Source organism: Columba livia, chromosome 7 (assembly GCF_036013475.1).
Source record: "Columba livia isolate bColLiv1 breed racing homer chromosome 7, bColLiv1.pat.W.v2, whole genome shotgun sequence".
In the NCBI taxonomy this organism is placed as follows: domain Eukaryota; kingdom Metazoa; phylum Chordata; class Aves; order Columbiformes; family Columbidae; genus Columba; species Columba livia.
In genome coordinates this window covers 40,641,068-40,708,974 of record NC_088608.1, presented here as the reverse complement: position 1 = coordinate 40,708,974, position 67,907 = coordinate 40,641,068, and the positions used below count along the sequence as shown (strand labels likewise).

Here is a 67,907-nt window from a genome sequence, read left to right as displayed (position 1 = left end):
GGAGCTCTGCTCTGCAGGGGATGTTCCTGCAGCTGCACCGCTACTGCTCGAGGCTGTTTAACCTGCCAGTGTCAGGCACGGTGCAGGCAAGAGGGAATCAGCTTCTGTTGTTGCGCTGCCTCCTCTGCCTGGCCCTGACCTCTCCTCTGTCCTGGCAGCAAGCCGCAAACGTAGAGCAGGCACTGGAGCTGTTTGTGAAGCCAGACCTGCTGGGCGGAGAGAACGCCTACCTGTGTGACAAGTGAGTGTGCGGGGCTGGGGCGGGAAGGGGCTGCAGGTGTGCTGGTGGGAAGCAGGACGGCAGCTGCAGTACAGGAGGGCTTCTCTACCTGCTCCACCGCTAAACCGTGAGGTGCGTGGCTGTGAAGCCTGCGATGAAGCCTGTCACTCCTCATCTCCCCCGTCTTGAGACGGGGACCTGAGCCAGCAGACCTGGCCGTGAGCAGGTGCCCTGGAGCAGAACCCGCTCTCACCAGGGTCATTTCCGTGGGGTTTGTGGCTTGGCCAGGGCTGGCAAGCACCTGGGTGGTGGAACAGCATGAACAGCTCAAGCTCTCCCTGTGCAGATGCAAGAAGAAAGTGTCGGCAACCAAACGCTTCACCATCCACCGAGCGCCCAGGGTTCTCACGCTTGCTTTGAAGCGTTTTGCCGACTTCACCGGAGGCAAGATCACAAAGGTGAGTGCTCAGCAATCCAGAGCGGGGCTGTGCCCTGTCCCGAGGCCCTGCTGCCCCGAGCAGGGTGGGAGGTGGTTCTGTGCGCGGTGCGAGCTCTACCGCAGTCCTGCAGCCCTTCCCCAGCTGTGCTGTGCTGTGGTGGGAGTTTGGCTCATCCCGGCATCTTCCTCACTGTGGGCTCTGCCTGGGGAGAGCGGGTTCTCCCTCCCTCACAAGACGGGACTCGTAGGACAGCTGAGCTGCTCTTGCCATCTGCTGCGCAGGCTTCTGAGACATCCTCTCTCTGCAGGACGTGGGCTACCCTGAGCTCCTGAACATCCGCCCGTACATGTCCCAGACCAGCGGGGATCCGGTAATGTACGGGCTCTACGCGGTGCTGGTGCACTCGGGGTACAGCAGCCACTCAGGACACTACTACTGCTACGTGAAGGTGAGCCCAGGGCGCTCTCTTGGCACCTCTCTGTGCTGGGGGTCGGCGGGTGCTCAAGGGTCCGTGTAATGCGCAGACAGGAGGGTGCTCAGCAGAGGTGCGTGGTGTGGAGCACTGTGGGGTACGGGCTGTGCTCCGTCACAGGAAGTGTGGAGTTCTCCTCTTGCAGAGACCCCTCACCTGCCCGGGGTCACCTGCTGCTCCTCAGGCCAGGAGTGTCCCTGTACACAGCCCAACCCCGTTCTCTCTCCCTCCGCAGGCCAGCGACGGGCAGTGGTACCAAATGAATGACAACGTGGTCCGCCCCAGTAACATCAAGGTGGTCCTTAACCAGCAGGCGTATGTGCTGTTCTACCTCAGGTGAGCGTGCCCTGTGTCCCTGGCCCCTCTGTCCCTGCTCAGAGTGTGGGACAGGGCTGGGGGCACATGCCTGGGTGTGGGAAGGAGCTTGGCCCAAGTAGCCCCAGTGCCCACGTGCGTGTGCTGGCTCAGGGGAGGGCGGCAGCCGTTTGTTGTGGTTTTGCGGCAGCTCAAGAGCTCCTCACCTCCTCGGAGCTTCTGGCTCCTGGTTCTCGTGCGCAGCTATGACGAGAGTGTTGCAGTCGCTCCGACACTGGCAGTTAACACGTGCCCTTCTCTGCCTTCCCCAGGATCCCCAGCCCCGGGAAGAGCTCAGAGGGTCCCATTTCCAAAGCTGCCTCCAGCCTGCCTGGCCGTGTCAAGCTGCCTTCTGGGTCACCGTCACCCAAGCTGGCCCTGAAAGCCAAACGCGCGGCTGCAGCGTTTCCCGGTGACACAGCCCAGAGGCCCAAGAAGCCGCGCTCCTCGCAGCCGCCACCCGCGCCCAGAGCGGCTCCAGGACTTTGTGGCCCCAGTCACACCAGTGGGGCCAAAGCGCAGGTTCCCCGGAAGCGCTGCTGGGAACCCGGGCCCCTGCCCGCCTCCCCCGGGCTGCCGGAGCCCATCCCTGGCCAGGAGCCGTGGAGCAGCGGGGAGAACACCGGGACACCGGCAAGGGACCCTCGCAGCAGGGCTTCTGCCAGCCTGGTGCTGGCAAAGCTGAAAGCCTTCTTGTCGGCCAGGGCTGCTCCGCAGCCCAGCAGCACCATGTCACCACCACCGGCCAAGAAGCTGGCGCTTTCCGACACATAGGTGAGTCTGAGCTTCTGCCCAGAGACTTCAGTAGGTGCCTCGTGCCTCCGGAGCCGGGGCTTGTGTTGGGGAGTGCAGGAATGATGCTGGCACCTTGCTAAGCAGGAGGCGGGCGGGGAGAGCCCCTAAATCCCAGGGCTCTGCCCTCCCTCTGGGTCGGGGTGCGGGGCCAGGCCCCCGCTCTTGTTCCCATCCCTGCAGAGGCTGGAGAATTGGCTGCTGCCTCCTTGCTCAGGACGGCGGGGTGGCTGCGCCAGTCCCTGGAGCGGGGCGGCCTTGCCAGCCTTGTCAGGGCAGCGTGTCCCCGGGGGCGATGGGAGCTGGTGACACCACAGTTGGAGGCTGCAGAGTCGCCTCCTCCCCAGGCAGTGGCTGCACCGGCTCTCTGGGCGACGCTGTGCAGTCGGGTCTGGGGACGGCGCTGGGGGTTCTGTTCTTAAAGTTTCCTTCCTTTTTTCCTTTCTGCTTCTAAGGGAAAACCCTTCTGATTCTTCTACTCCCCCACTTCCCTCTTGCTGTCTGTGTCTTTTCCCCTCCCCTTTCTCTGGGCTCCCCTTTTTGTTTTCTCCTCTTGGCTCACAGCAACCTCTTTTATTTAGACCACCAAGTTGTTCTTTATGTCAATAACTGCAGGGCGGCCCCCCAGGGAAGGAGAGCAGAGGGGACCACCGTGCACGTCCTCACCTGCTGCTGCCGGTTCCTGTGCCCGCCCCAGCCCCGCGCTGGGTCCCTGTGGGGCCGGGGCGCTGCCGCCGGGACACCGGGCAAGAAACTGGAGCGTTCCCTCGGGAACCGGCTGGGCTGGCGGGACAGCGGGAGCGGCCAGAGGAGCCACAGGGAGGATCCGAGGCTGGAACAGCTCTGCTGGGAGGAACGGCTGAGAGAGAGTCCTCAGCACTCGGACAACTCCTGGGAGAGCTTTCCGTCAGATACTTCTTGGTGAAGATTTCAAACATGATTTCATAAAAGAGGGGTTTTTCTTTCCAAGTTGTTTTCTATCATTTTTCATCGTATACAAGAAGTGATAGCAGCATTCTACCATGGGTATTGATCCAGGGGGTCTCCTGGAGACATCTGGATGGGCAGGAGAGCAGCCCTGTGAGGCTGGACATTGTATGGATGAATTTTCCCCTCACCCCTCCCCAATCCCACCTGTTCCCTCACTGGCCACCTGGGACTTGGCCTCACCAAGCTGGAGCACAAGTCTGATGAGGAGCGGCTGAGGGACCTGGAGGTTCATCTGGAGAACAGGAGCTGAGGGGAGACCTTCTGATCTCTGAACTGCCTGAAAGGAGCTTGGAGCCACGGGGGTCGGGCTCTGCTCCCCAGGAACAAGCGCAAGGAGCAGAGGAAACAGCCTCAAGTTGCGCCAGGGGAGGTTGAGGTTGGATGTGGGGAACAATTTCTTCCCCAAAGGGCTGTGGGGCATTGGAACAGGCTGCCCAGGGCAGTGCTGGAGTCACCATCCCTGGAGGGTTGGACAGACCTGAGATGAGGGTCTCAGGACACGGCTCAGTGCCGGGGGTGGGGAACGGTTGGACTCCATGATCTTAGAGGTGTTTTTCAACCAAAATTATTCTATCACACAGTCTATCTTTGCATTGTAATAGTGCCTCAAGGTCACAACCAGGGTTTATATTTTCTTGTCCTGGTATTTTTGCAGAGGGGCAGAAGTCTGTCTCAAAGGATGTAATGAAAACAAAACAAAAGAGCGTGGGTAGAGCGAACAATGGGAAGGAGGGAGGGCCAAGTATTAAGGTGAATCCCGGTGAGAGCAAGTATTTATAGATCACAAGTGATACGCATCACTTGCAGGCTGTAAATCATTGACACTCTTTTTGTTAGTAATGGAAATGTTTCCTGTGTCCCACAGGATCCTTGTGTCACTGTTGTGAACTGCAGATGCATTTTTGGCATCAAAACGAAGGTGCATCTCAAAGCTGGGTGGGTCAGATTGAAATTGTTACCGAGAGTATATTGGTAGCATATGAAAGAAAAAGCCTCGCAGTGATCTTTAGCACTGGGAGCTTCTGGCAGGTGTTGATCTGCGAGAAGCAGCCTCAGCAGGGGTGAGAAGATTCTAAAAGATGGAAATAAGGAGAGTCAGAGAGAGAGAAGATTCTGAGGGATCTTAAGAGTGAACATGAAATAACTGAATGCAAAAGCAAGTGTTAATGCTGCGTTCTGACTGAGCTGGAGGGTAGGAGTCTGGGCTTTGGAAAGCTCGGAGTTTGCACAGGCTGGAAGACAAGAGTCATAACAGCATAAAGGGAGAAGGGCTGGAGCTGACTTCTGCTGGGAAAAGCATTTTTGCCTCCCCTAGAAAAACAGGTGGCTTCCAGAAACACGTTCAGTACCCATTTTCTCAATCTGGAGGTGTCCTGGTGGAGGAAGCCTTAGCACCGCACTGACACACGCAGGGCAGGCGAGGCAGAAGAAGATGCGCTGTCTGGGTTACCGGCTCAGGCCACTGAACAGCGGCACCGACTGTGATAGAGAAAGCAGCGACCGAGGGGAGCTGGAAGGGGCCTTGGCTGCAGGTAACCGTGCCCTGGGCTGAGAGTGGCTGGCGCTGCATCTAATGAACGTGACTGAGCATATTCCTTGTCTGTGTGCTGATCTTATTCAATTGTGGTGTTTCACAAGGGAGAGAGAAAGAGAAAGGACATGAAAAGTAAATGTTGTGCTATCGGCATTTCAAAACTGCCTTTCTGTTGTTTTCAAACAGGCTCAGAATATCTCCTTTCGGAACCTGTGTCTTTGGAGATGTTGGAGGAGACAAAGGAGGAGGACACCCAGGAGGAAGACACGCGAGGAAGATGTGGAGTCCCTGCACAGCCTTCCTGAGAGTCTGAGGAACCAACCAAGGAAGACGAGGAGACTCCACAGAGCATTCAAGAGGCAAGTCACTGGCGTACGGACCATTCTGTGTGACTAGGGGATATTTTAGAGACGGAGGAGGTAAAAGCAAACAGCTCATAAAGAACCCAAACCCCAGTCTCCCCAAACCAGGATTTTGTTGCAGTGTCCTCGAAAGAAATCCTTTCTAATTTAGCTATTGCTGTGCTTAACGCTGTGGTACTTAAAAGCCATGAAATTTTAATTGTTCAAGCGCTGTGTATGATGACCAAACATTATGCGGTTGCAGGGGACCAGTATACGTATTTCAAAAGTTAATTGGTACCTCATTGTCTACTATTCTCTTGTTCTTTGCTCCTCCCTGCAAATCCAAACAGCGCTGAAAAGCAAGCTGTGAAGGAGGAGTCTGGTTTAATGATGCCCACTTCACACTGTAGCAGGGCTGTGAGAGGGTCTTAAAATCCTTGTAGGATTTAGTGAAATCAGATAGAATGAAGGCAGCATGAAAGAAAAACAAGAGACCCACAGATAAGCTGAATTCTTGCAAGACTGCAATTATTTCCCTTTTAACCCAATGAAGAGAAGAAAAAAGAAGACAACACATTTTAGTCAGATTATTCAAGCCTGTATCTGCCTCAGCATACTCTAGATCACTTCAGTATTACACAGAAAACCTAAATGCACAGCCCAGCAGATCAGATCAGTTCACCCGTGGCAACACAGCTCAGTCTTGGTTTTGTAGCTCAAAGCGATGTTCTTGCTTTCATGTGCTCCCTCCCGTTCACAGCTGCAAGTTCCAACAGTCTCTGCACCAGCAGAGCTCCTGAGAGAACTGGTACTAACCCTTGTGGATCAAAATGTTCATGCAGCGGCCGTCAGTGCTGGGTGTTAGTGCCCCTTCTCCTGGCAGGGCACAATTCAGGATGGGGTGAAGAAGCAGAAGAAGGAGCTGTTTACCGTGTCACTCTGAAAAGAGTGCAGATCCAGCAAGCTGCCGACGAAGGAGCAGGATGGCTCCGGGTAAATAAAGCTGGCGCGGTGGCATTTAGGACGGCTGCTAATGGACTCTGACACCCAGCCTCCGGCTCCCTCCAGACCGCGGCGCCAGCTGCGTGCTGGGCACCATGGGTGTCTGGGCAGGGGAAGGCAGGCGAGGCCAGTCCTGGGCGTCGGGGGAGGCTTTGCGCCAGCCCTGTCCCCTGGTGCTCTCACCAGCTCAGGGAGGACAGCAGCAGAGTGGAGGACTACCTGCGCCAGAGCCTGCCGTACCTGCAGAGCCCGCAGGAGCCCTTGCGTGAGGCGGCCGTCATGTTCCTGCGTGAGCCACAGCCCTGCCGAGGGACCCTCCCTGCCCCACGGCAGCTTAGCTCCAGCCACGGCTGCTGCCAAATCTGCCGGGAAGCTGCAGAGCCCTGCCTGCCCCATGTGGGGCCCACGGGGATTCCTGCTGCCCTTTTGCACCTGGGCTCGCACACGGGCTCCCCGTGGGAGCTTTGCTGGGTCTCTCGCAGCCTTATTGGGCTTCCCATTCGGGGCACCGCCCTGGGCTCAGCCTTGCCCAGGGGCAGGAAGGAGCGTGGCCAGGCCCATGGGGCTGGTGGCAGGAAGCTGGGTCTCTGGGCAGGCAGGCTAGCGGGCTGCGTGACGGGCTGTGTGTGCCTGGGGCTCATCGGGCGCCAGCAGGCAGACGTGTGCCAGGAGAAGCTCCGGGTCATCTACGAGGAACAGTGAGGACAGTGGGTGTCTGTGGGGGCTGGCAGGAAGGAGGAAATACCCCAACTCCTGTCCCTGGCCGGGAGGGCTCTGCTCCCTGCGCAGGTGAGGGTCAGTGTGGGCAGAGCAGACAGAGACTTCAGGGGCACGTTGGACACTGGTGGCCAGCACCCTTGGGCTGATCCCGACACCCCTGCCTCCCTCCTGGCCCTGGGAAGAGCTGGGAGGGTAGGGGTGACCCTGGCCGGAGGAGCTGCAGAGGTCCCCACAGAACAAATAAACCTGACAACAACAAAACAAAACAAGCAAAGGTGAATAACCATGAAAGAAAGAGGAAGACTGCCCCGTCCATGGAGCTCTGCAGAAGGAGCGTGGAGCCGTACATCATGAGGCGATATAGTTGGCATCAGCACGTAGAGAAGACTTTTGTAGGGAAGACTTTGAAGGGAGCGGCCTGACTCCATGCAGCTGAAAACCTGAGAGCTGGCAGTGTGCTGAAGGGATGGGGAGAAGTGTCCTGGGCTGAACAGAAACCTGTGGATGACACAAGGTTGGAGAGATGTGCTTTGCAGAGACTGGCAGGAGTCCTTCCCAGGGATGAGCGGGATGAGCTTTGGACACAAGGAAAAACAAAGCGGCTCTCAAGCCTGGTTTGGAATTAGATCCACTGTCACTAATAGCAGAAAGAGGACCGTGCCGTAAGGGAACTCCTTGTTCTTCAGGAAAAAAACTGAAGCTTTTTCACGTCCTTACTTGTCAAAGCAGGTGTAATTCTTGAGTAGTTAGCCTGTGGCATCACAGAATCCCAGAATGTCAGGGGTTGGAAGGGACCTGGAAAGCTCATCCAGTGCAATCCCCCCATGGAGCAGGAACACCCAGATGAGGTTACACAGGAAGGTGTCCAGGCGGGTTGGAATGTCTGCACAGAAGGAGACTCCACAATCCCCCTGGGCAGCTTGGTCCAGTGTTCTGTCACCCTTCCCATGAAGAAGTTTCTTCTCAAATGTAAGTGGAATCACTTGTGTTCCACTTTGAACGCATTTCCCCTGTCCTACCGTTGGTTGTCACCGAGAAGAGCCTGGCTCCATCTCCTGACACTCACCCTTTATATATTTGTAAACATTAATAAGGTCACCGCTCAGTCTCCTCTTGTCCAGCTCCAGAGCCCCAGCTCCCTCAGCCTTTCCTCACACGGGAGATGCTCCACTCCCTTCAGCATCTTGGTGGCTGTGCTGGACTCTCTCCAGCAGTTCGCTGTCCTGCTCTCTCTCCAGCAGTTCCCTGTCCTGCTGGAACTGAGGGGCCACAACTGGACACAATATTCCAGGTGTGGTCTCCCCAGGGCAGAGCAGAGGGGCAGGAGAACCTCTCTGACCTACTGACCACCCCCTTCTAACCCACCCCAGGTACCATTGGCCTTCCTGGCCACAAGGGCCCAGTGCTGGCTCGTGCTCATCCTGCTGTCCATAGGACCCCCAGGTCCCTTTCTTCTATGCTGCTCTCTAATAGGTCATTCCCCAACTGTGGCAGAAAGCAAACCCCCCTATCTCCCCCTCCCTCCTTCATCATGGAAGGAGTAGACACATCTCCCTCTCTCTTTGCTACAGTTTCTTTTGTTTGGCCCCAGAGCCCCCTGGCCAGGGCTGTTAGGAGAAGGGAGTGACGAGGTGCCAGGGAGCCACTGGACGACTGTGGCCAGTGTGGGGGATGTTTGGAGGCTTCAGGGGCACCCCCACAGCCACTGTGGGGGTGCAGAGAAGCTTCTGGAATGCCCACAGTCAGATCTGATCACCCAATCAAAAAACGGGACACTCGTCGAGAGTCCGCCCATTGTTGCGGGTCTCTTGGAGCACGAGCTGAGCCACTGACACCAGGAGCCACGGCGCCCCCTGCCCGGGACAAAGACTCCGCTTGCCTTGCCGCCACGGGTGTAAGTAAAATTAACCCTCGCAGGATTGTGAGTGCATCTACTTTCCGTGCACATTTTGCACATGTGTTTATACTTTCCGTGCACATTTGCATGTGTCCTCCCGTGCTTCGACATAAGCACGTGTAATATTCCGTGCACATTTGCACGTGTATTTAAAAATAATCCCACGCCGTGTTCAGGCAAGTGTGGACTCTTCCCGGACTCAGGGGTGGCTCCGGCATTGTTTTGGGTGAAGCCACGTGCATGCACACTGTGGACCTCCTGTTGTATTAGTTGCTGGCCCTTAATAATTTACTCAACTGATATCTGAACCTGTATTCAAGTCACTTTGGAGGGCTAAAACCCTACTTCTCACTTCTTTACCCTCTTGTCCCTCAAACTAACCCCGGGGTTGCTCCGTGACACCAACTTATACTGGAACTTGGGGTTGTTCCTGCCCAGATTCAAGACTCTGCACTTGCCCTTGTTATATTTCATTTAATTTTTCCCCGCCCAACTCTCCAGCCTGTCCAGGTCTCTGGATGGCAGCACAGCCTCTGGCGTGTCAGCCACTCCTCCCAGCTCGGTGTCATCAGCAAACTTGCTGAAAGTCGCTCTATTCCCTCGTCTAAATCGTTAATTAATGTATTGAATAATACAGGCCCCAGTACTGACCCCTGAGGCACTGCACTAGATACAGTCCTCCAACTGGACTCCGCCCCATTGACCATGACTCTCTGGCTTCTTCCCTTCAGCCAGTTCGCAGTCACCTCACTACCCGGTCATCCAGACGGCACTCCCTCAGTTTAGCTGTGAGGATGCTGTGGGAGACTGTGTCAAATGCCTTACTCAAGTCAAGGTAGATCACGTCCACCGCTCTGCCATCATCCATCCATCTTGTTATGTCCTCAAAAAAGTCAATGAGGTTGGTCAAGCACGACTTCCCCTTGGTGAGGCCATGTTGACTGCCCCTAATGACCCTCTTATCCTTGATATGCCTTGAGATGGCACCAAGCATAAGTCATTCCAGCCGTTTCCCAGGGATGGAGGTGAGCCTGACTGGTCTATAGTTACCCAGGTCCTCCTTCTTGTCCTTTTTGAAGACTACAGTGACATTTGCTTTCCTCCAGTCCTCAGGCACCTCTCCCGTTTCCCAAGACTTGGCAAAGATGATGAAGAGTGGTCCAGCAATGACCTCAGCCAGCTCCCTCAGCATCCGCGTGTGGAGGGGTTTCTGTTAGATGGAGATTTATTGTTGAATTAGTCAGGCCCAAAGGAATCTCAAGGCCGCTTCGAAAAGCTGAAAACAGGACCTGCTCTGGGAGAGAGGCATTTCTACAATAACAAGGCCTCAACGTGACGTAAATCAACGGACCTGTCATCAGTGGGACTCCAGCGTGTGGACAGCTCGGGAACATAGATGATATCCAATGAGTGAATACATGCTTGGAGCGTGGACGTGCGATCGGAGAATAGTTGCATATATAAGGAAGCTTGTTTCTGTAATAAATGGCTTTGCGTGATTCACATTAAATTGGAATGCTGAGTCCTTTATCGTTCCAACAGCATGGAAGGGGTTTTGGGAAAGGGACCGATGGGGCAGTCTCTGGTAGGGTATCAGACACCCCAGGGTGAGGCTGGGTGACATTCTGGTGAGCTGAAACCTCCAAAGGCGGGGATCACCGAGAGTCCCCGGGTGTCCTGCTGCAGGGCAGCACCACCCGCCTGCTCAGTTTTTCCTAATGCTCCGTTCAAAGCTCCCTGGAGGGTGTTGGTGGCTGCTGCCTCTGTCCCACCAGCCGCCACTGCAGAAGGGTTTGCCTCCCCCATCATCTCCCCAAGCAGGAGTCGCTGCTTTTCCAGTGCCCTGTGTCCCCTTCAGCAGACTGAAGAGGCCCAATTGACTGAGCTGCTCCACAAAGCTCATGTGCCCCTGACCCCACCATGACAGATGTTCCTCTGGACCTTCACCCGTGTCGTGGTTTAACCCGAGCTGGCAACACAACCGCGGCAGCTGATCACTCACCCCCTACCCCTTCCCCTCCCAATAGGGGAGAGAATCGAAAGTGAAGGGAGAAATTTGGACTGAGAGAAACACAGTTTAGTAAAATAAAAAAATGCTAAGAGACTTCTAGTAAATATACATAAGCCCATCATAACTCCCACGCCCTTCTCCTCAGGACTGCTCAGCCGGTCACATCCCAGCCTGTCCCGGGACACCAGGTTTGCTCCGCCCCCAGCGCACACCTTGCGCCTTGGCCTTGTAAGACTTGCAGAGGCTTTTGTTGGCCAAATCCACCACGGTGTCCAGGTTCCCCTGCACGGAAACCACAGTGTGTGACCATTTAATGATTCTGGGGCGTGGCCGGAGCGCGATGACGTCACAACAAGCCCGGCCCCCGGCAGGCTCCGCCCCTGGCGTTGCCGGGACGCGCAGGCGCAGCTCAGTCCTGTTCTGGACGCGGAGCGGAGCGGACGGCGAAGGCGAGGGGAGGAGTCAGTGGGCCGAGCCGAGCACGAGCGACCGCAGCGAAGGGCGGGACTTGAGGAGGAGGCGCGGGAAGCGTGTGTGGTGGTGGAGAGGGAGAGGCCGAGAGACCGGCGCGACCTCGAGGCGGTGGCACGTGCGGCGACACGCCATGGCGGGCACGGCGAAGCCGAGGGAGCTGCTGAAAGCGCGGCGGGACGCGGGCAAGGCCGGGGCGCTGGTCCGGCTGCTGAGCACCTCGGCCACGAAGGTGCTGCTGCACAAGATCGAGTTCCAGCCCGCCAGCCACGGCTTCTCCGGCCAGCCGGAGCTGCTGCGGGCCAAGTACCTGCTGCTCAACCCCCGCACCGAGCCCGCCGAGCACCCCCGCGGCGCTGAGGAGGGACAGCCGGGCAAGCAGGGTGGGTGCAGAGGGCCGGGGGGCTCTCCCTGCGCTGCGCAGCCCGCGGCTCACCCGCCTCTCTCTCCCCGCAGGCAGCGACCGGACCCCGGGGCGCCTCGGGGACGGCGTCCCTGCACCCCAGAAGGGGCTGTTCCCTGCAGGGCGCCTCGCCATGCAGTGGCAGCGTGTCCAGCGCATCGGCGCCGGGCTGCTCAACCTGGGAAACACCTGTTTCCTCAACGCCACCCTGCAGTGCCTCACGTACACGCCACCGCTCGCCAACTACCTGCTCTCCAGGGAGCACAGCCGCACCTGTGAGTGGGGAGGGGAGCACCCGCCTGTCCCAGGGCTGCGCTCAGCACCCTGCGCACGGCTCTGCCGGGGCTGTGCGGCTGCCGGGATGTGCCTTCTCTGCTCCCTCCTGCCCGTTTCTCCGTGGAGAGGACATTCCTGCATACGGGAGCATCCACTTTTCCTGGCCGTAGCAGTGTTCCGGAGCTCTGCATCCTGCGTCTCAGAGGCTCTGTCTGTGCTGGACACAGCCAGGACTAAGATGGGTCCATGAGGGTCTGAGCAGGGGTCCCAAACAGCCGCAGCCTGTGGGGACCGTGTGAGCGCAGGGCACAAGGCTGCATACAGGCTGCAGGTGCTGTTCACAGGCGGCTTTGAACGGGAATCTGGTGGGCTCTGCTCCGAGCCGTGACCGAGGGGAGCACGTGGGGCTCATAGCCCTGTCCGTAGGGCTCCGGTGGGATCGACCCCTCAGGGCTGACCCGTGGGCTCATCAGCGAGTCCCTGTGCCCTGTTTCCCCTCCACGTGGATGCTGTCTCATCTGGAGGGTTGCAGCGACTGGTGCTGTGACTGGGGCTGTTCCAGCTGGGGTGGTGTGTGCTGGTCCCTGTGACCCCGGGATGCCCCAGAGCTCTGCTGCAGCACAGAGCTCATAGGAAAACTGAGCGTGGATGAGCCGTACTGGACCAGAGATTCCCTGTCCCCTGTACTGCCTCCATCTCTCCTGGGTTTGTCCTAAACGTCCTGTCTTCTCCTCTCCCCTTCCAGGTCACCAAAGCGGCTTCTGCGTGACATGCGTCATGCAGAACCACGTCACGCAGGCGTTCGCGAACAGCGGCAGCGTGATAAAGCCAGTGTCCTTTGTCCGAGACCTCAAGAGTAAGGATGGCTGCCCTCGCGTCCCCTCCTGTAGCCGTGCAGGAGGGCAGAGACTATTGCAGGAGCAGAACCTTTGAGATCAGGGCAGGTCTTGGCAGAGGTTCTTCCGAGACGACTCACTGAGCCTGCCAGGGCCTTCACGGGCCTTGTGGGGCTTCCCCCACGGCCCACATGAGTCTGACGTCTGGTTTGGGCCGAGGGAGCTCAAACCCCGCAGTCGCTGTCCCGAGGGAGGGCGGGAGGACCTGCCTCTGTTGCAGCGCGTGCTGCGGCTGATCCCTCCCTCTCCTGCAGAGATCGCCCCGCACATCCGCTTGGGCAGGCAAGAGGACGCACACGAGTTCCTCCGTTTCACCATCGATGCCATGCAGAAGGCCTGCCTGCCCGACTGCACCGAGTATGTGGGGCCTCTGGTGGTGACAACTGCCCTTGTCTGCTGGTCCCCTGTGCCCGCGGGAGGGGACTGTGGGGTGAACGTGTCCCCCGGGCTGGGCTCATGGAGGGAGGTGCTGACTCCAGGGTCTGGGGTGGATGGCCCAGCTCTCTGCCCCTCTGGGACACAGCCGTGGGCTGCTGTCTGCCTTCTCCTGACACCTCCACCCCAGCACAGCTGCGGTTCTGTCCCCAAATCCTGTGACTGGGCTGGGTTTGGATCCTGAGGACACAGCGCTGGCCCGTGGGGGTGGCTCTTGGGGCGGGCGCTGTGTGATCCCAGCTGCCGTCTCTAGGTTGGATCGCCAGACCCAAGCCACCACCCTGATCCACCAGATCTTTGGCGGTTCCCTGCGGTCCCGTGGTGAGTGCTGGCTGCCAGGGCCTGGGCCTGTGACTCTCAGGGCTGCTGTTTCCCCGAGAGCCTTGCAGTAACTTGGGAAAGTCACTAAGCATGTGCAAATTATGCAGAGCTGCAGCTGGTCAGTCTTTTGGTATCTGTGGGTCACGAAGCTGCTGGCTGTGGGTCCCCAGCTCATTGCCACCAGCAAAGGAACCCACGTTGCCAGCTGTCCCGCAACACTTGTTGTCCCAGCACGTACAGACTGCGAATGCTGGTGCTGCCGTCCCAGAGCCCAAATGCAGAAAAGGGCAACACGGCAGCCGCCTGCGCTGTGCTGGGGGTGGTGGTGCCGTGTTGTGCCAGGGGGTGCTCACTGCTCGTTCTCTTGCAGTGAAGTGCTCGATGTGCAAAGCAGTCTCGGACACCTTTGACCCCTGTCTGGACCTGCCGGTGGAGATCACGGTACCGGGGCAGGGTCAGGTGGGGAGGAGCTCTGCTCTGCAGGGGATGTTCCTGCAGCTGCACCGCTACTGCTCGAGGCTGTTTAACCTGCCAGTGTCAGGCACGGTGCAGGCAAGAGGGAATCAGCTTCTGTTGTTGCGCTGCCTCCTCTGCCTGGCCCTGACCTCTCCTCTGTCCTGGCAGCAAGCCGCAAACGTAGAGCAGGCACTGGAGCTGTTTGTGAAGCCAGACCTGCTGGGCGGAGAGAACGCCTACCTGTGTGACAAGTGAGTGTGCGGGGCTGGGGCGGGAAGGGGCTGCAGGTGTGCTGGTGGGAAGCAGGACGGCAGCTGCAGTACAGGAGGGCTTCTCTACCTGCTCCACCGCTAAACCGTGAGGTGCGTGGCTGTGAAGCCTGCGATGAAGCCTGTCACTCCTCATCTCCCCCGTCTTGAGACGGGGACCTGAGCCAGCAGACCTGGCCGTGAGCAGGTGCCCTGGAGCAGAACCCGCTCTCACCAGGGTCATTTCCGTGGGGTTTGTGGCTTGGCCAGGGCTGGCAAGCACCTGGGTGGTGGAACAGCATGAACAGCTCAAGCTCTCCCTGTGCAGATGCAAGAAGAAAGTGTCGGCAACCAAACGCTTCACCATCCACCGAGCGCCCAGGGTTCTCACGCTTGCTTTGAAGCGTTTTGCCGACTTCACCGGAGGCAAGATCACAAAGGTGAGTGCTCAGCAATCCAGAGCGGGGCTGTGCCCTGTCCCGAGGCCCTGCTGCCCCGAGCAGGGTGGGAGGTGGTTCTGTGCGCGGTGCGAGCTCTACCGCAGTCCTGCAGCCCTTCCCCAGCTGTGCTGTGCTGTGGTGGGAGTTTGGCTCATCCCGGCATCTTCCTCACTGTGGGCTCTGCCTGGGGAGAGCGGGTTCTCCCTCCCTCACAAGACGGGACTCGTAGGACAGCTGAGCTGCTCTTGCCATCTGCTGCGCAGGCTTCTGAGACATCCTCTCTCTGCAGGACGTGGGCTACCCTGAGCTCCTGAACATCCGCCCGTACATGTCCCAGACCAGCGGGGATCCGGTAATGTACGGGCTCTACGCGGTGCTGGTGCACTCGGGGTACAGCAGCCACTCAGGACACTACTACTGCTACGTGAAGGTGAGCCCAGGGCGCTCTCTTGGCACCTCTCTGTGCTGGGGGTCGGCGGGTGCTCAAGGGTCCGTGTAATGCGCAGACAGGAGGGTGCTCAGCAGAGGTGCGTGGTGTGGAGCACTGTGGGGTACGGGCTGTGCTCCGTCACAGGAAGTGTGGAGTTCTCCTCTTGCAGAGACCCCTCACCTGCCCGGGGTCACCTGCTGCTCCTCAGGCCAGGAGTGTCCCTGTACACAGCCCAACCCCGTTCTCTCTCCCTCCGCAGGCCAGCGACGGGCAGTGGTACCAAATGAATGACAACGTGGTCCGCCCCAGTAACATCAAGGTGGTCCTTAACCAGCAGGCGTATGTGCTGTTCTACCTCAGGTGAGCGTGCCCTGTGTCCCTGGCCCCTCTGTCCCTGCTCAGAGTGTGGGACAGGGCTGGGGGCACATGCCTGGGTGTGGGAAGGAGCTTGGCCCAAGTAGCCCCAGTGCCCACGTGCGTGTGCTGGCTCAGGGGAGGGCGGCAGCCGTTTGTTGTGGTTTTGCGGCAGCTCAAGAGCTCCTCACCTCCTCGGAGCTTCTGGCTCCTGGTTCTCGTGCGCAGCTATGACGAGAGTGTTGCAGTCGCTCCGACACTGGCAGTTAACACGTGCCCTTCTCTGCCTTCCCCAGGATCCCCAGCCCCGGGAAGAGCTCAGAGGGTCCCATTTCCAAAGCTGCCTCCAGCCTGCCTGGCCGTGTCAAGCTGCCTTCTGGGTCACCGTCACCCAAGCTGGCCCTGAAAGCCAAACGCGCGGCTGCAGCGTTTCCCGGTGACACAGCCCAGAGGCCCAAGAAGCCGCGCTCCTCGCAGCCGCCACCCGCGCCCAGAGCGGCTCCAGGACTTTGTGGCCCCAGTCACACCAGTGGGGCCAAAGCGCAGGTTCCCCGGAAGCGCTGCTGGGAGCCCGGGCCCCTGCCCGCCTCCCCTGGGCTGCCGGAGCCCATCCCTGGCCAGGAGCCGTGGAGCAGCGGGGAGAACACCGGGACACCGGCAAGGGACCCTCGCAGCAGGGCTTCTGCCAGCCTGGTGCTGGCAAAGCTGAAAGCCTTCTTGTCGGCCAGGGCTGCTCCGCAGCCCAGCAGCACCATGTCACCACCACCGGCCAAGAAGCTGGCGTTTTCCGACACATAGGTGAGTCTGAGCTTCTGCCCAGAGACTTTAGTAGGTGCCTCGTGCCTCCGGAGCTGGTGCTTGTGTTGGGGAGTGCAGGAATGATGCTGGTACCTTGCTAAGCAGGAGGCGGGCGGGGAGAGCCCCTAAACCCCAGGGCTCTGCCCTCCCTCTGGGTCGGGGTGCGGGGCCAGGCCCCCGCTCTTGTTCCCATCCCTGCAGAGGCTGGAGAATTGGCTGCTGCCTCCTTGCTCAGGACGGCGGGGTGGCTGCACCAGTCCCTGGAGCGGGGCGGCCTTGCCAGCCTTGTCAGGGCAGCGTGTCCCCGGGGGCGATGGGAGCTGGTGACACCACAGTTGGAGGCTGCAGAGTCGCCTCCTCCCCAGGCAGTGGCTGCACCGGCTCTCTGGGCGACGCTGTGCAGTCGGGTCTGGGGACGGCGCTGGGGGTTCTGTTCTTAAAGTTTCCTTCCTTTTTTCCTTTCTGCTTCTAAGGGAAAACCCTTCTGATTCTTCTACTCCCCCACTTCCCTCTTGCTGTCTGTGTCTTTTCCCCTCCCCTTTCTCTGGGCTCCCCTTTTTGTTTTCTCCTCTTGGCTCACAGCAACCTCTTTTATTTAGACCACCAAGTTGTTCTTTATGTCAATAACTGCAGGGCGGCCCCCCAGGGAAGGAGAGCAGAGGGGACCACCGTGCACGTCCTCACCTGCTGCTGCCGGTTCCTGTGCCCGCCCCAGCCCCGCGCTGGGTCCCTGTGGGGCCGGGGCGCTGCCGCCGGGACACCGGGCAAGAAACTGGAGCGTTCCCTCGGGAACCGGCTGGGCTGGCGGGACAGCGGGAGCGGCCAGAGGAGCCACAGGGAGGATCCGAGGCTGGAACAGCTCTGCTGGGAGGAACGGCTGAGAGAGAGTCCTCAGCACTCGGACAACTCCTGGGAGAGCTTTCCGTCAGATACTTCTTGGTGAAGATTTCAAACATGATTTCATAAAAGAGGGGTTTTTCTTTCCAAGTTGTTTTCTATCATTTTTCATCGTATACAAGAAGTGATAGCAGCATTCTACCATGGGTATTGATCCAGGGGGTCTCCTGGAGACATCTGGATGGGCAGGAGAGCAGCCCTGTGAGGCTGGACATTGTATGGATGAATTTTCCCCTCACCCCTCCCCAATCCCACCTGTTCCCTCACTGGCCACCTGGGACTTGGCCTCACCAAGCTGGAGCACAAGTCTGATGAGGAGCGGCTGAGGGACCTGGAGGTTCATCTGGAGAACAGGAGCTGAGGGGAGACCTTCTGATCTCTGAACTGCCTGAAAGGAGCTTGGAGCCACGGGGGTCGGGCTCTGCTCCCCAGGAACAAGCGCAAGGAGCAGAGGAAACAGCCTCAAGTTGCGCCAGGGGAGGTTGAGGTTGGATGTGGGGAACAATTTCTTCCCCAAAGGGCTGTGGGGCATTGGAACAGGCTGCCCAGGGCAGTGCTGGAGTCACCATCCCTGGAGGGTTGGACAGACCTGAGATGAGGGTCTCAGGACACGGCTCAGTGCCGGGGGTGGGGAACGGTTGGACTCCATGATCTTAGAGGTGTTTTTCAACCAAAATTATTCTATCACACAGTCTATCTTTGCATTGTAATAGTGCCTCAAGGTCACAACCAGGGTTTATATTTTCTTGTCCTGGTATTTTTGCAGAGGGGCAGAAGTCTGTCTCAAAGGATGTAATGAAAACAAAACAAAAGAGCGTGGGTAGAGCGAACAATGGGAAGGAGGGAGGGCCAAGTATTAAGGTGAATCCCGGTGAGAGCAAGTATTTATAGATCACAAGTGATACGCATCACTTGCAGGCTGTAAATCATTGACACTCTTTTTGTTAGTAATGGAAATGTTTCCTGTGTCCCACAGGATCCTTGTGTCACTGTTGTGAACTGCAGATGCATTTTTGGCATCAAAACGAAGGTGCATCTCAAAGCTGGGTGGGTCAGATTGAAATTGTTACCGAGAGTATATTGGTAGCATATGAAAGAAAAAGCCTCGCAGTGATCTTTAGCACTGGGAGCTTCTGGCAGGTGTTGATCTGCGAGAAGCAGCCTCAGCAGGGGTGAGAAGATTCTAAAAGATGGAAATAAGGAGAGTCAGAGAGAGAGAAGATTCTGAGGGATCTTAAGAGTGAACATGAAATAACTGAATGCAAAAGCAAGTGTTAATGCTGCGTTCTGACTGAGCTGGAGGGTAGGAGTCTGGGCTTTGGAAAGCTCGGAGTTTGCACAGGCTGGAAGACAAGAGTCATAACAGCATAAAGGGAGAAGGGCTGGAGCTGACTTCTGCTGGGAAAAGCATTTTTGCCTCCCCTAGAAAAACAGGTGGCTTCCAGAAACACGTTCAGTACCCATTTTCTCAATCTGGAGGTGTCCTGGTGGAGGAAGCCTTAGCACCGCACTGACACACGCAGGGCAGGCGAGGCAGAAGAAGATGCGCTGTCTGGGTTACCGGCTCAGGCCACTGAACAGCGGCACCGACTGTGATAGAGAAAGCAGCGACCGAGGGGAGCTGGAAGGGGCCTTGGCTGCAGGTAACCGTGCCCTGGGCTGAGAGTGGCTGGCGCTGCATCTAATGAACGTGACTGAGCATATTCCTTGTCTGTGTGCTGATCTTATTCAATTGTGGTGTTTCACAAGGGAGAGAGAAAGAGAAAGGACATGAAAAGTAAATGTTGTGCTATCGGCATTTCAAAACTGCCTTTCTGTTGTTTTCAAACAGGCTCAGAATATCTCCTTTCGGAACCTGTGTCTTTGGAGATGTTGGAGGAGACAAAGGAGGAGGACACCCAGGAGGAAGACACGCGAGGAAGATGTGGAGTCCCTGCACAGCCTTCCTGAGAGTCTGAGGAACCAACCAAGGAAGACGAGGAGACTCCACAGAGCATTCAAGAGGCAAGTCACTGGCGTACGGACCATTCTGTGTGACTAGGGGATATTTTAGAGACGGAGGAGGTAAAAGCAAACAGCTCATAAAGAACCCAAACCCCAGTCTCCCCAAACCAGGATTTTGTTGCAGTGTCCTCGAAAGAAATCCTTTCTAATTTAGCTATTGCTGTGCTTAACGCTGTGGTACTTAAAAGCCATGAAATTTTAATTGTTCAAGCGCTGTGTATGATGACCAAACATTATGCGGTTGCAGGGGACCAGTATACGTATTTCAAAAGTTAATTGGTACCTCATTGTCTACTATTCTCTTGTTCTTTGCTCCTCCCTGCAAATCCAAACAGCGCTGAAAAGCAAGCTGTGAAGGAGGAGTCTGGTTTAATGATGCCCACTTCACACTGTAGCAGGGCTGTGAGAGGGTCTTAAAATCCTTGTAGGATTTAGTGAAATCAGATAGAATGAAGGCAGCATGAAAGAAAAACAAGAGACCCACAGATAAGCTGAATTCTTGCAAGACTGCAATTATTTCCCTTTTAACCCAATGAAGAGAAGAAAAAAGAAGACAACACATTTTAGTCAGATTATTCAAGCCTGTATCTGCCTCAGCATACTCTAGATCACTTCAGTATTACACAGAAAACCTAAATGCACAGCCCAGCAGATCAGATCAGTTCACCCGTGGCAACACAGCTCAGTCTTGGTTTTGTAGCTCAAAGCGATGTTCTTGCTTTCATGTGCTCCCTCCCGTTCACAGCTGCAAGTTCCAACAGTCTCTGCACCAGCAGAGCTCCTGAGAGAACTGGTACTAACCCTTGTGGATCAAAATGTTCATGCAGCGGCCGTCAGTGCTGGGTGTTAGTGCCCCTTCTCCTGGCAGGGCACAATTCAGGATGGGGTGAAGAAGCAGAAGAAGGAGCTGTTTACCGTGTCACTCTGAAAAGAGTGCAGATCCAGCAAGCTGCCGACGAAGGAGCAGGATGGCTCCGGGTAAATAAAGCTGGCGCGGTGGCATTTAGGACGGCTGCTAATGGACTCTGACACCCAGCCTCCGGCTCCCTCCAGACCGCGGCGCCAGCTGCGTGCTGGGCACCATGGGTGTCTGGGCAGGGGAAGGCAGGCGAGGCCAGTCCTGGGCGTCGGGGGAGGCTTTGCGCCAGCCCTGTCCCCTGGTGCTCTCACCAGCTCAGGGAGGACAGCAGCAGAGTGGAGGACTACCTGCGCCAGAGCCTGCCGTACCTGCAGAGCCCGCAGGAGCCCTTGCGTGAGGCGGCCGTCATGTTCCTGGGTGAGCCACAGCCCTGCCGAGGGACCCTCCCTGCCCCACGGCAGCTTAGCTCCAGCCACGGCTGCTGCCAAATCTGCCGGGAAGCTGCAGAGCCCTGCCTGCCCCATGTGGGGCCCACGGGGATTCCTGCTGCCCTTTTGCACCTGGGCTCGCACACGGGCTCCCCGTGGGAGCTTTGCTGGGTCTCTCGCAGCCTTATTGGGCTTCCCATTCGGGGCACCGCCCTGGGCTCAGCCTTGCCCAGGGGCAGGAAGGAGCGTGGCCAGGCCCATGGGGCTGGTGGCAGGAAGCTGGGTCTCTGGGCAGGCAGGCTAGCGGGCTGCGTGACGGGCTGTGTGTGCCTGGGGCTCATCGGGCGCCAGCAGGCAGACGTGTGCCAGGAGAAGCTCCGGGTCATCTACGAGGAACAGTGAGGACAGTGGGTGTCTGTGGGGGCTGGCAGGAAGGAGGAAATACCCCAACTCCTGTCCCTGGCCGGGAGGGCTCTGCTCCCTGCGCAGGTGAGGGTCAGTGTGGGCAGAGCAGACAGAGACTTCAGGGGCACGTTGGACACTGGTGGCCAGCACCCTTGGGCTGATCCCGACACCCCTGCCTCCCTCCTGGCCCTGGGAAGAGCTGGGAGGGTAGGGGTGACCCTGGCCGGAGGAGCTGCAGAGGTCCCCACAGAACAAATAAACCTGACAACAACAAAACAAAACAAGCAAAGGTGAATAACCATGAAAGAAAGAGGAAGACTGCCCCGTCCATGGAGCTCTGCAGAAGGAGCGTGGAGCCGTACATCATGAGGCGATATAGTTGGCATCAGCACGTAGAGAAGACTTTTGTAGGGAAGACTTTGAAGGGAGCGGCCTGACTCCATGCAGCTGAAAACCTGAGAGCTGGCAGTGTGCTGAAGGGATGGGGAGAAGTGTCCTGGGCTGAACAGAAACCTGTGGATGACACAAGGTTGGAGAGATGTGCTTTGCAGAGACTGGCAGGAGTCCTTCCCAGGGATGAGCGGGATGAGCTTTGGACACAAGGAAAAACAAAGCGGCTCTCAAGCCTGGTTTGGAATTAGATCCACTGTCACTAATAGCAGAAAGAGGACCGTGCCGTAAGGGAACTCCTTGTTCTTCAGGAAAAAAACTGAAGCTTTTTCACGTCCTTACTTGTCAAAGCAGGTGTAATTCTTGAGTAGTTAGCCTGTGGCATCACAGAATCCCAGAATGTCAGGGGTTGGAAGGGACCTGGAAAGCTCATCCAGTGCAATCCCCCCATGGAGCAGGAACACCCAGATGAGGTTACACAGGAAGGTGTCCAGGCGGGTTGGAATGTCTGCACAGAAGGAGACTCCACAATCCCCCTGGGCAGCTTGGTCCAGTGTTCTGTCACCCTTCCCATGAAGAAGTTTCTTCTCAAATGTAAGTGGAATCACTTGTGTTCCACTTTGAACGCATTTCCCCTGTCCTACCGTTGGTTGTCACCGAGAAGAGCCTGGCTCCATCTCCTGACACTCACCCTTTATATATTTGTAAACATTAATAAGGTCACCGCTCAGTCTCCTCTTGTCCAGCTCCAGAGCCCCAGCTCCCTCAGCCTTTCCTCACACGGGAGATGCTCCACTCCCTTCAGCATCTTGGTGGCTGTGCTGGACTCTCTCCAGCAGTTCGCTGTCCTGCTCTCTCTCCAGCAGTTCCCTGTCCTGCTGGAACTGAGGGGCCACAACTGGACACAATATTCCAGGTGTGGTCTCCCCAGGGCAGAGCAGAGGGGCAGGAGAACCTCTCTGACCTACTGACCACCCCCTTCTAACCCACCCCAGGTACCATTGGCCTTCCTGGCCACAAGGGCCCAGTGCTGGCTCGTGCTCATCCTGCTGTCCATAGGACCCCCAGGTCCCTTTCTTCTATGCTGCTCTCTAATAGGTCATTCCCCAACTGTGGCAGAAAGCAAACCCCCCTATCTCCCCCTCCCTCCTTCATCATGGAAGGAGTAGACACATCTCCCTCTCTCTTTGCTACAGTTTCTTTTGTTTGGCCCCAGAGCCCCCTGGCCAGGGCTGTTAGGAGAAGGGAGTGACGAGGTGCCAGGGAGCCACTGGACGACTGTGGCCAGTGTGGGGGATGTTTGGAGGCTTCAGGGGCACCCCCACAGCCACTGTGGGGGTGCAGAGAAGCTTCTGGAATGCCCACAGTCAGATCTGATCACCCAATCAAAAAACGGGACACTCGTCGAGAGTCCGCCCATTGTTGCGGGTCTCTTGGAGCACGAGCTGAGCCACTGACACCAGGAGCCACGGCGCCCCCTGCCCGGGACAAAGACTCCGCTTGCCTTGCCGCCACGGGTGTAAGTAAAATTAACCCTCGCAGGATTGTGAGTGCATCTACTTTCCGTGCACATTTTGCACATGTGTTTATACTTTCCGTGCACATTTGCATGTGTCCTCCCGTGCTTCGACATAAGCACGTGTAATATTCCGTGCACATTTGCACGTGTATTTAAAAATAATCCCACGCCGTGTTCAGGCAAGTGTGGACTCTTCCCGGACTCAGGGGTGGCTCCGGCATTGTTTTGGGTGAAGCCACGTGCATGCACACTGTGGACCTCCTGTTGTATTAGTTGCTGGCCCTTAATAATTTACTCAACTGATATCTGAACCTGTATTCAAGTCACTTTGGAGGGCTAAAACCCTACTTCTCACTTCTTTACCCTCTTGTCCCTCAAACTAACCCCGGGGTTGCTCCGTGACACCAACTTATACTGGAACTTGGGGTTGTTCCTGCCCAGATTCAAGACTCTGCACTTGCCCTTGTTATATTTCATTTAATTTTTCCCCGCCCAACTCTCCAGCCTGTCCAGGTCTCTGGATGGCAGCACAGCCTCTGGCGTGTCAGCCACTCCTCCCAGCTCGGTGTCATCAGCAAACTTGCTGAAAGTCGCTCTATTCCCTCGTCTAAATCGTTAATTAATGTATTGAATAATACAGGCCCCAGTACTGACCCCTGAGGCACTGCACTAGATACAGTCCTCCAACTGGACTCCGCCCCATTGACCATGACTCTCTGGCTTCTTCCCTTCAGCCAGTTCGCAGTCACCTCACTACCCGGTCATCCAGACGGCACTCCCTCAGTTTAGCTGTGAGGATGCTGTGGGAGACTGTGTCAAATGCCTTACTCAAGTCAAGGTAGATCACGTCCACCGCTCTGCCATCATCCATCCATCTTGTTATGTCCTCAAAAAAGTCAATGAGGTTGGTCAAGCACGACTTCCCCTTGGTGAGGCCATGTTGACTGCCCCTAATGACCCTCTTATCCTTGATATGCCTTGAGATGGCACCAAGCATAAGTCATTCCAGCCGTTTCCCAGGGATGGAGGTGAGCCTGACTGGTCTATAGTTACCCAGGTCCTCCTTCTTGTCCTTTTTGAAGACTACAGTGACATTTGCTTTCCTCCAGTCCTCAGGCACCTCTCCCGTTTCCCAAGACTTGGCAAAGATGATGAAGAGTGGTCCAGCAATGACCTCAGCCAGCTCCCTCAGCATCCGCGTGTGGAGGGGTTTCTGTTAGATGGAGATTTATTGTTGAATTAGTCAGGCCCAAAGGAATCTCAAGGCCACTTCGAAAAGCTGAAAACAGGACCTGCTCTGGGAGAGAGGCATTTCTACAATAACAAGGCCTCAACGTGACGTAAATCAACGGACCTGTCATCAGTGGGACTCCAGCGTGTGGACAGCTCGGGAACATAGATGATATCCAATGAGTGAATACATGCTTGGAGCGTGGACGTGCGATCGGAGAATAGTTGCATATATAAGGAAGCTTGTTTCTGTAATAAATGGCTTTGCGTGATTCACATTAAATTGGAATGCTGAGTCCTTTATCGTTCCAACAGCATGGAAGGGGTTTTGGGAAAGGGACCGATGGGGCAGTCTCTGGTAGGGTATCAGACACCCCAGGGTGAGGCTGGGTGACATTCTGGTGAGCTGAAACCTCCAAAGGCGGGGATCACCGAGAGTCCCCGGGTGTCCTGCTGCAGGGCAGCACCACCCGCCTGCTCAGTTTTTCCTAATGCTCCGTTCAAAGCTCCCTGGAGGGTGTTGGTGGCTGCTGCCTCTGTCCCACCAGCCGCCACTGCAGAAGGGTTTGCCTCCCCCATCATCTCCCCAAGCAGGAGTCGCTGCTTTTCCAGTGCCCTGTGTCCCCTTCAGCAGACTGAAGAGGCCCAATTGACTGAGCTGCTCCACAAAGCTCATGTGCCCCTGACCCCACCATGACAGATGTTCCTCTGGACCTTCACCCGTGTCGTGGTTTAACCCGAGCTGGCAACACAACCGCGGCAGCTGATCACTCACCCCCTACCCCTTCCCCTCCCAATAGGGGAGAGAATCGAAAGTGAAGGGAGAAATTTGGACTGAGAGAAACACAGTTTAGTAAAATAAAAAAATGCTAAGAGACTTCTAGTAAATATACATAAGCCCATCATAACTCCCACGCCCTTCTCCTCAGGACTGCTCAGCCGGTCACATCCCAGCCTGTCCCGGGACACCAGGTTTGCTCCGCCCCCAGCGCACACCTTGCGCCTTGGCCTTGTAAGACTTGCAGAGGCTTTTGTTGGCCAAATCCACCACGGTGTCCAGGTTCCCCTGCACGGAAACCACAGTGTGTGACCATTTAATGATTCTGGGGCGTGGCCGGAGCGCGATGACGTCACAACAAGCCCGGCCCCCGGCAGGCTCCGCCCCTGGCGTTGCCGGGACGCGCAGGCGCAGCTCAGTCCTGTTCTGGACGCGGAGCGGAGCGGACGGCGAAGGCGAGGGGAGGAGTCAGTGGGCCGAGCCGAGCGCGAGCGACCGCAGCGAAGGGCGGGACTTGAGGAGGAGGCGCGGGAAGCGTGTGTGGTGGTGGAGAGGGAGAGGCCGAGAGACCGGCGCGACCTCGAGGCGGTGGCACGTGCGGCGACACGCCATGGCGGGCACGGCGAAGCCGAGGGAGCTGCTGAAAGCGCGGCGGGACGCGGGCAAGGCCGGGGCGCTGGTCCGGCTGCTGAGCACCTCGGCCACGAAGGTGCTGCTGCACAAGATCGAGTTCCAGCCCGCCAGCCACGGCTTCTCCGGCCAGCCGGAGCTGCTGCGGGCCAAGTACCTGCTGCTCAACCCCCGCACCGAGCCCGCCGAGCACCCCCGCGGCGCTGAGGAGGGACAGCCGGGCAAGCAGGGTGGGTGCAGAGGGCCGGGGGGCTCTCCCTGCGCTGCGCAGCCCGCGGCTCACCCGCCTCTCTCTCCCCGCAGGCAGCGACCGGACCCCGGGGCGCCTCGGGGACGGCGTCCCTGCACCCCAGAAGGGGCTGTTCCCTGCAGGGCGCCTCGCCATGCAGTGGCAGCGTGTCCAGCGCATCGGCGCCGGGCTGCTCAACCTGGGAAACACCTGTTTCCTCAACGCCACCCTGCAGTGCCTCACGTACACGCCACCGCTCGCCAACTACCTGCTCTCCAGGGAGCACAGCCGCACCTGTGAGTGGGGAGGGGAGCACCCGCCTGTCCCAGGGCTGCGCTCAGCACCCTGCGCACGGCTCTGCCGGGGCTGTGCGGCTGCCGGGATGTGCCTTCTCTGCTCCCTCCTGCCCGTTTCTCCGTGGAGAGGACATTCCTGCATACGGGAGCATCCACTTTTCCTGGCCGTAGCAGTGTTCCGGAGCTCTGCATCCTGCGTCTCAGAGGCTCTGTCTGTGCTGGACACAGCCAGGACTAAGATGGGTCCATGAGGGTCTGAGCAGGGGTCCCAAACAGCCGCAGCCTGTGGGGACCGTGTGAGCGCAGGGCACAAGGCTGCATACAGGCTGCAGGTGCTGTTCACAGGCGGCTTTGAACGGGAATCTGGTGGGCTCTGCTCCGAGCCGTGACCGAGGGGAGCACGTGGGGCTCATAGCCCTGTCCGTAGGGCTCCGGTGGCATCGACCCCTCAGGGCTGACCCGTGGGCTCATCAGCGAGTCCCTGTGCCCTGTTTCCCCTCCACGTGGATGCTGTCTCATCTGGAGGGTTGCAGCGACTGGTGCTGTGACTGGGGCTGTTCCAGCTGGGGTGGTGTGTGCTGGTCCCTGTGACCCCGGGATGCCCCAGAGCTCTGCTGCAGCACAGAGCTCATAGGAAAACTGAGCGTGGATGAGCCGTACTGGACCAGAGATTCCCTGTCCCCTGTACTGCCTCCATCTCTCCTGGGTTTGTCCTAAACGTCCTGTCTTCTCCTCTCCCCTTCCAGGTCACCAAAGCGGCTTCTGCGTGACATGCGTCATGCAGAACCACGTCACGCAGGCGTTCGCGAACAGCGGCAGCGTGATAAAGCCAGTGTCCTTTGTCCGAGACCTCAAGAGTAAGGATGGCTGCCCTCGCGTCCCCTCCTGTAGCCGTGCAGGAGGGCAGAGACTATTGCAGGAGCAGAACCTTTGAGATCAGGGCAGGTCTTGGCAGAGGTTCTTCCGAGACGACTCACTGAGCCTGCCAGGGCCTTCACGGGCCTTGTGGGGCTTCCCCCACGGCCCACATGAGTCTGACGTCTGGTTTGGGCCGAGGGAGCTCAAACCCCGCAGTCGCTGTCCCGAGGGAGGGCGGGAGGACCTGCCTCTGTTGCAGCGCGTGCTGCGGCTGATCCCTCCCTCTCCTGCAGAGATCGCCCCGCACATCCGCTTGGGCAGGCAAGAGGACGCACACGAGTTCCTCCGTTTCACCATCGATGCCATGCAGAAGGCCTGCCTGCCCGACTGCACCGAGTATGTGGGGCCTCTGGTGGTGACAACTGCCCTTGTCTGCTGGTCCCCTGTGCCCGCGGGAGGGGACTGTGGGGTGAACGTGTCCCCCGGGCTGGGCTCATGGAGGGAGGTGCTGACTCCAGGGTCTGGGGTGGATGGCCCAGCTCTCTGCCCCTCTGGGACACAGCCGTGGGCTGCTGTCTGCCTTCTCCTGACACCTCCACCCCAGCACAGCTGCGGTTCTGTCCCCAAATCCTGTGACTGGGCTGGGTTTGGATCCTGAGGACACAGCGCTGGCCCGTGGGGGTGGCTCTTGGGGCGGGCGCTGTGTGATCCCAGCTGCCGTCTCTAGGTTGGATCGCCAGACCCAAGCCACCACCCTGATCCACCAGATCTTTGGCGGTTCCCTGCGGTCCCGTGGTGAGTGCTGGCTGCCAGGGCCTGGGCCTGTGACTCTCAGGGCTGCTGTTTCCCCGAGAGCCTTGCAGTAACTTGGGAAAGTCACTAAGCATGTGCAAATTATGCAGAGCTGCAGCTGGTCAGTCTTTTGGTATCTGTGGGTCACGAAGCTGCTGGCTGTGGGTCCCCAGCTCATTGCCACCAGCAAAGGAACCCACGTTGCCAGCTGTCCCGCAACACTTGTTGTCCCAGCACGTACAGACTGCGAATGCTGGTGCTGCCGTCCCAGAGCCCAAATGCAGAAAAGGGCAACACGGCAGCCGCCTGCGCTGTGCTGGGGGTGGTGGTGCCGTGTTGTGCCAGGGGGTGCTCACTGCTCGTTCTCTTGCAGTGAAGTGCTCGATGTGCAAAGCAGTCTCGGACACCTTTGACCCCTGTCTGGACCTGCCGGTGGAGATCACGGTACCGGGGCAGGGTCAGGTGGGGAGGAGCTCTGCTCTGCAGGGGATGTTCCTGCAGCTGCACCGCTACTGCTCGAGGCTGTTTAACCTGCCAGTGTCAGGCACGGTGCAGGCAAGAGGGAATCAGCTTCTGTTGTTGCGCTGCCTCCTCTGCCTGGCCCTGACCTCTCCTCTGTCCTGGCAGCAAGCCGCAAACGTAGAGCAGGCACTGGAGCTGTTTGTGAAGCCAGACCTGCTGGGCGGAGAGAACGCCTACCTGTGTGACAAGTGAGTGTGCGGGGCTGGGGCGGGAAGGGGCTGCAGGTGTGCTGGTGGGAAGCAGGACGGCAGCTGCAGTACAGGAGGGCTTCTCTACCTGCTCCACCGCTAAACCGTGAGGTGCGTGGCTGTGAAGCCTGCGATGAAGCCTGTCACTCCTCATCTCCCCCGTCTTGAGACGGGGACCTGAGCCAGCAGACCTGGCCGTGAGCAGGTGCCCTGGAGCAGAACCCGCTCTCACCAGGGTCATTTCCGTGGGGTTTGTGGCTTGGCCAGGGCTGGCAAGCACCTGGGTGGTGGAACAGCATGAACAGCTCAAGCTCTCCCTGTGCAGATGCAAGAAGAAAGTGTCGGCAACCAAACGCTTCACCATCCACCGAGCGCCCAGGGTTCTCACGCTTGCTTTGAAGCGTTTTGCCGACTTCACCGGAGGCAAGATCACAAAGGTGAGTGCTCAGCAATCCAGAGCGGGGCTGTGCCCTGTCCCGAGGCCCTGCTGCCCCGAGCAGGGTGGGAGGTGGTTCTGTGCGCGGTGCGAGCTCTACCGCAGTCCTGCAGCCCTTCCCCAGCTGTGCTGTGCTGTGGTGGGAGTTTGGCTCATCCCGGCATCTTCCTCACTGTGGGCTCTGCCTGGGGAGAGCGGGTTCTCCCTCCCTCACAAGACGGGACTCGTAGGACAGCTGAGCTGCTCTTGCCATCTGCTGCGCAGGCTTCTGAGACATCCTCTCTCTGCAGGACGTGGGCTACCCTGAGCTCCTGAACATCCGCCCGTACATGTCCCAGACCAGCGGGGATCCGGTAATGTACGGGCTCTACGCGGTGCTGGTGCACTCGGGGTACAGCAGCCACTCAGGACACTACTACTGCTACGTGAAGGTGAGCCCAGGGCGCTCTCTTGGCACCTCTCTGTGCTGGGGGTCGGCGGGTGCTCAAGGGTCCGTGTAATGCGCAGACAGGAGGGTGCTCAGCAGAGGTGCGTGGTGTGGAGCACTGTGGGGTACGGGCTGTGCTCCGTCACAGGAAGTGTGGAGTTCTCCTCTTGCAGAGACCCCTCACCTGCCCGGGGTCACCTGCTGCTCCTCAGGCCAGGAGTGTCCCTGTACACAGCCCAACCCCGTTCTCTCTCCCTCCGCAGGCCAGCGACGGGCAGTGGTACCAAATGAATGACAACGTGGTCCGCCCCAGTAACATCAAGGTGGTCCTTAACCAGCAGGCGTATGTGCTGTTCTACCTCAGGTGAGCGTGCCCTGTGTCCCTGGCCCCTCTGTCCCTGCTCAGAGTGTGGGACAGGGCTGGGGGCACATGCCTGGGTGTGGGAAGGAGCTTGGCCCAAGTAGCCCCAGTGCCCACGTGCGTGTGCTGGCTCAGGGGAGGGCGGCAGCCGTTTGTTGTGGTTTTGCGGCAGCTCAAGAGCTCCTCACCTCCTCGGAGCTTCTGGCTCCTGGTTCTCGTGCGCAGCTATGACGAGAGTGTTGCAGTCGCTCCGACACTGGCAGTTAACACGTGCCCTTCTCTGCCTTCCCCAGGATCCCCAGCCCCGGGAAGAGCTCAGAGGGTCCCATTTCCAAAGCTGCCTCCAGCCTGCCTGGCCGTGTCAAGCTGCCTTCTGGGTCACCGTCACCCAAGCTGGCCCTGAAAGCCAAACGCGCGGCTGCAGCGTTTCCCGGTGACACAGCCCAGAGGCCCAAGAAGCCGCGCTCCTCGCAGCCGCCACCCGCGCCCAGAGCGGCTCCAGGACTTTGTGGCCCCAGTCACACCAGTGGGGCCAAAGCGCAGGTTCCCCGGAAGCGCTGCTGGGAGCCCGGGCCCCTGCCCGCCTCCCCTGGGCTGCCGGAGCCCATCCCTGGCCAGGAGCCGTGGAGCAGCGGGGAGAACACCGGGACACCGGCAAGGGACCCTCGCAGCAGGGCTTCTGCCAGCCTGGTGCTGGCAAAGCTGAAAGCCTTCTTGTCGGCCAGGGCTGCTCCGCAGCCCAGCAGCACCATGTCACCACCACCGGCCAAGAAGCTGGCGTTTTCCGACACATAGGTGAGTCTGAGCTTCTGCCCAGAGACTTTAGTAGGTGCCTCGTGCCTCCGGAGCTGGTGCTTGTGTTGGGGAGTGCAGGAATGATGCTGGTACCTTGCTAAGCAGGAGGCGGGCGGGGAGAGCCCCTAAACCCCAGGGCTCTGCCCTCCCTCTGGGTCGGGGTGCGGGGCCAGGCCCCCGCTCTTGTTCCCATCCCTGCAGAGGCTGGAGAATTGGCTGCTGCCTCCTTGCTCAGGACGGCGGGGTGGCTGCACCAGTCCCTGGAGCGGGGCGGCCTTGCCAGCCTTGTCAGGGCAGCGTGTCCCCGGGGGCGATGGGAGCTGGTGACACCACAGTTGGAGGCTGCAGAGTCGCCTCCTCCCCAGGCAGTGGCTGCACCGGCTCTCTGGGCGACGCTGTGCAGTCGGGTCTGGGGACGGCGCTGGGGGTTCTGTTCTTAAAGTTTCCTTCCTTTTTTCCTTTCTGCTTCTAAGGGAAAACCCTTCTGATTCTTCTACTCCCCCACTTCCCTCTTGCTGTCTGTGTCTTTTCCCCTCCCCTTTCTCTGGGCTCCCCTTTTTGTTTTCTCCTCTTGGCTCACAGCAACCTCTTTTATTTAGACCACCAAGTTGTTCTTTATGTCAATAACTGCAGGGCGGCCCCCCAGGGAAGGAGAGCAGAGGGGACCACCGTGCACGTCCTCACCTGCTGCTGCCGGTTCCTGTGCCCGCCCCAGCCCCGCGCTGGGTCCCTGTGGGGCCGGGGCGCTGCCGCCGGGACACCGGGCAAGAAACTGGAGCGTTCCCTCGGGAACCGGCTGGGCTGGCGGGACAGCGGGAGCGGCCAGAGGAGCCACAGGGAGGATCCGAGGCTGGAACAGCTCTGCTGGGAGGAACGGCTGAGAGAGAGTCCTCAGCACTCGGACAACTCCTGGGAGAGCTTTCCGTCAGATACTTCTTGGTGAAGATTTCAAACATGATTTCATAAAAGAGGGGTTTTTCTTTCCAAGTTGTTTTCTATCATTTTTCATCGTATACAAGAAGTGATAGCAGCATTCTACCATGGGTATTGATCCAGGGGGTCTCCTGGAGACATCTGGATGGGCAGGAGAGCAGCCCTGTGAGGCTGGACATTGTATGGATGAATTTTCCCCTCACCCCTCCCCAATCCCACCTGTTCCCTCACTGGCCACCTGGGACTTGGCCTCACCAAGCTGGAGCACAAGTCTGATGAGGAGCGGCTGAGGGACCTGGAGGTTCATCTGGAGAACAGGAGCTGAGGGGAGACCTTCTGATCTCTGAACTGCCTGAAAGGAGCTTGGAGCCACGGGGGTCGGGCTCTGCTCCCCAGGAACAAGCGCAAGGAGCAGAGGAAACAGCCTCAAGTTGCGCCAGGGGAGGTTGAGGTTGGATGTGGGGAACAATTTCTTCCCCAAAGGGCTGTGGGGCATTGGAACAGGCTGCCCAGGGCAGTGCTGGAGTCACCATCCCTGGAGGGTTGGACAGACCTGAGATGAGGGTCTCAGGACACGGCTCAGTGCCGGGGGTGGGGAACGGTTGGACTCCATGATCTTAGAGGTGTTTTTCAACCAAAATTATTCTATCACACAGTCTATCTTTGCATTGTAATAGTGCCTCAAGGTCACAACCAGGGTTTATATTTTCTTGTCCTGGTATTTTTGCAGAGGGGCAGAAGTCTGTCTCAAAGGATGTAATGAAAACAAAACAAAAGAGCGTGGGTAGAGCGAACAATGGGAAGGAGGGAGGGCCAAGTATTAAGGTGAATCCCGGTGAGAGCAAGTATTTATAGATCACAAGTGATACGCATCACTTGCAGGCTGTAAATCATTGACACTCTTTTTGTTAGTAATGGAAATGTTTCCTGTGTCCCACAGGATCCTTGTGTCACTGTTGTGAACTGCAGATGCATTTTTGGCATCAAAACGAAGGTGCATCTCAAAGCTGGGTGGGTCAGATTGAAATTGTTACCGAGAGTATATTGGTAGCATATGAAAGAAAAAGCCTCGCAGTGATCTTTAGCACTGGGAGCTTCTGGCAGGTGTTGATCTGCGAGAAGCAGCCTCAGCAGGGGTGAGAAGATTCTAAAAGATGGAAATAAGGAGAGTCAGAGAGAGAGAAGATTCTGAGGGATCTTAAGAGTGAACATGAAATAACTGAATGCAAAAGCAAGTGTTAATGCTGCGTTCTGACTGAGCTGGAGGGTAGGAGTCTGGGCTTTGGAAAGCTCGGAGTTTGCACAGGCTGGAAGACAAGAGTCATAACAGCATAAAGGGAGAAGGGCTGGAGCTGACTTCTGCTGGGAAAAGCATTTTTGCCTCCCCTAGAAAAACAGGTGGCTTCCAGAAACACGTTCAGTACCCATTTTCTCAATCTGGAGGTGTCCTGGTGGAGGAAGCCTTAGCACCGCACTGACACACGCAGGGCAGGCGAGGCAGAAGAAGATGCGCTGTCTGGGTTACCGGCTCAGGCCACTGAACAGCGGCACCGACTGTGATAGAGAAAGCAGCGACCGAGGGGAGCTGGAAGGGGCCTTGGCTGCAGGTAACCGTGCCCTGGGCTGAGAGTGGCTGGCGCTGCATCTAATGAACGTGACTGAGCATATTCCTTGTCTGTGTGCTGATCTTATTCAATTGTGGTGTTTCACAAGGGAGAGAGAAAGAGAAAGGACATGAAAAGTAAATGTTGTGCTATCGGCATTTCAAAACTGCCTTTCTGTTGTTTTCAAACAGGCTCAGAATATCTCCTTTCGGAACCTGTGTCTTTGGAGATGTTGGAGGAGACAAAGGAGGAGGACACCCAGGAGGAAGACACGCGAGGAAGATGTGGAGTCCCTGCACAGCCTTCCTGAGAGTCTGAGGAACCAACCAAGGAAGACGAGGAGACTCCACAGAGCATTCAAGAGGCAAGTCACTGGCGTACGGACCATTCTGTGTGACTAGGGGATATTTTAGAGACGGAGGAGGTAAAAGCAAACAGCTCATAAAGAACCCAAACCCCAGTCTCCCCAAACCAGGATTTTGTTGCAGTGTCCTCGAAAGAAATCCTTTCTAATTTAGCTATTGCTGTGCTTAACGCTGTGGTACTTAAAAGCCATGAAATTTTAATTGTTCAAGCGCTGTGTATGATGACCAAACATTATGCGGTTGCAGGGGACCAGTATACGTATTTCAAAAGTTAATTGGTACCTCATTGTCTACTATTCTCTTGTTCTTTGCTCCTCCCTGCAAATCCAAACAGCGCTGAAAAGCAAGCTGTGAAGGAGGAGTCTGGTTTAATGATGCCCACTTCACACTGTAGCAGGGCTGTGAGAGGGTCTTAAAATCCTTGTAGGATTTAGTGAAATCAGATAGAATGAAGGCAGCATGAAAGAAAAACAAGAGACCCACAGATAAGCTGAATTCTTGCAAGACTGCAATTATTTCCCTTTTAACCCAATGAAGAGAAGAAAAAAGAAGACAACACATTTTAGTCAGATTATTCAAGCCTGTATCTGCCTCAGCATACTCTAGATCACTTCAGTATTACACAGAAAACCTAAATGCACAGCCCAGCAGATCAGATCAGTTCACCCGTGGCAACACAGCTCAGTCTTGGTTTTGTAGCTCAAAGCGATGTTCTTGCTTTCATGTGCTCCCTCCCGTTCACAGCTGCAAGTTCCAACAGTCTCTGCACCAGCAGAGCTCCTGAGAGAACTGGTACTAACCCTTGTGGATCAAAATGTTCATGCAGCGGCCGTCAGTGCTGGGTGTTAGTGCCCCTTCTCCTGGCAGGGCACAATTCAGGATGGGGTGAAGAAGCAGAAGAAGGAGCTGTTTACCGTGTCACTCTGAAAAGAGTGCAGATCCAGCAAGCTGCCGACGAAGGAGCAGGATGGCTCCGGGTAAATAAAGCTGGCGCGGTGGCATTTAGGACGGCTGCTAATGGACTCTGACACCCAGCCTCCGGCTCCCTCCAGACCGCGGCGCCAGCTGCGTGCTGGGCACCATGGGTGTCTGGGCAGGGGAAGGCAGGCGAGGCCAGTCCTGGGCGTCGGGGGAGGCTTTGCGCCAGCCCTGTCCCCTGGTGCTCTCACCAGCTCAGGGAGGACAGCAGCAGAGTGGAGGACTACCTGCGCCAGAGCCTGCCGTACCTGCAGAGCCCGCAGGAGCCCTTGCGTGAGGCGGCCGTCATGTTCCTGGGTGAGCCACAGCCCTGCCGAGGGACCCTCCCTGCCCCACGGCAGCTTAGCTCCAGCCACGGCTGCTGCCAAATCTGCCGGGAAGCTGCAGAGCCCTGCCTGCCCCATGTGGGGCCCACGGGGATTCCTGCTGCCCTTTTGCACCTGGGCTCGCACACGGGCTCCCCGTGGGAGCTTTGCTGGGTCTCTCGCAGCCTTATTGGGCTTCCCATTCGGGGCACCGCCCTGGGCTCAGCCTTGCCCAGGGGCAGGAAGGAGCGTGGCCAGGCCCATGGGGCTGGTGGCAGGAAGCTGGGTCTCTGGGCAGGCAGGCTAGCGGGCTGCGTGACGGGCTGTGTGTGCCTGGGGCTCATCGGGCGCCAGCAGGCAGACGTGTGCCAGGAGAAGCTCCGGGTCATCTACGAGGAACAGTGAGGACAGTGGGTGTCTGTGGGGGCTGGCAGGAAGGAGGAAATACCCCAACTCCTGTCCCTGGCCGGGAGGGCTCTGCTCCCTGCGCAGGTGAGGGTCAGTGTGGGCAGAGCAGACAGAGACTTCAGGGGCACGTTGGACACTGGTGGCCAGCACCCTTGGGCTGATCCCGACACCCCTGCCTCCCTCCTGGCCCTGGGAAGAGCTGGGAGGGTAGGGGTGACCCTGGCCGGAGGAGCTGCAGAGGTCCCCACAGAACAAATAAACCTGACAACAACAAAACAAAACAAGCAAAGGTGAATAACCATGAAAGAAAGAGGAAGACTGCCCCGTCCATGGAGCTCTGCAGAAGGAGCGTGGAGCCGTACATCATGAGGCGATATAGTTGGCATCAGCACGTAGAGAAGACTTTTGTAGGGAAGACTTTGAAGGGAGCGGCCTGACTCCATGCAGCTGAAAACCTGAGAGCTGGCAGTGTGCTGAAGGGATGGGGAGAAGTGTCCTGGGCTGAACAGAAACCTGTGGATGACACAAGGTTGGAGAGATGTGCTTTGCAGAGACTGGCAGGAGTCCTTCCCAGGGATGAGCGGGATGAGCTTTGGACACAAGGAAAAACAAAGCGGCTCTCAAGCCTGGTTTGGAATTAGATCCACTGTCACTAATAGCAGAAAGAGGACCGTGCCGTAAGGGAACTCCTTGTTCTTCAGGAAAAAAACTGAAGCTTTTTCACGTCCTTACTTGTCAAAGCAGGTGTAATTCTTGAGTAGTTAGCCTGTGGCATCACAGAATCCCAGAATGTCAGGGGTTGGAAGGGACCTGGAAAGCTCATCCAGTGCAATCCCCCCATGGAGCAGGAACACCCAGATGAGGTTACACAGGAAGGTGTCCAGGCGGGTTGGAATGTCTGCACAGAAGGAGACTCCACAATCCCCCTGGGCAGCTTGGTCCAGTGTTCTGTCACCCTTCCCATGAAGAAGTTTCTTCTCAAATGTAAGTGGAATCACTTGTGTTCCACTTTGAACGCATTTCCCCTGTCCTACCGTTGGTTGTCACCGAGAAGAGCCTGGCTCCATCTCCTGACACTCACCCTTTATATATTTGTAAACATTAATAAGGTCACCGCTCAGTCTCCTCTTGTCCAGCTCCAGAGCCCCAGCTCCCTCAGCCTTTCCTCACACGGGAGATGCTCCACTCCCTTCAGCATCTTGGTGGCTGTGCTGGACTCTCTCCAGCAGTTCGCTGTCCTGCTCTCTCTCCAGCAGTTCCCTGTCCTGCTGGAACTGAGGGGCCACAACTGGACACAATATTCCAGGTGTGGTCTCCCCAGGGCAGAGCAGAGGGGCAGGAGAACCTCTCTGACCTACTGACCACCCCCTTCTAACCCACCCCAGGTACCATTGGCCTTCCTGGCCACAAGGGCCCAGTGCTGGCTCGTGCTCATCCTGCTGTCCATAGGACCCCCAGGTCCCTTTCTTCTATGCTGCTCTCTAATAGGTCATTCCCCAACTGTGGCAGAAAGCAAACCCCCCTATCTCCCCCTCCCTCCTTCATCATGGAAGGAGTAGACACATCTCCCTCTCTCTTTGCTACAGTTTCTTTTGTTTGGCCCCAGAGCCCCCTGGCCAGGGCTGTTAGGAGAAGGGAGTGACGAGGTGCCAGGGAGCCACTGGACGACTGTGGCCAGTGTGGGGGATGTTTGGAGGCTTCAGGGGCACCCCCACAGCCACTGTGGGGGTGCAGAGAAGCTTCTGGAATGCCCACAGTCAGATCTGATCACCCAATCAAAAAACGGGACACTCGTCGAGAGTCCGCCCATTGTTGCGGGTCTCTTGGAGCACGAGCTGAGCCACTGACACCAGGAGCCACGGCGCCCCCTGCCCGGGACAAAGACTCCGCTTGCCTTGCCGCCACGGGTGTAAGTAAAATTAACCCTCGCAGGATTGTGAGTGCATCTACTTTCCGTGCACATTTTGCACATGTGTTTATACTTTCCGTGCACATTTGCATGTGTCCTCCCGTGCTTCGACATAAGCACGTGTAATATTCCGTGCACATTTGCACGTGTATTTAAAAATAATCCCACGCCGTGTTCAGGCAAGTGTGGACTCTTCCCGGACTCAGGGGTGGCTCCGGCATTGTTTTGGGTGAAGCCACGTGCATGCACACTGTGGACCTCCTGTTGTATTAGTTGCTGGCCCTTAATAATTTACTCAACTGATATCTGAACCTGTATTCAAGTCACTTTGGAGGGCTAAAACCCTACTTCTCACTTCTTTACCCTCTTGTCCCTCAAACTAACCCCGGGGTTGCTCCGTGACACCAACTTATACTGGAACTTGGGGTTGTTCCTGCCCAGATTCAAGACTCTGCACTTGCCCTTGTTATATTTCATTTAATTTTTCCCCGCCCAACTCTCCAGCCTGTCCAGGTCTCTGGATGGCAGCACAGCCTCTGGCGTGTCAGCCACTCCTCCCAGCTCGGTGTCATCAGCAAACTTGCTGAAAGTCGCTCTATTCCCTCGTCTAAATCGTTAATTAATGTATTGAATAATACAGGCCCCAGTACTGACCCCTGAGGCACTGCACTAGATACAGTCCTCCAACTGGACTCCGCCCCATTGACCATGACTCTCTGGCTTCTTCCCTTCAGCCAGTTCGCAGTCACCTCACTACCCGGTCATCCAGACGGCACTCCCTCAGTTTAGCTGTGAGGATGCTGTGGGAGACTGTGTCAAATGCCTTACTCAAGTCAAGGTAGATCACGTCCACCGCTCTGCCATCATCCATCCATCTTGTTATGTCCTCAAAAAAGTCAATGAGGTTGGTCAAGCACGACTTCCCCTTGGTGAGGCCATGTTGACTGCCCCTAATGACCCTCTTATCCTTGATATGCCTTGAGATGGCACCAAGCATAAGTCATTCCAGCCGTTTCCCAGGGATGGAGGTGAGCCTGACTGGTCTATAGTTACCCAGGTCCTCCTTCTTGTCCTTTTTGAAGACTACAGTGACATTTGCTTTCCTCCAGTCCTCAGGCACCTCTCCCGTTTCCCAAGACTTGGCAAAGATGATGAAGAGTGGTCCAGCAATGACCTCAGCCAGCTCCCTCAGCATCCGCGTGTGGAGGGGTTTCTGTTAGATGGAGATTTATTGTTGAATTAGTCAGGCCCAAAGGAATCTCAAGGCCACTTCGAAAAGCTGAAAACAGGACCTGCTCTGGGAGAGAGGCATTTCTACAATAACAAGGCCTCAACGTGACGTAAATCAACGGACCTGTCATCAGTGGGACTCCAGCGTGTGGACAGCTCGGGAACATAGATGATATCCAATGAGTGAATACATGCTTGGAGCATGGATGTGCGATCGGAGAATGGTTGCATATATAAGGAAGCTTGTTTCTGTAATAAATGGCTTTGCGTGATTCACATTAAATTGGAATGCTGAGTCCTTTATCGTTCCAACAGCACGGAAGGGGTTTTGGGAAAGGGACCGATGGGGCAGTCTCTGGTAGGGTATCAGCCACCCCAGGGTGAGGCTGGGTGACATTTTCGTGAGCTGAAACCTCCAAAGGCGGGGATCACCGAGAGTCCCCGGGTGTCCTGCTGCAGGGCAGCACCACCCGCCTGCTCAGTTTTTCCTAATGCTCCGTTCAAAGCTCCCTGGAGGGTGTTGGTGGCTGCTGCCTCTGTCCCACCAGCCGCCACTGCAGAAGGGTTTGCCTCCCCCATCATCTCCCCAAGCAGGAGTCGCTGCTTTTCCAGTGCCCTGTGTCCCCTTCAGCAGACTGAAGAGGCCCAGTTGACTGAGCTGCTCCACAAAGCTCAAGTGCCCCTGACCCCACCATGACAGATGTTCCTCTGGACCTTCACCCGTGTCGTGGTTTAACCCGAGCTGGCAACACAACCGCGGCAGCTGATCACTCACCCCCAACCCCTTCCCCTCCCAATAGGGGAGAGAATCGAAAGTGAAGGGAGAAATTTGGACTGAGAGAAACACAGTTTAGTAAAATAAAAAAATGCTAAGAGACTTCTAGTAAATATAGATAAACCCATCATAACTCCCACGCCCTTCTCCTCAGGACTGCTCAGCCGGTCACATCCCAGCCTGTCCCGGGACACCAGGTGTGCTCCGCCCCCAGCGCACACCTTGCGCCTTGGCCTTGTAAGACTTGCAGAGGCTTTTGTTGGCCAAATCCACCACGGTGTCCAGGTTCCCCTGCACGGAAACCACAGTGTGTGACCATTTAATGATTCTGGGGCGTGGCCGGAGCGCGATGACGTCACAAACAAGCCCCGCCCCCGGCAGGCTCCGTCCCTGGCGTTTCCAGGACGCGCAGGCGCAGCTCAGTCCTGTTCTGGACGCGGAGCGGAGCGGACGGCGAAGGCGAGGGGAGGAGTCAGTGGGCCGAGCCGAGCGCGAGCGACCGCAGCGAAGGGCGGGACTTGAGGAGAAGGCGCGGGAAGCGTGTGTGGTGGTGGAGAGGGAGAGGCCGAGAGACCGGCGCAACCTCGAGGCGGTGGCACGTGCGGCGACACGCCATGGCGGGCACGGCGAAGCCGAGGGAGCTGCTGAAAGCGCGGCGGGACGCGGGCAAGGCCGGGGCGCTGGGCCAGCTGCTGAGCACCTCGGCCACGAAGGTGCTGCTGCACAAGATCGAGTTCCAGCCCGCCAGCCACGGCTTCTCCGGCCAGCCGGAGCTGCTGCGGGCCAAGTACCTGCTGCTCAACCCCCGCACCGAGCCCGCCGAGCACCCCCGCGGCGCTGAGGAGGGACAGCCGGGCAAGCAGGGTGGGTGCAGAGGGCCGGGGGGCTCTCCCTGCGCTGCGCAGCCCGCGGCTCACCCGCCTCTCTCTTCCCGCAGGCAGCGACCGGACCCCGGGGCGCCTCGGGGACGGCGTCCCTGCGCCCCAGAAGGGGCTGTTCCCTGCAGGGCGCCTCGCCATGCAGTGGCAGCGTGTCCAGCGCATCGGCGCCGGGCTGCTCAACCTGGGAAACACCTGTTTCCTCAACGCCACCCTGCAGTGCCTCACGTACACGCCACCGCTCGCCAACTACCTGCTCTCCAGGGAGCACAGCCGCACCTGTGAGTGGGGAGGGGAGCGCCCGCCTGTCCCGGGGCTGCGCTCAGCACCCTGCGCACGGCTCTGCCGGGGCTGTGCGGCTGCCGGGATGTGCCTTCTCTGCTCCCTCCTGCCCATTTCTCCGTGGAGAGGACATTCCTGCATACGGGAGCATCCACTTTTCCTGGCCGTAGCAGTGTTCCCGAGCTCTGCATCCTGCGTCTCAGAGGTTCTGTCTGTGCTGGACACAGCCAGGACTAAGATGGGTCCATGAGGGTCTGAGCAGGGGTCCCAAACAGCCGCAGCCTGTGGGGACCGTGTGAGCGCAGGGCACAAGGTTGCGTACAGGCTGCAGGTGCTGTTCACAGGCGGCTTTGAACGGGAATCTGGTGGGCTCTGCTCCGAGCCGTGACCGAGGGGAGCACGTGGGGCTCACAGCCCTGTCCGTAGGGCTCCGGTGGGATCGACCCCTCAGGGCTGACCCGTGGGCTCATCAGCGAGTCCCTGTGCCCTGTTTCCCCTCCACGTGGATGCTGTCTCATCTGGAGGGTTGCAGCGACTGGTGCTGTGACTGGGGCTGTTCCAGCTGGGGTGGTGTGTGCTGGTCCCTGTGACCCCGGGATGCCCCAGAGCTCTGCTGCAGCACAGAGCTCATAGGAAAACTGAGCGTGGATGAGCCGTGCTGGACCAGAGATTCCCTGTCCCCTGTACTGCCTCCATCTCTCCTGGGTTTGTCCTCAACGTCCTGTCTTCTCCTCTCCCCTTCCAGGTCAGCAAAGCGGCTTCTGCATGACATGCGTCATGCAGAACCACGTCACGCAGGTGTTCGCGAACAGCGGCAGCGTGATAAAGCCAGTGTCCTTTGTCCGGGACCTCAAGAGTAAGGATGGCTGCCCTCGCGTCCCCTCCTGTAGCTGTGCAGGAGGGCAGAGACTATTGCAGTAGCAGAACCTTTGAGATCAGGGCAGGTCTTGGCAGAGGTTCTTCCGAGACGACTCACTGAGCCTGCCAGGGCCTTCACGGGCCTTGTGGGGCTTCCCCCACGGCCCACATGAGTCTGACGTCTGGTTTGGGCCGAGGGAGCTCAAACCCCGCAGTCGCTGTCCCGAGGGAGGGCGGGAGGACCTGCCTCTGTTGCAGCGCGTGCTGCGGCTGATCCCTCCCTCTCCTGCAGAGATCGCCCCGCACATCCGCTTGGGCAGGCAAGAGGACGCACACGAGTTCCTCCGTTTCACCATCGATGCCATGCAGAAGGCCTGCCTGCCCGACTGCACCGAGTATGTGGGGCCTCTGGTGGTGACAGCTGCCCTTGTCTGCTGGTCCCCTGTGCCCGCGGGAGGGGACTGTGGGGTGAACGTGTCCCCCGGGCTGGGCTCATGGAGGGAGGTGCTGACTCCAGGGTCTGGGTTGGATGGCCCAGCTCTCTGCCCCTCTGTGACACAGCCCTGGGCTGCTGTCTGCCTTCTCCTGACACCTCCCCCCCAGCACAGCTGCGGTTCTGTCCCCAAATCCTGTGACTGGGCTGGGTTTGGATCCTGAGGACACAGCGCTGGCCCGTGGGGGTGGCTCTTGGGGAGGGCGCTGTGTGATCCCAGCTGCCGTCTCTAGGTTGGATCGCCAGACCCAAGCCACCACCCTGATCCACCAGATCTTTGGCGGTTCCCTGCGGTCCCGTGGTGAGTGCTGGCTGCCAGGGCCTGGACCTGTGACTCTCAGGGCTGCTGTTTCCCCGAGAGCCTTGCAGTAACTTGGGAAAGTCACTAAGCATGTGCAAATTATGCAGAGCTGCAGCTGGTCAGTCTTTTGGTATCTGTGGGTCACGAAGCTGCTGGCTGTGGGTCCCCAGCTCATTGCCACCAGCAAAGGAACCCACGTTGCCAGCTGTCCCGCAACACTTGTTGTCCCAGCACGTACAGACTGCGAATGCTGGTGCTGCCGTCCCAGAGCCCAAACGCGGAAAAGGGCAATACGGCAGCCGCCTGCGCTGTGCTGGGGGTGGTGGTGCCGTGTTGTGCCAGGGGGTGCTCACTGCTCGTTCTCTTGCAGTGAAGTGCTCGATGTGCAAAGCAGTCTCGGACACCTTTGACCCCTGTCTGGACCTGCCGGTGGAGATCACGGTACCGGGGCAGGGTCAGGTGGGGAGGAGCTCTGCTCTGCAGGGGATGTTCCTGCAGCTGCACCGCTACTGCTCGAGGCTGTTTAACCTGCCAGTGTCAGGCACGGTGCAGGCAAGAGGGAATCAGCTTCTGTTGTTGCGCTGCCTCCTCTGCCTGGCCCTGACCTCTCCTCTGTCCTGGCAGCAAGCCGCAAACGTAGAGCAGGCACTGGAGCTGTTTGTGAAGCCAGACCTGCTGGGCGGAGAGAACGCCTACCTGTGTGACAAGTGAGTGTGCGGGGCTGGGGCGGGAAGGGGCCGCGGGTGTGCTGGTGGGAAGCAGGAGGGCAGCTGCAGTACAGGAGGGCTTCTCTACCTGCTCCACCGCTAAACCGTGAGGTGCGTGGCTGTGAAGCCTGCGATGAAGCCTGTCACTCCTCATCTCCCCCGTCTTGAGACGGGGACCTGAGCCAGCAGACCTGGCCGTGAGCAGGTGCCCTGGAGCAGAACCCGCTCTCACCAGGGTCATTTCCGTGGGGTTTGTGGCTTGGCCAGGGCTGGCAAGCACCTGAGTGGTGGAACAGCATGAACAGCTCAAGCTCTCCCTGTGCAGATGCAAGAAGAAAGTGTCGGCAACCAAACGCTTCACCATCCACCGAGCGCCCAGGGTTCTCACGCTTGCTTTGAAGCGTTTTGCCGACTTCACTGGAGGCAAGATCACAAAGGTGAGTGCTCAGCAATCCAGAGCGGGGCAGTGTCCTGTCCCGAGGCCCTGCTGCCCCGAGCAGGGTGGGAGGTGGTTCTGTGCGCGGTGCGAGCTCTACCGCAGTCCTGCAGCCCTTCCCCAGCTGTGCTGTGCTGTGGTGGGAGTTTGGCTCATCCCGGCATCTTCCTCACCGTGGGCTCTGCCTGGGGAGAGTGGGTTCTCCCTCCCTCACAAGACGGGACTCGTAGGACAGCTGAGCTGCTCTTGCCATCTGCTGTGCAGGCTTCTGAGACATCCTCTCTCTGCAGGACGTGGGCTACCCTGAGCTCCTGAACATCCGCCCGTACATGTCCCAGACCAGCGGGGATCCGGTCATGTACGGGCTCTACGCGGTGCTGGTGCACTCGGGGTACAGCAGCCACGCAGGACACTACTACTGCTACGTGAAGGTGAGCCCAGGGCGCTCTCTTGGCACCTCTCTGTGCTGGGGGTTGGCAGGAGGGTGCTCAGCAGAGGTGCGTGGTGTGGAGCACTGGGGGGTACGGGCTGTGCTCCGTCACAGGAAGTGTGGAGTTCTGCTCTTGCAGAGACCCCTCACCTGCCCGGGGTCACCTGCGGGTTTTGGGGAGCGGAGCTCTGCCGACGGGCGCTGTTCCTGCTGCTTCTCAGGCCAGGAGCGTCCCTGGACACAGCCCAACCCCGTTCTCTCTCCCTCCGCAGGCCAGCGACGGGCAGTGGTACCAAATGAATGACAACGTGGTCCGCCCCAGTAACATCAAGGTGGTCCTTAACCAGCAGGCGTATGTGCTGTTCTACCTCAGGTGAGTGTGCCCTGTGTCCCCGGCCCCTCTGCCCCTGCTCAGCGTGTGGGACAGGGCTGGGGGCACATGCCTGGATGTGGGAAGGAGCTTGGCCCAAGTAGCCCCAGTGCCCACGTCCGTGTGCTGGCTCAGGGGAGGGCGGCAGCCGTTTGTTGTGGTTTTGCGGCAGCTCAAGAGCTCCTCACCTCCTCGGAGCTTCTGGCTCCTGGTTCTCGTGCGCAGCTATGACGAGAGTGTTGCAGTCGCTCCGACACTGGCAGTTAACACGCGCCCTGCTCTGCCTTCCCCAGGATCCCCAGCCCCGGGAAGAGCTCAGAGGGTCCCGTTTCCAAAGCTGCCTCCAGCCTGCCTGGCAGTGTCAAGCTGCCTTCTGGGTCACCGTCACCCAAGCTGGCCCTGAAAGCCAAACGCGCGGCTGCAGCGTTTCCCGGTGACGCAGCCCGGAGGCCCAAGAAGCCGCGCTCCTCGCAGCCGCCACCCGCGCCCAGAGCGGCTCCAGGACTTTGCAGCCCCAGTCACACCAGTGGGGCCAAAGCGCAGGTTCCCCGGAAGCGCTGCTGGGAACCCGGGCCCCTGCCCGCCTCCCCCGGGCTGCCGGAGCCCATCCCTGGCCAGGAGCCGTGGAGCAGCGGGGAGAACACCGGGACACCGGCAAGGGACCCTCGCAGCAGGGCTTCTGCCAGCCTGGTGCTGGCAAAGCTGAAAGCCTTCTTGTCGGCCAGGGCTGCTCCGCAGCCCAGCAGCACCATGTCACCACCACCGGCCAAGAAGATGGCACTTTCCGACACATAGGTGAGTCTGAGCTTCTGCCCAGAGACTTCAGTAGGTGCCTCGAGCCTCCGGAGCCGGGGCTTGTGTTGGGGAGTGCAGGAATGATGCTGGTACCTTGCTAAGCAGGAGGCGGGCGGGGAGAGCCCCTAAACCCCAGGGCTCTGCCCTCCCTCTGGGTCGGGGTGCGGGGCCAGGCCCCCGCTCTTGTTCCCATCCCTGCAGAGGCTGGAGAATTGGCTGCTGCCTCCTTGCTCAGGACGGCGGGGTGGCTGCGCCAGTCCCTGGAGCAGGGCGGCCTTGCCAGCCTTGTCGGGGCAGCGTGTCCCCGGGGGCGATGGGAGCTGGTGACACCACAGCTGGAGGCTGCAGAGTCGCCTCCTCCCCAGGCAGCGGCTGCACCGGCTCTCTGGGCGCCGCTGTGCAGCTGGGGCTGGGGACGGATCTGGGGGTTCTGTTCTTAAAGTTTCCTTCCTTTTTTCCTTTCTGCTTCTAAGGGAAAACCCTTCTGATTCTTCTACTCCCCCACTTCCCTCTCCCTCTCTGTGTCTTTTCCCCTCCCCTTTCTCTGGGCTCCCCTTTTTGTTTTCTCCTCTTGGCTCACAGCAACCTCTTTTATTTAGACCACCAAGTTGTTCTTTATGTCAATAACTGCAGGGCGGCCCCCCAGGGAAGGAGAGCAGAGGGGACCACCGTGCACGTCCTCACCTGCTGCTGCCGGTTTCTGTGCCCGCCCCAGCCCCGTGCTGGGTCCCTGTGGGGCCGGGGTGCTGCCAGCGGGTCACCGGGCAAGAAACTGGAGCGTTCCCTCGGGAACCGGCTGGGCTGGCGGGACAGCGGGAGCGGCCAGAGGAGCCACAGGGAGGATCCGAGGCTGGAACAGCTCTGCTGGGAGGAACGGCTGAGAGAGAGTCCTCAGCACTCGGACAACTCCTGGGAGAGCTTTCCGTCAGATACCTCATGGTGAAGATTTCAAACATGATCTCATAAAAGAGGGGTTTTTCTTTCTGAGTTGTTTTCTATCATTTTTCATCGTATACAAGAAGTGATAGCAGCATTCTACCATGGGTTTTGATCCAGGGGCTCTCCTGGAGACATCTGGATGGGCAGGAGAGCAGCCCTGTGAGGCTGGACATTGTATGGACGAATTTGCCCCTCACCCCTCCCCAATCCCACCTGTTCCCTCACCGGCCACCTGGGACTTGGCCTCACCAAGCTGGAGCACAAGTCTGATGAGGAGCGGCTGAGGGACCTGGAGGTTCATCTGGAGAACAGGAGCTGAGGGGAGACCTTCTGATCTCTGAACTGCCTGAAAGGAGCTTGGAGCCACGGGGGTCGGGCTCTGCTCCCCAGGAACAAGCGCCAGGAGCAGAGGAAACGGCCTCAAGTTGCGCCAGGGGAGGTTGAGGTTGGATGTGGGGAACAATTTCTTCCCCAAAGGGCTGTGTGGCATTGGAACAGGCTGCCCAGGGCAGTGCTGGAGTCACCATCCCTGGAGGGTTGAACAGACCTGAGATGAGGTTCTCAGGACACGGGTCAGTGCCGGGGGTGGGGGAGCAGTTGGACTCCATGATCTTAGGGGTGTTTTTCAACCAAACCTTTGCATTGTAATAGTGCCTAAAGGTCACAGCCAGGGTTTCTATTGTCTTGTCCTGGTATTTTTGCAAATGGGTAGAAGTCTGTCTCAAAGCATGTAATGAAAACGAAAAAAAAGAGCATGGGTAGAGCAAACCATGGGAAGGAGGGAGGGCCAAGTATGAAGGTAAATCTCAGCAAGAGCAAGTATTTACACATCACTAGTGATACGCAAAACTTGCAGGCTGTAAATCATTGACACTCTTTTTGTTAGTAATGGAAATGTTTCCTGTGTCCCACAGGATCCTTGTGTCACTGTTGCGAACTGCAGATGCATTTTTGGCATCAAAACAAAGGTGCATCTCAAAGCTGGGTGGGTCAGTTTGAAATGGTTACCGGGTGTATATTGGTAGCATATGAAAGAAAAAGCCTCGCAGTGATTTTTACCATTGGGAGCTTCTGGCAGGTGTTGATCTGCGAGAAGCAGCCTCGGCAGAGGTGAGAAGATTCTAAAAGACGGAAATAAGGAGAGTCAGAGAGAGAGAAGATTCTGAGGGATCTTAAGAGTGAACATGAAATAACCGAATGCAAAAGCAAGTCTTAATGCTGCATTTTGACTGAGCTGGAGGGTAGAAGTCTGGGCTTTGGAAAGCTCGGAGTTTGCACAGGGTGGAAGGCAAGAGTCATAACAGCAAAAAGGGAGAAGGGCTGGAGCTGACTTCTGCTGGGAAAAGCATTTTTGCCTCCCCTAGAAAAACAGGTGGCTTCCAGAAACACGTTCAGTACCCATTTTCTCAATCTGGAGGTGTCCTGGTGGAGGAAGCCTTAGCACCGCACTGACACACGCAGGGCAGGCGAGGCAGAAGAAGATGCGCTGTCTGGGTTACCGGCTCAGGCCACTGAACAGCGGCACCGACTGTGATAGAGAAAGCAGCGACTGAGGGGAGCTGGAAGGGGCCTTGGCTGCAGGTAACCGTGCCCTGGGCTGAGAGGGGCTGGCGCTGCGTCTAATGAACGTGACTGAGCATCTTCCTTGTCTGTGTGCTGATCTTATTCAATTGTGGTGTTTCACAAGGGAGAGAGAAAGAGAAAGGACATGAAAAGTAAATGTCGTGCTATCGGCATTTCAAAACTGCCTTTCTGTTGTTTTCAAACAGGCTCGGAATATCTCCTTTCGGAACCTGTGTCTTTGGAGATGTTGGAGGAGACAAAGGAGAAGGACACCCAGGAGGAAGACACACGAGGAAGATGTGGAGTCTCTGCACAGCCTTCCTGAGAGTCTGAGGAACCAACCAAGGAAGACGTGGAGACTCCACAGAGCATTCAAGAGGCAAGTCACTGGCGTACGGACCGTTCTGTGTGACTAGGGGACATTTTAGAGACGGAGGGGAAAAACAAACAGCTTATAAAGAACCCAAACCCCAGCCTCCCCAAACCAGGATTTTGTTGCAGTGTCCTCAAAAGAAATCCTTTCTAATTTAGCTATTGCTGTGCTTAAGGCTGTGGTAGTTAAAAGCCCTGAAATTTTAATTGTTCAAGCGGTGTGTTCAAGTGCGGATTGGACTAGATGATCTTCTGAGGTCCCTTCCAATCCCAAACATACTGTGTGATACTGTGTGTGATGACCAAACATTAGGCAGTTGCAGGGGACCAGTATATGTATTTCTAAAGTTAATTGTTACCTCATTGTCTACTATTCTCTTGTTCTTTGCTCCTCCCTGCAAATCCAAACAGCGCTGAAAAGAAAGCTGTGGAGGAGAAGTCTGGTTTAATGGTGCCCACTTGGTGCTGTAGCTGGGCTGTGAGAGGGTCTTAAAATCCTTGTAGGATTTGGTGAAATCAGGTAGAATGAAGGTAGCATGAAAGAAAAACAAGAGACCCATAGATAAGCTGAATTCTTGCAACAATGCAATTATTTCCCTTTTAACCCTATGAAGGGAAGAAAAAAGAAGATAACATATTTTAGTCAGATTATTAAAGCCTGTATCTGCCTCAGCATACTCTAGATCACTTCAGTATTACACAGAAAACCTAAATGCACAGCCCAGCAGATCAGATCAGTCCACCTGTGACAACACAGCCCAGTCTTGGTTTTGTAGCTCAAAGCGATGTTCTTGCTTTCATGTGCTCCCTCCTGTTCACAGCTGCAAGTTCCAACAGTCTCTGCACCAGCAGAGCTCCTGAGAGAACTGGTACTAACCCTTGTGGATCAAAATGTTCCTGCAGCGGCTGTTAGTGCTGGGTTCAGGAGATCTGGACACTCTGGTTCAGTTCTTACCTCTTTCATTGGTGTGCACAGTAACTTGTGCACTCAGGTCCTCTCTGCTTTCGTTTGAAGTCCAAAAAAACCCCAGGTAAGTCAAGGCAGCTAAAAGAGCCCGGGAGGGCTCTGCTCCCTGAACACAATATTCCAGGTGTGGTCTCCCCAGGGCAGAGTAGAGGGGCAGGAGAACCTCTCTGACCTACTGACCACCCCCTTCTAACCCACGCCAGGTACCATTGACCACCACTCTCTGGCTTCTTCCCTTCAGCCAGTTCACTGTTGAGTGCACCAGGTTGGGAGTGCCTTGGTGATATCCTTGATCTGGGCTGCAGGTAGACTACAAACTTCCCTTTGATGAGGGTCAACTCTGCATGTTGGGCGCTCTGTCCCTCTCAGAAGGGAATTACCTACTACAATTACCCTTCTTTCTTTCTTATCAGAGTCAGTCTTGAGGTGTGGGGTCAACTGCCTCTTTCTATGTGGCCTTGTAGGTGGGCCTTGCACCACATCCTCACCTACCTCTTCTTCAAGTTCCAGGGCCTCAAACTTATTACGGAGGGGCACCTGAGGAAGCAAAGCAGGTAAGGAGTGGGGGTTGCCCGTGACGCTGAACTGGAACTTGCTTCCAACCCTCATCATCTTTGTGGTCCCCTACCTCAGCCCAACAGCAACAGGGCAGGGGCTGTCTCGGGTCTTCCCCCTCTGCCTGACAGGGCAGGGGGTCCATCACCTTTTGGAGGGTATCCCCCTGGGACCTTTCTGACTGGTACATCAGGGAGTTACTCCACCAGTTAATCTCCTTTTCACACTCCCTGATGGACCTCGGTGTCTGGACCTTCTCCCTAAGATTTGCGATCATGCTGAGCAGATCTTGCACCAGCTCACACCTCACACATGTGGGATGCTGGCCATCCTCCCCAAGCAGCAGCAGGCTCTGGCAATCCCTGCAGCCAGAAACCTGAACAGCCACGGTTCGGGGCAAGGCCTCTGTCTGAGTTGCGACAGTCTTTTTGTGACAAGCTCTCTTTCTGGAGACCATGGTCAGCAGCGCTCTGGGACACTGGCAATAGGTGAGAGGGTCTACCAAGCAAGGAGTGACACCCTCTGCACCCTACTACACGAGCTAACACACCTGCTGCTGCAGCAAAGTGTGGGTGGTACTCACCCACTTGACTAGCTGGTTGCCCCCCTCCCAGTGCCTGCTGAGCAGTGACAGTCGCTACCCTCTCGGAGGCTTTTTCAAGGCCAGGGGTCGGGGTGTGATCGCCGACACTGTGGTAACACCACGCCACGTCAGCCACTCTTGCAAGGGCTGCCGGGGGCTTCCAGGTCGAAAAATTGGGATCCGGGGAACCGCAAAACCCCGTGTACCTCAGGATCCGCTGAAACGACTCCAGCTGAGCTGGCGCCAATCAGCTGACCCCGGGGACTGAGATTTAGATTGCATATTAGAAAAATATTATTCTCAGAAAGGGTTGTCAGGCGTTGGAACAGGCTGCCCAGCGCAGTGGTAGAATCACCATCCATGGAGGGGTTTAAAAGGCATTTAGACAAGGTTATAAGGGACATGGTTTAGTACCAGAGTTAGATTAGGTTATGGTTGCACTTGGTGATCCTGAGGGCCCCTTCGAACTGAAACGATCCTATAATTCTATGATTGTATGATTTATATCTGGTCTTCAGAACTTGTACACTTAATCAGATCAGTTTCAAAAGTGTGGTTGAAGAGGAAGGGATGTAAAGAGAAGAAGTGATAGAGGAATTCTCCAATTGATATTGATACAGAGTTCCTCCTAAAGAGGTGTGTATGGGAAGGAGAAGCCATCTCCTTGGGGTCCATCATTGCATGGACAGTGTTGTTCCTCACCTCCCCAGCCCAACTGTGTCTATTTGTATGTTTGGCTGTGTCAGTGGAAAATATACATCCATATGACACACATAAGGTTTAGAACCCTCCCAGAGCAGGTCTTAGATTTGGAATCTATTCAGAAGTTGACCTTGGGTCACCTCATCTCCCCAGTACCCCAGAGACAGACAAACAGACACACACACAGACAAACTCACTCACACACACACACAAATCAGTCAGGGAAGGACTAATCTGGAGTTTGAAAATCATAGAATAACTTGAGTTGAAAAGGACCCATAAGGATCATTGAATCCAAGTCTCTGCTCCTCACAGGACTACCTAAACTAAACCATAAAACTAAGAGCATCTGCCAGATGCTCCTTGAACTCTGACAGATGTGGTGTCATGACCACTTCCCTGAGGAGCCGGTTCCAGTGACGGACCACCCTCTCAGTGAAGAACCTTTTCCTAATGTCCAATCTGAACTTCCCCCGATGCAGTTTCACTCCATTTACATGTCCTATCACAGGTCATCAGGAAGAAGAGATCAGCGCATCCCCCTCCACTGCCCACCATGAGGAAGGTGCAGACTGCAATGACGTCCCACCCAGCCCCAGCCGTGTCCCATGCAGGGGCTGCTACAGCCCTGCTCTGGCTCTGCCAACCTCTGGGCAAGAAGGGAGGCCGGGCAGGGCTGGCTGTTCCCTGACACAGGCACCGAGTCCCACAGCAGGAAGAAGATGGACAGAGAGCAAACCTCACACGTGAACTTGGGGGAGTCGTCAGTGCTGTAAATGGCAGCGGGAGAGACAAATGTCCTGGGAACCTTCCCAGTCTGGCTGGAGCTGGACATGGCACGAGGACATGGAGACCAGTGCAAACCCAGGACTGCTGGTGTCAGCTCCAGGAGATCCCCAGCACAGACGGCCTGTGCCCCTCAGTGCCAGCCCCTCTCCCCAGCCCAGAACAGGAGTGCTGCTCCAGCAGCAGAGCAGCCGGCCCCAAATGAGTGTCTGCAGAAGGGGGTTTCTCTTCCTCCTGGATTCCTCCCTGCATGCACAGCAATGCTCCCTTGCTCTTCTCCAGAGACGTCCCTTTCCCTGGGTGACTGTGTCCAGGCTGGGCTGGCCAGGCAGCCTTGGTTCCCACTCTGGGCTCTCCTCAGGGCCCTGAGCTGGCCCCGCTGCTCTGAAAAGACCATGAACTGCTCTTGTCCATGACCATGGCTCCAGGGAGCCCAATGCAAAAGTGGCAGAAAGGATCTGTCCAGTGAGGCTGTGAGGAGCAGCCCTGAGGTCCACAAGTGCCTGATCCTCCTCATGGCAGCTGGGCTCTTGGCTCCTTGACCCCTCCTGCGTGCCAGGACTGAACCCCCAGTTCCAGAGGACATGTACAAGATGAGACACAGACAAATAATTTCCTGCTGGTTTCTTTACTGTGTTTACCTGCACTGGGAGCAATGCTCCATTTGTATATGAGGACTTTACACCACAAAACACTGGTAGAGGGCAATAAATAATATTCTTTCAGTGGGAATATGATTTGAAGTATATTAAACAAAAAGAAAACCAAGACATATATGTTAAAAAAAGCCTCCAAGCTTTCTCCTGAGGATGATAGACTGCTTATTGATACTGCAGTATTCCTTGGTCAAATAATTTCCTCAGGGAATCCTTGATCTCTTTGTTCCTCATACTGTAAATGAGGGGGTTCACTGCTGGAGGCACCACCGAGTACAGAACGGACACCACCCGATCTAGGTTTGGGGAGAAGATGGAAGGGGGCTTCAGGTGAGCAAAAATACCAGTGCTGACAAACAGGGAGACCACGGCCAGGTGAGGGAGGCACGTGGAAAAGGCTTTGTGCCGTCCCTGCTCAGAGGGGATCCTCAGCACGGCCCTGAAGATCTGCACATAGGACACCACAATGAACACAAAACACCCAAAGACTAAACAGGAGCTAACAACAAGAAGCCACACTTCCCTGAGGTAGGAGTGTGAGCAGGAGAGCTTGAGGATATGAGGAATTTTGCAGAAGAACTGGTCCACAGCATTGCCCTTGCAGAGTGGCAGTGAAAATGTGTTGACCGTGTGTAGAAAAGTGTTGAGAAAGCCACTGGCCCAGGCAGCTGCTGCCATGTGCACACAAGCTCTGCTGCCCAGGAGGGTCCCATAGTGCAGGGGTTTGCAGATGGCAACGTAGCGGTCATAGGCCATGATGGTGAGAAGGGAATACTCAACAGAGATCAAGGAGAGAAAAAAAAAAGAGCTGTGTAGCACATCCTCGATAGGAGATAGTCCTGGTGTCCCAAAGGGAATTGGCCATGGATTTGGGGACAATGGTGGAGATGGAGCCCAAGTCAAGGAGGGAGAGGTTGAGGAGGAAGAAGTACATGGGGGTGTGGAGGTGCTGGTCACAGGCTATGGTGGTGATGATGAGGCCGTTGCCCAGGAGGGCAGCCAGGTAGATGCCCAGGAAGAGCCAGAAGTGCAAGAGCTGCAGCTCCCGTGTGTCTGTGAATGGCAAGAGGAGGAACTGGGTGATGGAGCTGCTGTTGGACATTGGCTGTTTCTCTGTTCAAAAAAGGAAACAACAACTTAATATTAGGACAGACTCCACGGAGCAAAACTACTCTCTTTTTCATTAACATCACCCCAACTGAAATGCGTTTCCTTTCTCTGGTCTGTGCTGGCTGAGTGTGCTGTGAGCAGCAGAACCTCTGCCCGTGTGCTGCCAAGCAGCCAGCTCTGCTCTGCTGCACTGGGGACACGGGAGCTGGGTTGTGGCAGCTCCAACGTTCACAAGTGGTGTCCGATTTTATGCATTGTTAATGGAAATCGTCAGTATCTGCACTCTTGACACTGAAAAGCACGGGAAGCAGAGCCGTGTTTTAACATGTCTTTGTAATGATTTTGTCTGTGTTTTTAGTTTTTCACCATCACATCCCGTGACTGGGTTTTTGTAGGGGTCAAAATCTTCATCTTTATGAGGTAAAATGTGAAGAGTCTTGAGAGAGGACAGGCGAAAGGGCTCATCTTTCTGTGGCTCAGTGCAGAGTCAGGACAGCAGAAGAGTCCATCAGTCTTCTTGCCATCGCTCCTGTGCCTTTGCTTGTGCTACTTTGAAGATGACTTCACACACAAATTACTCCTTAAAAAACCCCAAATATTTGGACTCATATGGGAGCGGGGGAGCATTGTTTGAAAGGGCAGATCTGCAAACTGTTCTCTGTTCCAGCCCACTGTCGGAGATGTGATGGAGAGAGCAGGACCCGACCTCTCACCGAGTGAAGCAAAGGACTCTGAGAGGACAGTGCGGACCCCAAGGAAAGGCTCAGCACTGCTGGGATCCTACAGCAGACCTGAGCCTTTCTGGGGGCAGCTCGTGAGCCCAGCAGGACAGGCAGAGCAGGGTCAGGCTCCTGAAAGCGACATGTCCTAAAGGGACAGTCAGATCATTGCCCAGCACACAACACCCAGCATCATCTGCAGACAAGGACCGAAAGAGCTCCTGAACACCCCCTGCTCTGCTGCCTGGAGCTGTCCCTGCCTGCAGCTGTGTCTGTGTCCCCAGGTCTCCTGCTGTCAGTGCCACAGATCCCATCCCACTCGCTGTGTGCTCAGCTCTGCCCTGCAGACCCCTCCCAGCAGCCGGCACTGCCCAGGGACAGCTCTGTGTGACTCCAGGAGCTACAGCTGAATTACCCTGCACCCAGAGACTTACCATGTCAAGGGCTGCAGAGATGTCTCCTCCAGTGAACTCTCAGTTACAGTCCCAGTCCTGAGCCACTTCCTCACTCCTCCCTCCTCAGCAGCTCCAGGCAGAGCCCTCATCCCTGCTGCGTGTGCAGAGGAGCTGCTCCTGGGCAGAGCTGTCTCTCTGCAGCGCTGCCGCTGCCATGAGCTCCCTCTGTGCCAGGAGCCCGGCCCAGCTCAGCAGCACAGGAGCAGCACAAGGCACTTTAATGACCCCTCTGGTGGGTTTGCTGCTGAGTCCATGAACCTCAGGCCCTGAGAGGAAGTTGAAGAAACATCTCAAGAAGTCAATGTCAGATTCAAACTCCAAACTTCCTTGTAGTGCTAATGGGTCCCACCGAGGAACACTACTGAGAAACCAGGTGCAGGGTCTGGGTAGAGAAGAAAACTGGAAGCAGAGATGACATATCAGGAAAAGCAAAGTAAAGGTGGCTCTGATGGGCAGTGAACATGGATGTGCTGCATGAACGCTGCAGGCCGGGGAAGAGCAGCTGGAAAGTGCCTGGAGGAAAAGGCCCTAAGGGTGTTGGTGACAGCATCTGAACATGAGCCAGTGTGTGCCCAGGTGGCCAAAAAGGCCACCAGCATCCTGGCTTGTATCAGGAATAGTGTGGCCAGCAGGACCAGGGAAGTGAGCGTTCCCTGTCAGTAGATGAAACACTCCCACCCAATTTGTTGTCATCTGCAAATTTACTAAGGGTGCACTCAATCCCTTCATCCAGATCATTGATAAAGAGGTTAAACAGAACTGCCCTTGACGCATCCAGCAGCAGGTACAGCGAGTGATGGCACCACCAGCTGAGGTGCCATCACAGGTGGAGGAACCATGGCACATGAAGCTATTGACACAAATACAGCTGAAGAGAAGGTTACAGAGAGCAGCACAGATGCCAATACAGGTGCTGTTACACCTACAGGTCCACCCCGCAGTGGACACCCTGCCCCTCCCAGCCTGGGTGATGCGTCACAGTGAGGCCCTTTGTGACCCACTGTGTGACACCACACGGTGCCATATACAGGTGGCGTGACCGCAGCCCTGCACTGTCTGTCAAGACAGCGACGGGACAGGACAGGAGAGCGGAGCTGGCGAGGAGACCCCGAGCACAGCCCACGACTTTCATTGCCAGTCCCGGCACTTCAGAGCACAGAGGCCTTTGCCTGAAGTTCCCCCTTCCCCAATAGTACAGAGGACTTTCCCTTAAGTTCCCGTCCTTTCCCCCCGCTTCCCGGCATTTCACAGGATGGCAAAGAGACCGCCCCCCAGCACCCCAAGGGCGGCCTGGGAAGAGGTGGAGGCTTCCCAGGAGAGCAGTTCTCTGCTGGACGCCTGCAAGGTCCCCACGGTCCAGCTGATGCAGACCGGTGAGTGCAGGGCTGCCTCAGGGCTGGGCAAGGGTCCGGGCCAGTAAACAAATGGGCCAGTGAGAGCGACCAGCTCGATGCCAGGATCACGTTTCCTTGGCACAGCGGCAGTGCAGTCCTGCAGGTGGGGGACATGGCGGTGCTTGACCACCAGGGCTGCCCAGGAGCAGCTGGAAGCCGGCCCCAGCACAGCCGCCCTCCTCAGCCGTGCTGAGCTTCAAGCTCTTTTCATGGTTGCGGAAGCTTGTTGGCAAAGATGCTGTGTCCAACTGACTCCTCTGTGTTTCCCCTCCACGTAGGCGAGACACTGCCAGAGGAGAACCCAAAGCATCCAGAGCTCCAACCTGCATGGGATTCTGTGAGCATCTGGACAATTGCTTCACTCCACCACGGTATCAACATGGCCAAGGTAACGAGCTCCCACCTTGTGTCAGGAGACACCTGTGAGCAAAGCGACCCAGAATCAGCAGAGTTGGCATGGCCTCACTGTCCCTGGTGAGAGGGTTCCTGCTCTCCCCACGTAGGGACTGTCCGAGGGTGGTCCAGCCGTCCTGGACACCAGGGAGCCCTGGTTCCCAGCAGGGCAAACACATAATGCCCATGCTCCCAACCCTCCTCCCTCCACCTGGGGAGCCTCTGCTCTAATCCTCCCCCCTGCAGTGACGGCAGACCCTGTTTCCAGCTTCCCTGCAGGCACTGCTGACAGCGCTGCCGGGCATCTCTGGCCAGAGCTGCTCATGGTGCTCAGCCAAGCAGCACCAGCAGGGTGGTCAGCACGACATGTCTTCCCCATCTTCCTTCCTCCTGTAGGAGTTTGGAGAAAACCGCCAGCCTGCCCAGATGACGGACATTCTCATGGTGGCCATTGAGGCCTTGACAGCAGAGGATATCTGTGACAGGCAGATGGGCAGCAGGGTCCTGGACACGGTCATGGGAGACCCGGCCTCCTGGATGACAGATGTAAGTGCCCTGTGGCTGGATTGTCCTGCCTGTGAGCCCTGTCAGGCCTTGTCCTTCCCTCCTTCCCTAAAGCAGCTCTCTCAGGCACCTGAAGCCATTTCAAGAGAGCGGAGAAGGACGGGGAGGGCAGCAGTTTCAGTGGCAGCTTGGGGAATGGCTGCAGCAGCACCAGGGGCTGCAGCATCCTCACCCGTCTCACATCCAGGTGCCAAAGCTCATGAGATACATCTACAAAAACATCGAGGGCGTCTCCACGGAGCCAGCCCGGCACAGCCTGCACTCACTCCTCCTCCTGCTGACCGAGCGGTGCTCCAGGGAAGTGGTGAGGAGCCTGTTGGAGATCTCTCCAACATGTGACAGGTATTGGCCCTGACAGCCCTGGGGGCTTGTTCCCTGTGGGGAGGAGGGCACAGGGATTCTCTGGCTGCCAGACCCACATCCCCAAGGAGAAGGGCTTCCATCCCACCACGTGTCCCAGCCCCACTGGGTCAGCCAGGCCCGCAGCAGCCCAAACTGGCCAATCTGGAGCCCAGCGCCACCACGCTCCTCCCTGCCCAAAGGGCAACACCACCTCAGGCCCGTCCTGCCTGCCCGGGCAGGGCCCCCGGGCACCCCAAGCAAAAATGGTGGGCAGGGCCAGGGCTGCAGCACCGCCCGGCTCTGGAGGACCTGGCTTGGACATGCTGCCCTGGCCGAGGCAGCCCCGCTGACGGGCGCTCTGGCTCTGCAGCGCTGCCCTGGCCATGTGGGAGGTGATGATCTCCATGCCTGGGACTTTGTGGAGCGTCCTGACCGAGCTGCGCAGCGTGCTCCAGGACCTGCAACTGCACAAGGTGTTCAGCTGTGCCATGGAGGACGCCTGCATCAGTCTCTTGGCTGTGAGTGTCCGCGCTCATCTTCAGGGCTGTGCCTGCCCCTGCGGGGAACCAGGCACAGCCCCCTCCCTGTCTGTCAGCTCCGAATGGCCAGCTCCCCCAGGACATACAGACACGGCCTCTCAGGGTCAGCATGGACCTGACCAGTACCACCAGACCCTGTGCCAGACGCCTGGGGCTGCCCCGTGCGGTTTCGGCCCTGGTGAAAACACACCACGTCTGCCCCTGCCCAGGCAGCACTGTGCTCACCCCCGCCTGCATTGCCCTGCCTGGCTCTGCCCCCTGGAAAGCTGGGGCAGGGACAGAGAAAGGGGCAGAAGCCAGAGACAGCCCAGTTGCTGGCCCTGGGGCAGAGGAACAGTCTCTGCACGGGCTGAGGGCCTTCAGCTCTGGGGAGAGGAGACACTTGCCACCGGCCTTGTCATGCCTCCTTCGTGCCAACACACTGGAGGGAGCCCCACCGGCTCTGCTGTTCTCTCACTGCTGCCTTCACTTTAGCTGCTGCTGCGCACTGACTTTGGATCAGAGAAGTTTGCTGTCCTCTACAAACCCGAGAGTTTCCTGAGGAATCCGAGTTGGATGATGCTCTCGGTGGTGCTCGAGAGCCTCATCACGCTTTCAAAGGCACATATGATGGTGAGTGAGGCACAGTCAGCTGGAGCCATGTTGGCAGCTGGGGGCTGCAGCAGTGGGTAATGCGTTGGCTTGGCCTTGGTGGGAGTCTGAATGTGGAGTGATGGCTCCAGTCCCCCTCTCTGCTATGGAGGGGGCTGGTGGGCGCCTGGGGAGCCCTCCAGGCACAGAGGGTTTCCCATCCTTCCGCCCCTTCAGGCTTGTCAGAAAAGGGGGTGGCTGAGCAGGGGACACTGCTCTCCTGCCCCCCCTTCCCTGCTCCATGCTCTCCCCACATCCCCATCAGTGGCTGCTGCCTGTCAGGAGGCTGCTGCAGCGACTCCTGTGCCACCTGCTGGGAAGCTGAACGGGAGGCTGGTCCTCAGTGGCCAGAGCATTTTTGCCAGGGTGATCTTTCAGCGCTTCACAATAAGGAAACTGTGTTTCTTACAGGCAAGAAAAATACTGGTCCTGCTGCCAGACATCATGGAGACCATGCAGGACACCAACAGTGATGTCAAGAGGAAGGCCCTGCTACTCTTCAGGAACACGATGGGTCACCTGGACCGGGAGGAGGCGAGCCCCATCGCTCTGCAGCTGGCGGAGAAGCTCCTGCCCCTCTTTGATGATGTAAGGCTGCCCTGGGAGCCCCAGCCCGAGCCCTACAGATGGGCACTTGGCAAAGACAGCTGCCCCTCAGCCCAGCCCCGTGGGCAGCCCTCGGGCAGGGCTCCCCTCATGCTCCTCTTGCATGGCCTTTCAGGGCTCTGGGGCCATCCAGCCTCAGCTGTAGATCTGCCCCACGGCTCCTGTGCTCAGGATCCGACCCCTCACATCAGCCACGCTGACGCCCTTTGCTCACCGTGGGCTGGGAGTGCCTGTTGCTGAAGTTCCCCATCCTCCACCCTACCAGGAGTCCAGCCTGGTGCGGGAGTTCTCCATCAGCCTCTTCAGAGATGTGATGGACACTGTGGTGGGGAGAAACAAGAAGATGCTGAGGAAGACAGTGAAGAGGGTCCTGGTCCCACTGTTCCTCCGTATGAATGACCAGAGCAAGAGCGTGGCCAAGGTGCAGTGACCAGAGTTGTTGGGAAGGCTGTGCTGCAGCAGCAGCCCAAGGCCACCCCACACAAGTCCCTACAGGCTTCCCAACTGTTCCTGCACGTGTGGGAGGCCAGGGCTGTGAGTCCCCATCACTGCCCCCAGGTCTTTGAGCCCCCAGCGCTGTCCCCCAGGGCTGTGCCCAAGAGACGCCCAGGTGTTTGGGCCGGAGACAACCCCAGCCCCTGAGGGCAGGATGGCCTCAGGACAAAGTCCTGCTCACCCAGTTCCCCCTGCCTTGGGCCAGCTAACTCGGGCTGTGCAGGGGGCTGCAGCACTTACAAGGGCTGCAGAGCCAGCTTGTTCAGGTGTCCTGCTGGGGGACGCCCGTGGGAGCTGCTGCTGGCTCCGTCCTGCCCCGGGGTCTCTGGGACTCCAGCCCTCACTGCCTGCAGCCGTGGGCCCTCAGCTCCTCTGCCCCTCAGGCTGCCCCCAGCCCCGGTGGAAGCTCAGCAGCTCTTGAGGATCTCTGTTCTGCTGGCCAGCAGCAGGCTACACCTGAGGTGGCAGCTGCCCCGTGTCCCTGCCCTGGGCACTGAACCCACTTCAGACTCCATTCCCTGATGCCTCTTCCCACGAGGGGCTGGGAACAGCTCATGCTGGGCCAAGAGGAGGGAAGGTGCCAGGTGTCTTCCCCCGGGGTGCGGTGCCATCTCCCAACCTCTGCTTCTCTGCAGGCCTCTAGGGACGCCCTGCTGGACTGTGCAGGGTTCCTGGGATGGAGGAACCTCAGCACCCTGGTCCAGACACATCAGATACACCGCATCGGAGAGTGTTTGGTAAGAATTGGACGAGGGCTGCCCCAGGTGCCCCGTGGGGAGGGCTGTGCAGCTGAGCCTCACCTGCCCTGTTCCAGCCCGGAGCCCACAGCCTGGAGCCACATCCTCCTTCCCTGCCTTCAAGCACAGACCCCCCAAGGGCTCTTCTCCAGGCCCCTCTCCCCTCCCTGCCCCCAGGTGCTAAACAAGACCCTGGCACATGTTGGCCCTGGCCGTGGGACAGAGGGCTCTCAGCACTGCCAGGCCCCCTCTGCCCTCTGCTCTCTCTGAACCTCAGCCCCACAGGGCTCCTGTCTGGGAGGGAAGAGGCCACTGGTAGGAGGGACTGGTCCGGGTGGCTGGGCAATGTCTGTACCAGACCCATGCCCTTGTGTTCTCACCAGCTCCAGCAGGACAAGAGCAGGCTGGAAGAACAGCTGTGTCAGAGCCTGCTGTATGTGAAGGACGCTCAGGCCACCGTGCGACTGGAGGCCGTCAGGTTCACCGGTGAGCCACAGCCCCCGGGGACCCTCTGCTGGCAGCCTGGCCCCCGTCCCCACCGCTGCACGGGCAGCGGCCTTGGGTCCTGTCCTGCCCGGGGCCAGCCCTGCCCAGGGGTGCAGGGTGTGCAGCCGAGCCGGCCGGGCCGGGGCCGTGCTGCCGGGAGCGTGCTGGGGAGCAGAGGCCTGACAGGAGCTCTGTGCACAGGGCTTGGCGCGCGGTACCTGAAGAACCGCAGCAATAAGGTGGAGAAGCTGAATGAAATCACCAAAGGTGAGTGGGGGCCGTGCTGTGCTGGTGGGCAGGGGACAGGGCCTGGGCAGGGCGCTGCCATGCCTGGTCCTCCTCCAGGAAAGCGCTTCAGGGGCAGAGGATGTGGCAGGGGCACCTGGCACGTCCCGGAGCAGCAGCTTCCAGCTGGCCTGTTGCTCTCATCTGCTCCTCCCGGCCAGGGGAAGAGACGAGTGGGGCTGGCACAGTTCGGAGGGGACTCCTGGGGGTCTCTGCAGGCAGTGGGGGCTCATCTCTGCTCTGCGTCCCTCTCTTGCAGTCCTCCTGCCCTTGATGGAAGACCCTGATACCTGCGTCAAGCACTTGGCATTTCAGACACTCTACAACCTACTGATAGAGTTCCCAAGACCAAAACAGAGATGGTGGTTGCTGAGCTGCTGGATCTGTGGGAGCCAAAGAGAATAAATTCTCTCTCAAAAATGGCCATATTTGAATATCTTTTTTTCACTAAAGCTGGAAGACAAAGCCCAGTCCCATGGTGTCCTTCCCATGGGGACCACCCTGAGCGTTCCAAGCAGTGTCACTCCTGGCCTCTGCCGCTGCCCGCGGGACAACACAGCTGGACCCAGGGTGTCCTGGCAACAAAGCCCCAGTGACCCGTTGGTCCACATACTTCTGTATAACCTGTCCAAGGCCCTTTAGCTGGAGCCACACGTCCTGCCTTTCCCACATCGCAGAGCTCCAGCCTTGGGGATACATGAAGGTACTGAAAGAAAAGAGACAGGCAGTGTGTGTGGGGAGCAGGGCAGGGGATTGGAGAGGCTAGAGAATGGGAAAAGCTTTGCCTGGAGCAGTCCTAACTCATAAGTGTGCTTCCCTCCCATGGCAGTGCCTCATAAACAAAGGGTCGGATGTCCAACACAGCTTCATCACCCAGTTCCTCCTCCTGGCATTCACAGACACACGGGAGCTGCAGCTCTTGCACTTCTGGCTCTTCCTGGGCATCTACCTGGCTGCCCTCCTGGGCAACGGCTTCATCATCACCACCATAGCCTGGGACCAGCACCTCCACACCCCCATGTACTTCTTCCTCCTCAACCTCTCCCTCCTAGATGTTGGCTTCATCTCCATCAGTGTTCCCAATGCAATGGCCAATTCCCTCACGGACACCAGGGCCACCTCCTACTTGCGTTGCTATGCAAAGTTATTTCTGCTTCATTCTTGATCGTAACAGAGTATTTTCTCCTCGCCATCATGTCCTACGACCGCTATGTTGCCATCTGCAAACCCCTGCACTACGGGACCCTCCTGGGTAGCAGAGCTTGTGTGCACATGGCAGCAGCTGCCTGGGCCAGTGGGTTTCTCGTTGCTCTGCTGCACACGGCCAATACATTTTCACTGCCACTGTGCACGGGCAATGACCTGGAACAGCTGTTCTGTGAAATCCCCCAGATCCTCAAGCTCTCCTGCTTAAACTCCTACCTCAGGGAAGTGTGGCTTCCCTTGGTCAGTGCCTGTTTACAGTTTGGGTGTTTTGTGTTCATTGTGGTGTCCTATGTGCAGATCTTCAGGGCCGTGTTGAGGACCCCCTCTGAGCAGGGACGGCACAAAGCCTTTTCCACGTGCCTCCCTCACCTGGCCGTGGTCTCCCTGTTTGTTAGCACCCCTTTTTTTGCCTACCTGAGTCCCCCTTCCATGTCCTCTCAGTCCCTGGACCTGGTGGTGTCATTTCTGTACCTGGTGGTACCTCCAGCAGTGAACCCCCTCATCTACAGCATGAGGAACAGAGAGATCAAGGATTCCCTGAGGAAAGGATTTGAACACATACTATTTCAGCATCATTAAGGTACCCATACAACTTAGAAGACTTCCAGGGTATCTCAGGAAAAATCAGGACTATTTTTGGTTTTTTCTTTATTTTATATATTTGCCTTTATACCTATGATAACAAGAAGTGCCATGAAATAGTATTATTCATCCCACCTCTTGACACTGGTGAAACCCCAGTAGGCGGCTCAGCGTCACACAGCTCACTCCTCCAAAGTAGGATGGGGGAGAGAATTGGAACTCTAAAAGTGAGACAACTCAGGAGTTGAGACGAAGGCAATTTGATAGATAAATCTAAAGTTGTGTGCATAAACAAAGCAAAACAAGAACTGCATTTGCTCCTCCCTGTCAGCAGGTGGGTGCCCAGCCACCTCTAGCTAAGCTGGGCTCCAGCACACCTAGCAGTTACTTGGGAAGATAAGCACCATCACTCCAAGTGTCCTGCCCTCCCTTCTTCTGCTCCCGACTTTTACTGCTGAACATGACATCATATGGTGTGGAAGGTCCCTTTGGTCAGCTGTCCCAGCTGTGTCCCCTCCCAGCTCCTTGTGGACCCCCAGCCCACTTGCTGCTGTGGTGTGTGAGAAAAAGAAACGGCCTTGGCGCTGGGTAAGCTCTGCTCAACAGTGACTAAAACATGCGTGTGTTACTAACACTGTTCTCATCCCAAGGGCAATACATAGCGTCATACAAGCATGAAGAAATTGAACTCTATCCCAGATGAAACCAGCACATGTACATACAGAACCAGTCTTCTTGCATAAATAAAGAACCCTGAAGAAAACAATTTGTCTGAGCTCCCATCTCTTCCAATCTTCTCTGGAGCTGGGGATACAGAAAGGGTTAAGGACCCAAAATCCCAGCTGACACGTGGAGGAGCTGCCCATGGAACCCAGAGGCTGCATCCTGCTGACTCAGCAGGCGCTGCCCCTCTGCCGCCTGATTGTCATCACAGCTGCTGCTTCCCTGGAGCCACGGACATGGAGGATGTGGCCTCTTCAATGCTGGCCTCTCCTCACTTCCACTGTCCTCTTGTGCTCTTGCATTTGTGCTGCCGCTAAGGTCTTGTGTACCTTGTGACAGTCCTGGTGTATCTACAGTGGCATCCCTGTGGCTGTGGACAGGAGCAGGCCATGGGAACCACTGTGTGAGATCTGGCCTCACTGCTGGCACCACCAAGAGCACAGGGGCTCCTCAGGGCGGGGTACCCTTCCAAAGCTGGTGTCAGGAATATGCCCGACAAACTGCTCCCTCAAAGGGACTTTTGCTACCTTGGGATGCCTAATGGAGTCACAGCAACAAGCTCAGAGTGCCAGGATGATGTGTGAGGAACCAAAGGATGGGAAAAAAACTTCTCTTTGTGGTGACAAATGTCCATGCAGATAGCACCTGCCTTGGGTCCTATGGCAAATGCTATCCTGGAGAAGAACCACAAGCTGCCAAGTGATGTCAGGAGATTTCCAGGAACAGCATATGAGTCCCAACAGGCAGTGACTGGCACCTCCTAAAATAAGTGACCATCCAAGAAGGAGCCTCCCAGACAAAAAGGTGAAATCAGGAGATCATGGGCTAATGAGAGGAGAGGCTGTGAGGAGCCAGCAGGCAAAGTAACATAAGACTGGAGAGTGTTTCAGGACACCCTCTGGTGAAGGCCCTGGCTGGATCTAGTGCAGCCCTGTCCTGCCCTTTGTGCCATTAGAGACACCCCACGGTCCTGCCCTTGGCTACTGAGCCAGCTGGGAAGATGGAAAGGGCTCAGCAGTGGCGATGCTCATCCAGCTGGGTCTGCTTCCCACCCCGAACAGCGTGGCCAGTGCAAAGACACCCCACGGCCCCAGGGCAACACAGCCCCTGGCTCTGCAGAGCAGCATCGCCAGATCAGGGCCATGCGGGGAGCACGGAGAGGAAACCAGAGCCAGCCAGAGCAGCCTGGACACCTGGAGAAAGGGATGTCCCTGGAGAAGAGCAGGGGAGCATTTCTGTGCCTGCAGGGGGGAATCCAGGAGGAAGAGAAACCCCTTTTTGCAGACGCTCATTTGGGGCCGGCTGCTCTGCTGCTGGAGCAGCACTCCTGTTCTGGCCTGGGGAGAGGGGCTGGCACTGAGGGGCACAGGCCGTCTGTGCTGGGACTCTACTGGAGCTGACACCAGCAGTCCTGGGTTTGCACTGGTCTCCATGCCCTCGTGCCATGTCCAGCTCCAGCCCTGGGGCTGTGGGTGGGCTGAGACCCGTCTGTGCCCCCAGCAGCTGCTGAGCCCTTCAGAGGGGCTGGGGCTGTGGGCTGAGTGCCCAGAGCTCTGCAGCCCCTGCGCCGGGCACGGCCGTGGGCCAGCCCAGCCTGGGCTGCTCTGCTGGGCTGGGCTGGAGAGAAAGCCGGGGCTGTGGGGAGAGCTGGGCAGGGGCTGGGCTGAGCTGGAAAGTGCTGGCAGAGGACACCCCAGTGCTGGCTGAGCTGTGTGACCATGCAGGGGGAGGACTCACTCAGCGGGGTGAGCTGCAGAGCCAGGACACGCAGGGGCAGGAGAGAGGAGGCCGCTCTGTGCCCTCGGTGCAGGGACAGGCTGGGAAGGTGCCCAGGACATTGGTCTCTCCCGTCGCCATTTCCAGCACTGCGCCACAGTTGCTGGGTCAGGTTTGCTCTCTGTCCATCTCCTTCCTCAGGCGCTGGTGCTCCCTGGCACTGCTGCCATTCCGGGACTGTTTTCCCCTCTACCCACACACAGGAACTGTCCCTGCAGCTCCAAAAAGGCCTTTGAGAAAGGATCTCAGGGAAAAAAATAGTCTCTGAAAGTCCTTTATTTCAGGTAAAGACCCAGAGAGCAGGGCTCCTCGTTTACCCAGCAATTAGGTATGAAAAGAAAAACAGACAGTGAATCAGTAAAGGATGAAAACATTAACACAATTTTAAAATCCCAGCATCACAACAAAATAAAGAAGACATGTCGAGCCTGCAGTGAGTTAAATTAAGACTGCCATGCAGCAGATAAGGGGCAGTTATTGCTTCAGAAAAACATCCAGTCATCAGTTTCCACATGGCGTCCTTGAGATAGGGGGAAATATGGAATTGGTGAAGCTGTGGGGGAAAACTGTGTTGTGTTGCTTCAGAAAATATTTGACATGCATATCATAATAATAGTAATAACAACAATAACAACAATAATGAAACAAGCAGGCAAACAAATAAACCCAACAACAACAAAACAAAACAAGCGAAGGTGAATAACCATGAAAGAAAGAGGAAGACTGCCCCGTCCATGGAGCTCTGCAGAAGGAGCGTGGAGCCGTACATCGTATGAGGCGATATAGTTGGCATCAGCACGTAGAGAAGACTTTTGTAGGGAAGACTTTGAAGGGAGCGGCCTGACTCCATGCAGCTGAAAACCTGAGAGCTGGCAGTGTGCTGAAGGGATGGGGAGAAGTGTCCTGGGCTGAACAGAAACCTGTGGATGACACAAGGTTGGAGAGATGTGCTTTGCAGAGACTGGCAGGAGTCCTTCCCAGGGATGAGCGGGACGAGCTTTGGACACAAGAAAAAATATAGCGGCTCTCAAGCGTGGTTTGGAATTAGCGCCACTGTCACTAATAGCAGAAAGAGGACCGTGCCGTAAGGGAACTCCTTGTTCTTCAGGAGAAAAACTGAAGCTTTTTCACGTCCTTCCTTGTCAAAGAAGGTGTAATTCTTCAGTAGTTAGCCTCTGGCACCACAGAATCCCAGAATGTCGGGGTTGGAAGGGACCTGGAAAGCTCATCCAGTGCAATCCCCCCATGGAGCAGGAACACCCAGATGAGGTTACACAGGAAGGTGTCCAGGCGGGTTGGAATGTCTGCAGAGAAGGAGACTCCACAACCTCCCAAGACACTTGCCCTTGTTATATTTATTAAATGTTTCCCCGCCCAACTCTCCATCCTGTCCAGGTCTCTGGATGGCAGCACAGCCTCTGGCGTGTCAGCCACTGCTCCCAGCTCGGTGTCATCAGCAAACTTGCTGACAGTCACTCTATTCCCTCGTCCAAATTGTTGATGAATATATTAAATAATACAGGCCCCAGCACTGACCCCTGAGGCACTGCACTAGATACAGGCCTCAACTGGACTCCGCCCCATTGACCACGATTCTCTGGCTTCTTCCCTTCAGCCAGTTCACAGTCACCTCACTACCTGGTCATCTAGACCACACTCCCTCAGTTTAGCTGTGAGGATGCTGTGTGAAATGCTTTATTTAAATCACGGTAGACCACATCCACCACTCTGCCATCATCCATCCATCTTGTTATGTCCTCATAAAAGTCAATGAGGTTGGTCAAGCATGACTTACCTTTGGTAAAGCCATGTTGACTGCCCCTAATGACCCTCTTATCCCTGATATGACTTGAGATGGTACCAAGCATGAGTCGTTCCAGCAGTTTCCAGGGGATGGAGGTGAGGCTGACCGGCCTACAGTTGCCCGGGTCCTCCTTCTTGCCCTTTTTGAAGACTACAGTGACATTTGCTTTCCTCCAGTCCTGAGGCACCTTTCCTGTTTCTCAAGACTTGGCAAAGATGATGGAGAGCGGTCCAGCAATGACCTCAGCCAGCTCCCTCAGCACCTGCGGGCGCATCCCATCCGGACCCATGGATTTATGGATCTCCAGATTGCCTAACTGCTCCCTAACCCAGTCCTCATCAACCCAGGCAAACTCCTCCATTGTCCTGCCTTCCTCTGGGGCCTCAGCAGTACGGGGCTCCCCAGGACAGCCTCCGGCAGAGCAGACAGAGACAAAGAAGCATTCAGTAACTCTGCCTTCTCTGTATCTTCTATCACCAGGGCACCCGTCTCATTCATCAGTGGGCCTACATTGCCTCTGCTGTTAGTTTTATCTGCCACATATTTGAAAAAGGTTTTCCTGTTGTTCTTGACCCCTCTCACCAGGTTTAATTCTAGGGAGGCCTTAGCTTTCCTAGTTGCCTCCCTACACTCTCTGACAACAGCCTTACATTCTCCCCAAGTGGCCAGCCCCTCCTTCCATGATCTATAAAACCTCCTCTTCCACTTGAGCTTACCCAGCATCTCCTGTTTAACCACGCAGGTCTCCTGGTTTTGCTCTCAGGGCTATTCCTTTGTTTAAGTTATATTTAAATGATATTTAAAGATTACACCTCTTAGACAGAATTGCCTTTTTATGATGCCTGATCAATGTATTTTCTCCCTGGTTTTGGTAGGTGGCTGAGGGGTAGAATATGGTGGTTGTTTCTCTTTTAGGGTATCAGCCACCCCAGGGTGAGGCTGGGTGACATTCTGGTGAGCTGAAACCTCCAAAGGCGGGGATCACCGAGAGTCCCCGGGTGTCCTGCTGCAGGGCAGCACCACCCGCCTGCTCAGTTTTTCCTAATGCTCCGTTCAAAGCTCCCTGGAGGGTGTTGGTGGCTGCTGCCTCTGTCCCACCAGCCGCCACTGCAGAAGGGTTTGCCTCCCCCATCATCTCCCCAAGCAGGAGTCGCTGCTTTTCCAGTGCCCTGTGTCCCCTTCAGCAGACTGAAGAGGCCCAATTGACTGAGCTGCTCCACAAAGCTCAAGTGCCCCTGACCCCACCATGACAGATGTTCCTCTGGACCTTCACCCGTGTCGTGGTTTAACCCGAGCTGGCAACACAACCGCGGCAGCTGATCACTCACCCCCTACCCCTTCCCCTTCCAATAGGGGAAAGAATCGAAAGTGAAGGGAGAAATTTGGACTGACAGAAACGCAGTTTAATAAAATGACAAAATGCTAAGAGACTTCTAGTAAATATAGATAAACCCATCATAACTCCCACGCCCTTCTCCTCAGGACTGCTCAGCCGGTCACATCCCAGCCTGTCCCGGGACACCAGGTTTGCTC

At 57.1% G+C, this 67,907-nt stretch overlaps 4 protein-coding genes across 4 annotated transcripts; 3 read left to right on the top strand and 1 right to left on the bottom strand.

Moving 5' to 3' along the window:
- The first annotated feature begins 11,116 nt into the window (after window positions 1–11,116).
- On the top strand, window positions 11,117–15,516 carry LOC135579950 (ubiquitin carboxyl-terminal hydrolase 36-like). Its single transcript, XM_065070005.1, has 10 exons — window positions 11,117–11,630; window positions 11,704–11,925; window positions 12,672–12,766; window positions 13,079–13,179; window positions 13,511–13,578; window positions 13,949–14,019; window positions 14,203–14,285; window positions 14,611–14,722; window positions 15,012–15,152; window positions 15,412–15,516. The coding sequence occupies exons 1-10, from the start codon at window positions 11,117–11,119 to the stop codon at window positions 15,514–15,516; spliced, it is 1,512 nt and encodes a 503-aa protein (XP_064926077.1).
- A 9,644-nt stretch (window positions 15,517–25,160) lies between these two features.
- Window positions 25,161–29,560, top strand: LOC135579949 (ubiquitin carboxyl-terminal hydrolase 36-like). Its single transcript, XM_065070002.1, has 10 exons — window positions 25,161–25,674; window positions 25,748–25,969; window positions 26,716–26,826; window positions 27,121–27,223; window positions 27,555–27,622; window positions 27,993–28,063; window positions 28,247–28,329; window positions 28,655–28,766; window positions 29,056–29,196; window positions 29,456–29,560. The coding sequence occupies exons 1-10, from the start codon at window positions 25,161–25,163 to the stop codon at window positions 29,558–29,560; spliced, it is 1,530 nt and encodes a 509-aa protein (XP_064926074.1).
- A 9,909-nt stretch (window positions 29,561–39,469) lies between these two features.
- On the top strand, window positions 39,470–44,405 carry LOC135579948 (ubiquitin carboxyl-terminal hydrolase 36-like). The gene is made up of 11 exons (XM_065070001.1): window positions 39,470–39,719; window positions 39,793–40,014; window positions 40,761–40,871; window positions 41,166–41,268; window positions 41,600–41,667; window positions 42,038–42,108; window positions 42,292–42,374; window positions 42,700–42,811; window positions 43,101–43,241; window positions 43,513–43,613; window positions 43,904–44,405. The coding sequence occupies exons 1-11, from the start codon at window positions 39,470–39,472 to the stop codon at window positions 44,403–44,405; spliced, it is 1,764 nt and encodes a 587-aa protein (XP_064926073.1).
- Window positions 44,406–51,415: 7,010 nt separating this feature from the next.
- On the bottom strand, window positions 51,416–52,840 carry LOC135579980 (olfactory receptor 14I1-like). The gene is given in 2 exon segments (XM_065070028.1): window positions 51,416–52,332; window positions 52,334–52,840. Coding segments are annotated over 2 exon segments (936 nt in total). The 5' UTR covers window positions 52,631–52,840; the 3' UTR covers window positions 51,416–51,693.
- Between the last annotated feature and the right edge of the window lie 15,067 nt (window positions 52,841–67,907).

Bases quoted from the DNA above. Each gene is read 5' to 3' on its own strand.
- LOC135579950 (XM_065070005.1), top strand. From the start codon at position 11,117: ATGACGTCACAACAAGCCCGGCCCCCGGCAGGCTCCGCCCCTGGCGTT. The intron at 11,631-11,703 runs GTGGGTGCAGAG...CTCTCCCCGCAG, and splicing joins GGGACAGCCGGGCAAGCAGG to GCAGCGACCGGACCCCGGGG. The intron at 13,180-13,510 runs GTATGTGGGGCC...TGCCGTCTCTAG, and splicing joins TGCCTGCCCGACTGCACCGA to GTTGGATCGCCAGACCCAAG.
- LOC135579949 (XM_065070002.1), top strand. From the start codon at position 25,161: ATGACGTCACAACAAGCCCGGCCCCCGGCAGGCTCCGCCCCTGGCGTT. The intron at 27,623-27,992 runs GTGAGTGCTGGC...GTTCTCTTGCAG, and splicing joins CGGTTCCCTGCGGTCCCGTG to TGAAGTGCTCGATGTGCAAA. The intron at 28,064-28,246 runs GTACCGGGGCAG...CTGTCCTGGCAG, and splicing joins ACCTGCCGGTGGAGATCACG to CAAGCCGCAAACGTAGAGCA.
- LOC135579948 (XM_065070001.1), top strand. From the start codon at position 39,470: ATGGCGGGCACGGCGAAGCCGAGGGAGCTGCTGAAAGCGCGGCGGGAC. The intron at 40,015-40,760 runs GTGAGTGGGGAG...CTCCCCTTCCAG, and splicing joins CAGGGAGCACAGCCGCACCT to GTCAGCAAAGCGGCTTCTGC. The intron at 42,375-42,699 runs GTGAGTGTGCGG...CTCCCTGTGCAG, and splicing joins AACGCCTACCTGTGTGACAA to ATGCAAGAAGAAAGTGTCGG.